This window comes from Pelecanus crispus, chromosome 18, assembly GCF_030463565.1.
Source record: "Pelecanus crispus isolate bPelCri1 chromosome 18, bPelCri1.pri, whole genome shotgun sequence".
Taxonomy (NCBI): Eukaryota; Metazoa; Chordata; class Aves; order Pelecaniformes; family Pelecanidae; genus Pelecanus; species Pelecanus crispus.
Genome location: NC_134660.1, coordinates 706,285 through 772,947, shown reverse-complemented (window position 1 = coordinate 772,947; position 66,663 = coordinate 706,285). Strand labels below are relative to the sequence as shown.

The window sequence follows — 66,663 nt, the reverse complement described above, 5'->3', positions numbered from 1 at the left end:
CCTGTCATTCAGGGGTCTAGATCAAGAGCTTAAGGGAGACCTTCCCATACCTACGAGGGGTTTATTGCATGTGGTATGTGGCAGGAGGACGAGAAACAAAAGTAAAACCCAAGAGATTTAGACAGGATATAAGACATTTTTTCATTGTGACCATAGATGAGCATTTGGACAGGTTGCCCAGAGAGACTCTGCAGTCTCTGTTGGAGGTTTCAAGGCCTGATTAAATAAAGCCCTGAGCAGCCTTGTCAGATCTCCTAAGTGACCCTGCTTTGGACCAGATGACGTCCTCAAGTCCCTTCCACCCAAATGATCCTGTGATCCTAACATCTCTTCTATATATGGGTCTTCTCTTGTTCTAATTTGTAATGGTTTGCAAACGGAGGAAGCAAAATTTTGATTGTTAGTAGTCCTTAATTACATAGATGTCTGTAGAGAAGTTTATCCAGAGCTACCCTCTCTTCCCTGCCAGTTTCAGTCTCATGGTGAATTGATATGATTACACGCAAAGCACCCCAATAACCAAATTAGCTGTGATATGTATTATGCAACCAGGCTACACTTGTTTAAATGCAAGATCCAAAATCTTTTTCTCTCATATACCATTCTCTCAGATGAAAAATGCTGCTTCTCATAGCACCACTGCTCCTGTACGCAGGGCTGCCACGTTTGTCCACTACTGACTCAGAGAATATTGCCTGTTTTGTTGCTAACAGTTTCTGCCGTGTCCTGGGTTTTCTTGGCAAGTATCTCATCCAAATCCTGACCAATTCTTGGACCCTGCTTCATTCCTTCATTTCACAAACTGCTGCCCATGGTGACAAAACAGCAGGTAATGCTGCATTGTAATGAAGAAATGCCATAAAACTGCCTCTTGGGAAGTACAGAATTGGTATTAGCATTCCTATTCTGGCTACACATCTCTCCTAGAAACTTATTTTCATACCCTACCCATTATCCTGGATTTTATATTCCCAATATAAACTGTGGCTTTTTACTGATGTATTTATTCTCTTATAGTTGAAGTACAAAAGGAAATTACAGCACCAGTTTTAGAGAAAACAAAGAGATTTCCCCCCTCCCCTCCTGCATTAGAGAGCTTAGGCTGCGGAGCCTGGATGCAAGGGTTTCTAGATAGAAAAAAGAGAAATGTCTCCTTTAATTCAACACTGGCCATGTGTCGCTTAGCAGTAGGGAGGTCAACCTCTTTTGCAGTTGATGACGTTCTCCTGATCAAAATTCTCTTGTTCCCAGGAGGTGGAAAATTAAATTGGGTATCTGTGAAAATGAAGATCGAATTTCACCTCTCTTCCATATGAAAAAGTTATTTAGAGTCAATTCTGTCCTCCTTGGTGGCAGAGAGTAGTGAAATACTGTCACTTACTCTTCACAAACCCTACCTTTTGTCTTTAATACAATTCTGTAATAAAGTGACTGGACAATGCCCAGCTGCAGGTACCGCTTGAACCTTGAAAATCTGCGTGGGGATATGCTGGGGTGTGTGTGTTTTGACACCAGTGTGCACGTGAGAGTACCAAATTATCAAATGCGTTCACTTTGGCTATAATTCTCAGTATCATCTGAACGATACAAGATGGATTGTTTTTTCTGCATGAAAAGAACCAGTAAATGCTGCTGTACGTGTATGTTTGGAGGTGTTACTTTTGCGTGTATTTAAGTTTGATTTTTACGTGAAGCTGATTAAACTGATGTCCGTGAAAGGGTTGTGTGCAAGAATTTTAAGTAGCTCCTGCTTTTTAATATTCACTTCCTCTTTGGTTTTAATTATTTTGTTCCTACGTTTTCCCTTTCAATTTACTAAAAATCTAGAAATGTAATTAGAGAGAGGCTGAGCTCAGAGAAAGCTGCCAGCATTTCTACATCATGATTAAATATATCAGCCATCCCTTTAGTGAGAGACTGAAAAACAGGATTCTCATAATTATCTCCCTGTTATCCAGGAAAGAATCTGCAACACGTACGGATACAGAGTTATTGAAAATGCAGCACTAATTAAAATCTCATATAGGCTCCTGATGATCGGGAGTATGAAAACACAGTTATTTAATTATTTCCTGTATTTGCTATCTTTGTTACAAAATCAAACAGACCGTTCTAAACAAAACCCACCTCCAATCACTGGGGAGACTTAATGAGGCTTTTATGTATGCAAGAGTCACACAAATGTTGCAAGTTACTTGATTCACCTCTGCTTATACCAGCGATACATCTATGTAACTCCTTTTCCATACGTAATGAAAAGGAATGGTGTGGTATATCCACAAACAGGGAATCATTGCTTGGTTTAGGATACAGTAACTGTAAATTTAAGACATAAAAAGAATCTTGATATTACAGGCTTTTATGGTTTCATTGTGAAATCGTAGTATTTGTGGCATGGCCAATTAAAAATCTAGTACCTAACAGGTTATCCTTCCAGGCTGACTTCTGCTAGGGTATCTCCATCCTCTTGAAAATGTCACGCTCTTGCCTAGCCCCACACAAAGCCTACATTATTATTTATCTTGTCAAAGGAGTCCAAGCTTTGGCACTAGCAGAGCACACTAGAGGACAGTAAGTGCTGATATGGTTTGTGATGAAAGGAAAAGTCTCTGAGATACTGGCTTCTTTGAACTATGTGAGCCTGAGGATCCTCCAGGGAAAGGAAACTGGTGAGCTTTTTCTTTTGCAGCCCTTTTCCTCAAAATTTAATTTGTGACAGAATAGCAAGTGCTGAGCTAGATAGAGTCCAGTATCCCCACTTTTCCTTCACTATAAATTAACTAATCTTCAGTATTACATGGAGTAGGAGGGTAAGTTGAATATTACCCATCTTTTAAAATTTTTAAAAGTGTAGAGAAGTAGCTTATTTATATACCAAAAAAAAAAAAAAACCCACCCCAAAATTGGGAAACTGGTTGCTTCTGGTTTCAAAGCAGAAATCCAGAAGAATGTAAGAATTAGGTGGGTTTTAGGCATCTAGATTGAAAACTATGACTGAAAACAATTCTCTTTCAACAGATGTATAAAATTACAGGTACCTAAATTTTTCAGGTACTGCCCTTTCTGACCTGCAAGTTCACTAAGTGTAGCCAGTTCCTGGTTAAGCACGTGCTCAGCCCTCGCTGCCCGAGCGCATAAGCAGTTACCTCCTACTCTCATTACATTTGGGTCCAGCAGCCCCTATGTACCTCAGAGCACGAAAGGATACGTCTGCTCTAGCACAGCCACATGCACGCAGCCTTAAATTCAGCACAGAACACACCGGCGAGCGGCACTTCTATGAGAAATGCTGGCAGTGGTGGGATAGTCTCCTGTTTCACCTACAAACCATTCTCGGGTCTGAGTTTACTGCTATGCATATTTCGTGTCAGAATTTGGTTTCCTGACTTCAGAATACTGTAAGATAACTTAACTTAGGCGTCGCTGCTGTGGTTAAAAACTACTTTTAGTTGTGAGAAAACAATCATTGTTTAAAAAATCTTGACCTCCTTTAGAAAAACTCTGACTTGGAGATTTTAATTGCAGGGAATCTGTTCATAGTGCTATTTTTACATGTATTGGAAAAGTATCAAAGCTAATTTTTTAGAAGAGGAAATTACACTTCAAAATGCACTATTGTGAGAAAGTGACTCCCTAATGTCTCTGAGCTGGTGCTTTGTTTCTCGTTAGAAGCATCTCCAGTCTTCCCTGATGAGCCTGCTCTTGTTTTCAGTGCTGGTTTGCTTTAAGATGCTTTTGATCCTGTATTCATTAAAACCTGATCCTGCTGCTTCCCACCAGCCCTAATGGTCTGTGAAATTATTTTCCTTTCTCCAAGACACTGTTAACTCTGCTGGCACCTGCAGAGTAGAGGAACTCAGAACATTGTCAAAAGTCCTCTCATTTATTCAAACCAGCTTTCCTCCACAAACAAGAATTAACCTTCAACGTTATCACAGCCATCTTCCTTAGTGGAGAAGTGGGAATGGACTGCAGCGGAGTCTGAAGGTTTCTATCACTGCTGTTTTCCCCTTCTACAGGTACAGAGAGATAATGGGACAAAAGACATGAAAATCGGGGATAAGATTCACTCTGTATAGCACGAAAGTATGAATGAGCATAAAGGCTCAAACAGCTGGGGAAAAAAACCCGAAGTAGTAAATCCAATAAGAAAAAAGTAGGGAACAATGAAGCAAAGCCATGTAGTAAAGGGAAAATGTAAAACTGCATGTGCAGTCTGGACCTTGCGGGGAATAACAACAGTTAAGGAAAAGGCAGGATTTTTAAGGTATCCACAAACTAAGAACTTTTTTAATTACATAGCATCAGAACTCATACCTAGATGACAGTTTAGTCTTCTATTTTTTCATGCTGGTGGAAAAGAGGAGAGCACTCTAAATTTCTGCTTTCGATACAATGATAAAGATTAATATTAGCTGTCAATATGTACTTCATTGTACAAATTCTAGCAATTTGTGACTTAAATATTGCTCTCTAGAACATTCTTACAGAACTGAACTGCTTAATGCGGAGCTAACCACTTCTTTGGTTTTGCCTTCTCAGTAGCAGTGTCCTGCAATGACTATTACGGCATTAAGTTCCTGCAACCAAGATGGCAGTAATGAGGATTCAGATGTTTAATTTCACCTGAAGGTGCACTCAGTTATTGCATAGAAAACTGTTTTCTAGAACAGTGATTTCAAACCCAAGCATTCAGAAGCCATGAAGACCAACCAGAAGTAAGGCTGCCCATGCCCTATTTTGGTCCTGTTGTAGAGATCTGTATGCTGTAGCCTTTAATTGTACAATCCCATTATCTTTAACCTGATTTCCTAAGGAGGCAAAGCTTATGTTGTTTGATGTTCCTATCTTCTTACCCCATCCCTCAATAACTTCTAATTCAGCAGTGTTTTCCAACCAAGTTAAAAAAAAAGAAGTAGGGGCCTCGAAGACCATTGCATCCAAGTAGGGGTTGCTAATTCCAGCATTTACAGAACTGCTTCTTTCACTGGACTGTGCTATCCCTTTCTGTGACTGGGTAAGCTTATAGATAATGAAAGGAAATGTTGCATCCTGTATGGGTCCCCAAGATGTATGGAACTCACACTTCCTAAAATATTTACTGACTGCAAAAATAATTAATTTCTTCCTGGGCATTTCCTCAGTTATCAGGTAATGATGTCTTGCTGCTTAGAAATATTAATGAAGCTATCTTAACCAGCACCTGTGTGATTTTAAGTGATAATAGACTTCATGCAATATAGACAGAGGGGAAAAAAGATATCTTAGAATTTATGAAACCAGAGAAAATAAAGTTTATGTCAAAACTGTGCACTAATTTAAAGTGCCCAACTTGATACATCTCAGGCCTCGTTATTCAGAGAAGGTGCTAATTCAGTTGTGCTTTGTGTGGTCAGGTCAGAGTTTTACATCTCTCCGGGTGCGAACACTCCCTTTTTGCAGATTGAGCCCAGCTGCTCATACAAAAATAAAAAAATTTCGTAATCAGTTAAACACTTCAGGTTATGGGCTTGCCACACAGGTCCTAAGGCAGGGGCAGATCTGCTAATCCACACTGGTGGTGTTTCTTAGCCCCGACACCAGGATTTTGTTTTTCTTGCTACATTCATTGTAAAACTAATTAACAAATTAAGCCTCTCACATGCACTGAATGAGATCTCTCAAGACCTCGGGAGAAAGTGACACTACAGTTCTGAGAATAAACTAAATCAGAACAGGCTGCAAATTTGTCTGGAAAGCAGACTCAGCTCCTCAAAGCTGATAAGGGACGGGAGGCCGCCTCTGCCTGGAAAGCCGTTTGCACTGTTCTGAGAAGCGATTTTTAGAAGTTTAGCTAATCGATGTCGAGCAATCACGCTGCCAGAGGACACAAACTCAACTGTCTACTTTTTCCACTACCACAGACACTGGAAACAATGATCCCTGCTGTTTGAGTATACTTGAGAGGGCTGAGGCTTTTACTGCCTTGCAATGTTTCATTTCAGGTGGGAAGCAGTCCCGCGGAGGAGAGCTTTCTGCTGCCAGTGGGAAGAGGCCCTTACAGATGTGCCCAGCGTGCCCTCTAGTCACGTTCCAGGGCCGCTGCACGATTTCTGAGCGTTGTCTTTAAATAGCGGCTATTATACAGGGGAAATTACAACAACAGTTGATTAAAAAGCGTGGGGTGCTCGTCCCGCCTGCAGAAAAGCAAATCACTGTGTACAAGAACCACTACGGAAATCTTTCCTTGCTGTCCCCAAAGTTATGTGTGTCTACTGAAATATTTCACTTCATTACCAGTCTCAAGTTTCAGTCAAACAAAAGACTTAGTCCTCATCCAAGTGATGGAAGGTTTCTGTGACTGACCCGGCTGGATTTTAACTTTCTTCAGCATCTGGGCTGTGCCAACAGAGCTGCTCTTGGGAATGCCCAAGGCTGCACATTCGTGCAGCTCTCGGAGTGACTGCAGACCCGCTAAAGGACCTGCACCTACCTCCAGGAAAAAAACACACCGCCGTCCCTGCCTCCGGCAGTCTTTTTTTTTTTTTTTCTTTTTTTCTTTAAAACAGGTTAATTGCTCATGAAAACTTTGGAAATAGGCTGTGAGCTTACTAACGCAACTGAATGGTGATGATGAAGGAGGTATTAAAAGCGTTCAGGATCCTACATGTGCGTAAATATACAAAAAGAATGAAAGTGACATTGCAAGCACTGCAGAAAAGCGTAGCAAGAGAAAGGAAAAAAAGCCATATGACCATTCTTGCAAAATTAATTCTGAAGCCTTAAATTCACTTTTCATCTTCATTTTTTCCTTAGAATATTTAAAACCTTAAATACCTCATTCCAGTCTGACATCCAGCTGTCTTGGTTTCAGTCTGAGGCAATTATTGTTTTTCCTGTTCTCTACATGCATCCCTGGCTCACTGTTCCTGAAATTCTATTAGTTATGAACTGTAAATCTAAGTATGAAACTGTTTTTTATTATAAGAGTATATATTTTAAATGCATATCCCATCCCTATCGGCCTTACAAACTTCTTCCTACTACTAGTCAGCATAAATTTACCACACGCTAAAGTGGGACTCTAAAGCTAGCATCTGTTTTCCCCAGTGCGTGCAATTTTGATTCTTATGCGATTTTCGGCCTGTGAAATCTGACAGAAATTCCCATTTCCTTCGCAAGAGTGTGTGGAATCCTGCAGGATAAGCTCACATAATCACCGACTCTTAACTGAGTGGCACAGCACAAATCCTGGTTGGTTCTGAAGAATGACCATTAGGGTTGGGGTTTTTTTAAGCGGTATCTTCAAGATTGGCAATTCATTGATTTCAAAGCAGTAATGACAACTTTGTTATCTCTTAAACTGTTGTAATTTGAGCATGAGTCTTTACTGTCCTGTGACCAGAAAATTACCAGCGTTATACAATTATATCCACCTCTACAAAATATACGCACGTACAGTATCATCTACCTTATTCTATGCGCTCTCTAAACACTTGGGGTGTTTTAAACATCTGCTGATGGAGTTGCAGAAGGAGCTCCTAAAACCAAGGAAGACGAAAGGAAAAGGAACACAGCTGCTAAGCTTTCCCCTGCGGATGCCACGTCTCTGTTAGCTATGAAATAAAACTTCACCTTTCTTAGCCGGCACATCAACGAGTTCCTCCTGGAGGGACAACAGGCACAAACACGGCAGCAATGTAATCTGCTGTTTATTCTCAGTACGTGCGTGACTCTTCTCATCTCCTCGGAACCTCCAAGAACTGACAAGGTTCCTAGGAGAATTCTGGCAGAAATGTTTTTAAAAACACTGACTGCGATGCCCACAGTGCTGCCGTGCAGGAAGCCAGCTGTTTGTGTTACGTGAGGGCAAGAGGACACGCAGGTGGGCACACGCTCATTATACCCATGATACCTGTAATGAGGGCCATTCTGCAGAAGAGACGGTCATTGTCTTAAAGCTCCTAACAACTTAGCTCCAATGTAGTCTCTGCTGATGGCCAAAAAGAATTAAGCAGAATAAGAAATGGAGGAAGACCTTGATTTCCACATTATGTTTTTACTGTAAGCACAACGACTCGAGGAGTACAGTTACACCGCTAATTAAAGAGGAACTGCTTTTTTGTTGGTTTTCTCCTTGCATTTCTTGAAGCTGATCAAAAGAAGAGTTCCCCCTGCTGGTAACTGCCCGAGTCATAAAGGGAGCCGGGGTTGGGATGCTGGAGCCAACAGAAGTAGAAGAGAGAAGATTGAATCCTTTCATAACTTCTCAGCCTGACCTTCATGTTTTGCACTTGCAGGGCTTTGTCTAAGGCACTTAATAAATTAATCTCCTACTCAACTGATTTCCCTTCCTCTTCTACTCAGAGAAAGACAGTCTGCTAAGGAAGGAGCAAACCGCAAGCGTTCCCTTCAGTAACTCCTTGGCGAGTCAGCCCAAACGCAAAACATTACGCAGTGGGTGTTCCAAGCACCTACCATCTTGGCTGCAAAGGGTGATGTTTTACACTTTACAAAAACTTTTCATTTTGGAAAAATATGTCATGACACGAAACTACTGCTTGCTTACAGCTGCAGAACGACAGACAGATCAAGCACACAGGACTAAAAAGAACAAGGTAGTTGTCTTTATTTAACTAGGTTTGCACCCTTCTAATAAACTGGAGAATGACTAAAAAAAGCAGAGAGACAAACCGAGTCATAGCAGAACTGGCAAAGCCCAGATTGTTGGTAGAGAACCTGGGCACTGTGCTTTAATTCCTTGAAACCTCTGAACTGCTTATAGGTGCACATGCCACCACAGAAGGCTTCCTTCTTTGAATAAGCAAAATAAAACTTGCCAGCAGTAGTTAAAGATTCCTTTGCACAACCATACCCTAGATGTTATGCAGTATCTCGATAAACTAGAGTAAGTTCGGCCACCACTTTGTACATTACTGATCTCTTACTTGAAGACAGAAAGCCTTTCCTGACACTTCACCAGAAATTCAAGCATTGCCTCTGAAGACACTTGCGCTGTTTATAAAAAAAGAACAAAGCCAAAAAAACCATTAAACATCACTCTCCCTCTGCACAAGGTGCCTCGAAGAGGAGCTACTATTTCTAATAGGAAAAAGTAACATGAAGGATGAAAACTTTATTGGATCCTAACCCACTGGAGTTTACCTGTCTTTATTTAAAGAGACAGCTGAACTCAAGCAGGAACATACCCCAAAAGCCACCAGGCAGGCTTCTCAAAACGTGGTAACCAGTGTGTCGTGGGGGAGAGGCGTTACAGCAATCCTCCTGGCAGCTCAAAGCTGGGGACCTGTTTTGTGGCAGTGTTGTTACAACTGTCCAAGAAGAAAAGCCAGTGCTGATTTGAAAATAGCTTCTCGAATTGCTTTTGTAGCCTCCTCTGGGATCGTGCAGTACGTGAGGTCTGGAGAGAAGACAGCAAGCTGTCCAAGGAAATCCAAAGGATTCAGACTCAGGTAGGTACAAGAGCTGCCTTTGTTTGAAGAAATTCTTATTGACTAAGAGTCGGAGGTGCAGCAAGAACCAAGCTGGAGCAATACCAGGAACAGGCTTTAGAGCTAAAGTGGGTCAAGGGAGCCTGCAGCAATCAGGAGAGAGAAAATCTCCTTTATTTTCTTTCTTCTTGGCAGACTGATCTTTAAATCTGTGCTCTGAATACAGACAAGTTGAAGATATTGGTAAAGACAGATCTTGGCTTAGAAAATAGACCCTAGGAAACTCCCCGCTTCGTTCTTTCTGCTGGTCGTCTAGGCTGCTGCAGCGTGGGGAAGGGGACAGACCTGTGGGTTTGAGCAAAAGTTCCCTTGAAACTACGGTGGCTTCTTTTCAATGGCCAAGGAAAAAATTAACACGACATCTCTGTTTCATTTTTAAGACACCGTGTCTCCTAGAGCTACATCTAGACTCGGGGCGAAAGGGGGAGAAGGGTTCAGGAAGAGCAGTCTTCCTAGCACATACGCAGAAGCAGCAGTTTGGCTTGCAAAGCTGTAAAGAAAAAGGAGATTGCCGATAACAGACTGACAGCACAGTGCAGAAAGGCTGCTGCTGTCTCACTCCCTGCATTCCTGATCATACACTTTCTCAAGAGCTTTAGTCAGTATAGAGTTATGGCCAATAAGCAATTCTGCTTCTGTGGAAAGTAAGAGTGATTCCCCTTTGATCTGCAGCACACGCTCTAGAATAGAGTAGCGGTTGGTAACAGCAACGACTCAAATATCCTTAACAGGCGACATGTTTGAACAGAAATTCCAAGATTATCACGAGGAAGCGGATGGTTGAGGGAGTAAGTGATTTATAATGCATTTGCAGGTGTTTGTGTTTGCCCAGTGACAGGGGAGCTGGGTCTATTCCTACATTGCATTACTAATTTAATAGAAGGAAAAACCAGCCTGCAAAACTAATAGAATTGAGAGCTCACCTTGAATCTTTTTGCTGCTTTTGGTTGCTGAGTTTGAGAATTGGTTAAATTTAAGATAGTGCTAAGAGATAGAGGAGCGCAAGTCCTATAAACACAGAGAAAAGATAGTTTTATGGTTAAGACACACAAAAGATAATTAATTCTTATCTCTGCCACAGTGTTCATGAACAAGTCATGCAATTTCTCTGCTCCCTTTCATAAAATGGAAATAGTATTCATTACCTTAGAGATATTGGGAAGCACGACTGTCTTCAGGGAAGCCAGAATCACCGTACAGTAGCAGATGGCAGCACATGGCGTTCATCAGGCAGTATTCATGGAGTTAAGTCACAGAAGCTTTTACTTCAGGATTCTCTACTACTGGGAGCGTGTTTGCTACTTATCGCTTGACCTTTAAGACAATGTAAGTTAGCAAAGAGGTGAAGGTGACAGAGGAAAACCCTTTAATAGCCTAGGGTTTAATTTTGCAAGAAACGTGTTGTTTGAGTAGAACTACAGGATAGCGAGACAGATTAAACAAAAACCAAATCTGAGGCCAAAACAGTTGTAAGAAGCACTGGAGGGGTGGGGGGGAAGCAGGGGATGGACAGCGAGAGGCTGACAACAGCCGCCCAGGAAAGAGATCAGGATCCCATCTGGAGGGGCAAAAGGCCAAAGCCACAGAACAGATGGAGACCAAGTGGCAGCTGGCAGAAACATGCTTTCATGTGTAAAGTTTGCTCTTTGGAGAATTTTGCTCTCCAACTCTGAAGGCATCATTAGGATAACAACTCCTCCCCATACAATACCAGGGAGCGAGCCTGTGCTGGGGAGCGGGTGTTCAAAAGCTCACCGCGATGGCAGTTAATTAACGAGGGCCCTTTCAACATTTAGAAGCCGTTGTCACACAACCTTGGCACGGTTTTAGCAGCAGAGGGTCCTGTTCCTTCATCAGCAGGGGGGATGAAAAGCATTAATTTGGGCCCCACTGGTTAAACAGGTTTCCTGTGAACTTTTACATATGCCAAGAATTGCTTCTGTTTTGGAAGGGCTCGGGCAAAGGGTATAATGCTTCTCAATGTTTACACGTATTATCTTAACGGAAGAGTGTCCAACCGGCTGCTCCACCAACTCAGTTATGGAAAAATCATACAGTCGAGCAGAAGAGGGGGTTGTCTTCAACACAGGCCTTTAATCCAGGGATCTTTCCAGGCCACACCAAAGGACTAACAGCATTCCAAGACTAGTCCTCTCCTTGGAGAGGCGTGTGCTATTTGTCCCCAAGATCAGCCAACGATACTGAAATTAAAGTTCTGGAAAAGTGGCTGTTGTCTCTTTTTCTTTAATAAAGATATGAAGTTTTTTTCCTGTTAAGGCAAGAATTTCATCCTGCTGCTAGGATCTAGTAATACAGCTTTGATTACAGAAAAAAAAAAAAAAAAAAAAAGCTTAATTACAGTTAAAACTAAAGTATTACACTTTTAAGACAATTTAGAATTAAAAAACTATAACAAAAAAATCCAAACACTCTCCTTCTGATTACCTATCCTGAGTCCAGTTTCATAACAGATTTTGAGGTACAAGACAATAAATTAAAAGTTCATTCCAACTGCAGAGATCAACTGTTTCCTCAATGCGATGTCTTCTTTACTCCCTTTCCAAATTTGGCATCAAGTCCAAGGCCTGCAAAGAGATAAAATAATCCATGTGCATAGAAAATTGCTTCACGTTCTTCAAACAAACATAACACAAGGAACTTTGTGAAAAATCAGCTTATCGGCACCAACTTACTAATGGTCACTCAGAGGCAGTGACTTACCCGGTGTGGGGGAAAAACCAAAGACCAAACAGATCTGCTGGAACTTGGTTCCTCTTTTCCTGCACCGGTGAGGCTACTAACACGCTCTTCCATCGAGAGTGGTGCCACACAATTAGATTTTTTTTGACCAGGATCTTCTGCTAGCTCTCCCCTCACTACACATCATCTCTATTTAAGTTAACAGGGGAAAGACCTCCAGTGTTTGCTTCCCAGACTTACCCAAGAACACCAGGACTGTTCCCACCCACTGCATTGTACTGATGGGATTGGCAAATAGAATGACGGAGGCTAAAATGGTGAAGAACTTGCGGGTTGTGGTGATGATGGAACAAGTCAGCGGTCCGAAGTATACCACAGTCATGAAAATAAAACTCTGTAGAAAACAAATGGACGCCTTTTGTCACTCTGACTGGAAAAAGTGCAACACGGATCGTATTCTTAGGTGAAAGCCCATCAAGCCCGAGCTGAAAGAATCTTATTTCAAATCCTGATCATTTGCATGCAAACTTCCACCAGTTTTGCTCTGAAGGTAGCCTGTACAGAAAGCCAGCAACCACCAAAGCAATGGAAAGTGAAGCGGCCTTACTTTGCCGTCTCCCAGCTGGGCAAACACATCCCCGTGAAGGCTGCAGAACAAGGGAGGCGTATTTACCTGACCCAGCGCGCTCGTCAGGCCAAACAGTAGGATGTTGTAAACGATGCTGGGGTAGCGTTCCGTAAAACTCAGGAACTCCCAGAGCTCTCCAGTGAAGAGTATCCCTGGAAGAAAGATCGAGGTGCAAAGCATGAATTACGAGCCCAGAGGCAGCCCGAGCAGCCGCTGCCTACGTAGCATCATTTCAGTTTACGCTCGTAGCCCCACAGGAGCTACTAACAGCAAAGACTAAACTCCACACAGCGGAAAACAAAGAGGACAGGAGAAAGAGCGATCGCCTTCCCAGTCAGTTAATGAAAGAAGCGATCATTAACTGCAGATCCAATTCTGACAGAACGGTCCCTAGCAATTAATTAGAAGCGCTACTCCCTAAGCGGAGCAGCAAGCGACGCGGATACGGTTTGCTTCTCTGCCGGCGCAAGAGAGCCCTTGGGCAGGAACCCCCGGGTCCGGGCTGGAGCACCGCGCTGGCCGGCGGAGAAGCCTTCTCCGAGGTGGCCGAGCCTTGGGCAGCCGCTCTGCGCGGCGCCGTGTCCTCTAGCGGGCAGGAGGAGAGCTGCACTGACCGACCCCGACTTTTTATATACAAACAGACCAAAAAAAACCCCAAAACAAAACAAAGTTGTTTTGCAAAAAGCATTCTAGGCCCTTTTTCGGAGCAGGACTCAAGGTCCCATCCCACGGGGTGTCCCACGGGTGGCAGCTGTAGTTTTTGCAGGGTGTTCCTTACCAGCCCCCAGGAACAAGGTGGACCACAGGTTAACGTTCAGCATCATGTGATTGGAACCTGTCTGGTAGTGAGCTCTCATGTGGTCCTGAGATACACCCGTCAGCCCATCCAAGGTCAGTGACAGCAGCTAAGAAAAGAAGAGGCCGAGGTGAGGGAAAGCAAAGGAAACCTTCGTTCTTTATTTCTTCTCTATGGGGAAAATCTCAAGCATTCCCCCCCTTTTTTCACATCCCAATCGCCTATTCAACAGCAAGTACACGGCCTCAAAACCCAGGCTGAGAGGGATGCGCGCGTACTCACGTGCTGATCTCGTACCACCAGCACACCCCTCAAGCCCAGGTCTCCTCCTGCGGAAGCGCTTACACACCAGCTTTAGGATACGCTTGAGGTACAAAGGATGCGGCCTTATCTGCGCTGTAACTGCTGCTCCTTGCCCCTGCCGGGGTTATTGGTGCGCTGGCAGCACTCACCAGAAGGAGTTCTCCGTAGCCAAAGACGTGGTCATCGCTCCCGGCCCCTTTCTTCGGTTTGTACAGAAACAGGGCCACGCCTGCGACTATCAAGAGGACGCAGAGATACTTGGCCGGGGGATACTTCTTCCGCAGCAAAGTCACTCCTAAGAGCATGACTGTAAAGAAGCAACATCACAAACCGCTCCCAGACCCCCTGGTGAGATCTCCACTCAGCCCACAGAACACCACACAGGTGAACCACCGCCTGCACTTCCCGCGGCGGAGCGGGTAGGAGGGGAGAGGTGCTGTTTTGACAGTGGGGCTCCTCCTTGAGCGCACCAGGAATCCACACAAACACAAGAAGAAATGTGAAATTTCCTTACCTGGAATGGGCTTACAGGATTTGCCCAGGACCTATAAAAGAAAGGTTGTATTAGCTGTCTGCATACCGTCACCCGCCCGCAACGAGAGATCACGGCAATGCAAGGGCGGCCGCCCGCGATCAGAGCACCCCGATGCCCCACACCCCTCCAGTAAAATGTGCCAGATACCTCAAAAGAAGAGGGCAACTACTAAATTAGTGGTGAAGGTTTCAGAAATCATCTCAAGCCCTCCAACATTAGCACCGACTCCCAATTAGCAGATTCCCATAATTTCTAGGGATTGCTCTTCCTTTTCTGGGACAGGCTGAGCTTTCTTAACCCCTCTCTACACACCCAGTGCTGACTGAAACACAGCAATACAGCCCTACAAAAGCTGTTACAGAAAAACAAGTGTCAAAGTCACATTTCCCTCCACGTCATTTCACCAGCTGGTTCTTCCCCAACATTCGCTTCCCCAGCACAGAGCCCGTTCTGGGTTACCCCACGCGCTGGGGCGTATCAGCGCGCCAGGCCGTGCGCTAACGCCGCCTCCCCTCGTGCCCCGCGGCGTCTGCCCCGCTCCACCTGCGTCGGGTAGCTGACGAACTGCAGAGCCGAGTTGCTGGAAACCATGGCGCCCAGGTAGGAGAGCGAGCAGGCGGCGTACAGCCAGCTGCGGGTGCGATCCGCTTTGACGGCGTCAAAAAACTGGATCACTGAAAGGATGACAAAGAAGAGGAAAGTCAGGAGAGTTGCGAGCAGCTGCCGCCATCGTGAAGCGCCTCAAGAACGTCACCAGAAATGTGAGGGACAAGCAACGCCGGTGCCCTGCCGCAGGAGCAGCAGCAAATGGGCAAAACCCCGGCTGGCGACTCGTGGCTGAGCTTCCCGAGCAGCGGAGCCCCTGGGCGCCCAGAGCCAGCCGGCAGCGGCCGAGACTCAACTTACGGAACTTGGCGAAGGCGGCGTTGATCACGCACTGGATGAACACCAGGGTCAGGGCGTACTTGAACTTCTCCTGCTTCGCACCTTCGCCGTACCGGCCCCGCGTGCTGCAAGAGCGGGACACGGTGAGCCGGGGCCCGGCCCGGGGCAGCCTCCCCTTCCTCTCCCCTCCCCTCCCCTCCCCTCCCCTCCCCTCCCCTCCCCTCCTCGAGGACGCGGTGAGACAGCGCCGGGGCCAGGGCAGCCTCCCCTCCCTCCCCTCCCCGGGGCACGGGGGGACGCCGGGCGGGACCCAGCCCGGAGGAGGCTCCCCGGGCCGTGACGGCACCGGGGCCCGCAGCGAGGGCGGCCTCCCCCGGCCCCGGCCGCGCTCACATGCTCTCCTGCAGGATGCCGTAGTAGAAGTAGCAGGCGAAGACGCCCAGGAAGCAGACGGGCAGCCGCAGGCGCTCGGGCAGGCCGGCGCCGTTGGCGCTCGCTCCCATGGCGGCGGCGGGGCCGCTCAGCGCCGGGGCCAGGTCCAGCGCCACATCCCGCGGCGCGGCCGGCGGCGGAGCGGGCTGCCTCATACGCCCGGCCTGCGCCCGCCCGCCAGCCAGGGCCCGCCCGGCACGGCCGCGCCCGCCCGCCGCGCTGCCGGGCCCGGGGCGGGGCGGAGGGGGGGGCGGCAGCCCGGGACACCGGGCGGGCCCGGCCGGGAGGGGTGCGCCCAGACCCCCCGTGGCCGTTCCGGAGCCGCCCCCGCCGCGGCCGGGCCCCGCTGCCGGCGGCCGGGCGCCCCTCGGGGCAGGCAGCGCCCGGGGCAGCCCCAGCCCGGGGCCCTTCGCCGAGCGCGGCCCTGGAGGTGACGCAATAGACGTGGAGCGCGGGGATTGGTCGCACGGCCAGGGGCGGAGCTAACAGGCGATACCCTGTTGGCCTTCCCGCCGCCGCCCGAGCGATTCGGGCGGGTTGCACGCATGCGCAGTGTCGTGTGTTCCCCCACCCGCCCCGACAGCGCCGCGCAGGTCCCGCCGCCCGCCCGCCCGCGCCAGGCCCCAGGGAGCCGGAGCCAGAGCCCCCGGGGCCCCTCTCGGGAGCAGGAGCCGGGGCTGCGAGCGCCTAAAATAAACCTGACCGTGAACAGCTGCTCCCGCCCGGCGAGAGGGGGCTGCCCCCGCCATGCGCGGCCCTGCCCCGCCGAGGGTCCCGCGGCCCGCAGCCGTTTCCCACGGCCGAGCGCAGGCGCCGCATTCGCGCTGCTCAGCCGAGCCCCGCTCCCCCACGGGAGCGAGCTTCGAGGCGCGGTGCCACCGGGGCTCCAGCGGGGCAGCAGCGAGCCCCGGCAGAGCCGCCCGGCAGCCGCCGGCACCGCTCCAGCAGAAGCGGGCTCCAACGGCGGCCCGCCGAAGGCTGTATTAAAACCCCAAAGCAGCAGTGTGAATGCCTGAAATATTTATTTCGTTTCCTTTTAACTGGCAACACCAGCATCTGCGAGAGAGCCCTCTAAACACAAGACAAGAACTCCAAAGCAAACATTCCTCCTTTAAGCTTTGTAATACATACATAAAATAGACTTCAAACAGCTGCAAAAATAGTGTCTTTGGAAGAAAATAGAGTTTCTACATCAGATACAAGAAAACGGGCTTCTTCAATACAACCCAGAGCCTTCGCAACAGAACACAAAACCAAACAACCAAACACTTTTGTTGCCAAGAGGCTTTACGATCAATGTTCCCGTGTTATCGCTTCACCTCCTAGGCCATGGCACTGGGACAGCTCCGCCGGGCGCCCAGCCTGGCCCCCAGCGAGGCAGGGGGGTCCTGGCCCCCCCAGCCGGGCCGCAGGGTGGAAAGCAGCGGGTAGCTTCTCTACAGCAGCAACACCCCCGGAGCAGGGACCTCCGGGCACTGCCCATTTTCACTCCCTTCCTGCAGCACAGCCAGGGCACCGGGAAGACCCCTGCCCACCTGCAGAAGCCCGGTGGGCAGTGCACGCCTTGGATGCCTCCTTCACCCCTGGTCCCGCAAGCTCTCAGGTGCACAGAGCCGTGGAAGCCCGTGTTCAGTCACCCACACTCGTCCCCGTTCAGCACGGCATTCTTAAAGCTCCGGGCTTGTTTCGAGGGGTGAAGGTGGCCGGGGGAGGCACAGCCAGGGATCCACTGCTCTCCAGCCCGCCCCGTGCTCCGATGAAGGCGAGCTGTCTCAATAGTGCAGACACACAACATTTTCTGCGTCATACACCCAAGGGCAGCCCTCCCACAGGCCCCTTCTCCCCCATTCCCACTCCCCAGGGTTCAGCAATCCCAGGCGGCCGCAGGGGTGAGGGGTGCTAGGAAGCCCTGCCTGAATTCTCCCAGCTCAGCCTTGTTCAGAGCCATGGAGCACGAGTTTGCCTCTGCTCCCCGCAGCAGTGCCCGGCTGCCCTTCACCAGCAAAACAATCACACGGGAAACAAAGACAATTCAACACAGGAAAGTGCTTTGAACAGGGGAGGCTTGGCGAGACAAGCCTCTCCAGCAGCGAGAAGTCCCGTGGCACACTGTACTTCAGTTCCTGTCCTCCCCGCAGGAAGCCCACCGTGCTTCTCAGTCCCAGGGCTGCCTCTTGGCTGTCACGTCCCACCTTCAAGGCACCAGTCTCCACAGGCTGGCACAGACATGCTGAGGAGCCAGAGCTGCTGTCGCTGGCTATCTTTCCCACAGGCTTCACACCACAAGGGAGCTGTGGAAGACGACGTTCTCCTCCGGCTGGCCGCGCTTCCAGTGTTCGTAATTCAGCGAAGGAGACTCGGACACCTCGCTGAAGCCATCTACTGCAGCGTCCTTCCGCGCCCCAAGGAACGGGGCGGGGGCTGTGGGCTGGCAGGGTGTAAACGTGCCCGGGCCAGGGCTGGAAGAAGCTGGAAAGCTCCTGAAGAGGAAACCCACATTTGGGAAGAGTGGCTTCACCAGGCTGACGGGGCAGAAGGCAGAACCGGTGGGGCTGAAGTGCACTTTGTTCTTGTCTGGGCAGGAAGGCTGAAAAGGCTGATGAGGGCTGGGGGAGCTGAGGGAGAGAGACAGAGTGGACATGATAAGGAACAGACGCTCCCAAGGGCACCGAGCAGCCCGTGCCTGCAGCCACGGGGAAAACACCTGGAGCTGTGCACTCTTCGAAGAGCCCAACTAAAAGCTGAGCTCTCTGTGAGCTGGACCGCTCTTCGGGTACAGAGCGGCGTGAAGAGCCTGTTCCGTTTGGAGCGCGCACTTATTCATAGGAGAACCACCTCTTCTCAAGAGGCTCTGCTGGCTGAGAAAAACCTGCTGCCTGGGAGGGCAAGGGATCACAAGATCCTTCCGAGCGTGTCTGAGGGTTAGCTACTCAGCTTTCCGCTCTTCCCGCCGGGGACCTGAGCAGCCACGTTTCTGTTGGGAGTGTTTCCCTCGAGGCTGCTCCCTGCCTTCACAACAGGGCAGGGGTGGCAACCGCAGCACCAGAAGCCTTAGCTGCCCCCACCCCAGCATCCTCCCACAGGACCAACCTCCCGCAAGTTCTCTTCTGCCAACAACTCCTCATACTTACGAAGCTTCTTCAAAGGCCCGGACCTTCTCACATCCCTCAGGAGGTTCCCGTTTAAACATGTAGCTGTGGTTGGGCCGAGGAGAAGCAGCAAAGGCCAGGACTGGTGAAGGGCTCCCCTCCTCTAGCAGGGAAGAAAAGACAGATTTTCAGAAGTTTTTAAAAGACTCCAACAGCGCTCTGTGACTCAACACCAGACGTGCTCTTCTAGACCTGCGGCTGCAGGCTACAATGCCCCAAAGCTGCAGCATTTTATCTGTGTAGTTCCCAGCTTACATCCACCAGCTAGTACTGGAAACCACCCACCTGGAGGGTAATTACTGGAGCTTTACAAGCCCACTACAGTTCAGCCAAATTGGCTGAGACCCTCTCTCCTGTCTCAGCTGCAGCTTCTAACCCAGCACACAGACAGGGAGGAGCCACGGCACCGAGGTTTTCGTAGCACTGGCCCCCTTTGTCTCCCCTGACCTCCAGCCCCTCTGCTTTCAGGGTTTACCTTTCTCCTTTGGATCTGGCTGCGCCTCGTCTGCCGCAGAGGAGGGCTCTTCTGCTGCCAGTCTCACCGGGGTGTGTGGAGAAAGGCGGAGAGGCACGGAAGGGGAAGGAGAAAGAGAGAGGCTGCTACAGCTGCCGCTGCTGGGCTCCAGAGTCAGGGACGCATCTCCAGAGCCTCTCTGGGCAGGCGCTGGTGCCCTGTGGCCGTCTGGGACATCCAATATCTAGGGAGGAAGCAAAGTCTTAGAGGAGCAAGAAACCCCTGCCCCCAGCGAAGAGGTTTAACAGCAGTTGCACCTACAGACAGCAGCTACTTGGGGTGCTGGATGCTGATACAGGCAGAGCCCGCACTTCAGGGAGCGAGGCAGCCTTCTGCAACCAGGACATCGGCCCTTCCGTATCCTGTAACGCACTTCAGCTCGTAAGCTGTCTGGGATCACTGCTCCCACATCTGCACGGCACAAAGTGGCCTTCGGATGCTAGTCTAAGACAGTGTCTTAAGCTGCCAATGAGGTGTCATCTATCCTGAGATGACTACGGGCTCATCTCTCATAGCACCAGCAAATTTTAAGGAGGGAAGCCAGCAGCCACTTGACCCAGTTTAGACAGTTACTAGAACGAACTAAAACTAGACATAGGGATCGTCCCCGTGGCCAAGAAACAGATACAGGCAGTGTCTTTAGAGGAAAGGATTTCCAAGACCACCCAGAAGATTCAGGGCAATCTTGTGACCTTCACGTACCCGCAAAAGCTCTTCATCCCCCTGTTCCTTCACAAACACTTCCTCCAGTTCCTGGTTTAGCCCTTCCAAGCTCCTATGCAAGCAGGGGCTGAGCCTCAAAATGGGAGATGGAGAAAGGAAGCCTGAAGGAGAGTCCTGTAACAATCCAGAATCAAAGGAGTTAGTTCTATCGGCACAAGCTCAGCAGTTACATCCCGTTCCCACAGCTCTCCAGGGCTCAGCCAAAGCCTTCCAGGAGGCTGACGGGAGAAGACTGACAGCAGAGTCATGTAAACTCACTAACTGCAGATCAAAGCACAGGGTTGAAGAGGTGGAGAAGAAGAGAAAAAAATTCTCCCTTCTCAGGCACAAGAGCGGAAGTCTGAGAAGAGCTCGGACACCTGCCCAAAGGCGCTCGCTCTCCACCTCGCTAGGACATACAGTGACAGCAGAGCAGGGGGAGACGTGAACATACCCGGAGCGATCCGAGGACAGCATGGTCCCCCTGGAGCGGGGAGCTCTTCTCCTTTTCTTTGCCACTTCTGCCATTTAGCTTTGTTCGCTGGAGCTGTTGCTTCAGTTTGGCAATCTAGCAAACAAAGTTTCAGCTACAGAACAGACAAGCCAACACGCCTCCACCAGAAAGGATCGTGCCTTGTCCCTCTCCTGCCCCTCTCTTCCAACCCACAAGGAAGTGCCAAAATAGAGACTGTTTCAATCACACAAGCAGCAGCTCCGGCCACCTCTCAAAGGATGGACCAGAAGTACTCGCAAGGCCTCGTCACAAACTCCCCCGCTGCGATGCAGCCAGAATCCTCTACTGCACCTGGGTTATCTTCCACCTACAGACCGTTAGGAACCAGGCCCCACTGGGACCCACGTACGCCACGACACCGACAGGCAATGCACTGAGTTTCAGTGGAGCTACTTTACAATGGCTGCCTGCTAGAGGAAGCCAACAACATTCAGTCTTTAGTTGAATGACAGAGCATTAGGGATGAGAACAAGGGCTAAGGCCTCATCTTCAATAGTACCCTGTCCTCCCACTCCCTCCCATGCAAGCAGGAGCCTCCTATACATTAGCAACTAACACAGATCTTGCTCAAGCATTGGGAGCGGTCTATTTTACCTCTCTGCGGTGATCTGTGCTACCCCAAGAAGCAGAACGCTTGTGAGCACCGGAGCTGGCTTTCCCCACTTCCACGTCATGCCAGGACACTGGAGTCTGAAGTGATGAGAAACATGGCTGAGAATAATCACAGCATTCACTGGTTTAGAGACTGGTGGTAGAGTCCTAAGAATAAGTGATCAACTACTGCCCATTCACAGTCCTGTTCCAGTCTCCCCCCCCCCCCCCCCCCCCCGTTAATACAATACTCAGTAATGTGCATTGAGAGATAGCCATCTATGTACCTTTGCCAAAACAAAGTCCCTTTGGCCAGATTTGTGCCTATTGGGAAACAGACCTCACAGACCTACATGGCAAGAGACCTGCCCAGGAGTCAGTGGCTTAATCACCACAAGTACCTGGCGAGATAAAGGGCACCAAACCATTACCCCAGAGAAACAACTGCAACCGGCCCCTGCGCTGCTTGCACAGGCTCCCATCTGATGAACGGTGACGTAGGGTTTCAGGCACTCATTGTACGAAGAAGCATTACCGAGAGGAAAAGCCTCACCCAACTGTGAGAACACACAACTTGTTTCTGAAACCTCAGGCTCCTGTATCGGAGTTCAAAGGCGTAACCAAAACCAGAGCTTGGCCTGCAGACTGACTGCTGCTGTTGCTGGAGTGCTGGAAGAACCCAGCTGCCTCTCCAGCTCACGTCCCTCTGTCTGCAGGGCTGGCAGTTCTCAGCTGACTCTCTCCATGCAGAAAAACAGCCTCAGCACCACATTACACAGCTGTTTTCCAAGGAACAGCTACATTTTGAATATCAATGGAAATCAGAAAGGGCTGTTAATCTGATCAGCAAAGGGTGTGAACTTCCTTCCACTGAACTCAGCCCTCTCGGAAGAGACTCCAGGATCAGAGCAGTCCCAAGGCACATCATTTTCAAGACAAGACATCATTTTTTCCCAACATCACATTTCAGTGCCTCTCAAAAGGCTCACCCTGTGTCACTGCTGCCTGCCATTTCTGTGGGAGGCTTTGGATGATATTTCCCTCCTCCATCCTCAGCGACAGGCTGCCAGAAGGTGCAAGGGCCTGAGAACAGTTCCTCTCCAGACAGCTTAACTGATCTCCCCAGAGGCTATTGCAAGAACAGCAGCTGTTTTAAACAACCCTGTTGAGTCACGAGGACGATAGAAAACAGGTTTTAAAATCTATTTAAACCAAAAGGAACAAGGCAAGTTACTTAGAGAGGTACCGGGTTTCCCTTCTGTAAAGGGATACAGGTGATTTCTAGGCAGAAATCCAACCCTCTTCTGACTTACCAGGCTCTGAATGAAACCCCTCCTTACACACACCGCTGTAAGCAGAACACACTGTGTTCCTCACAGCTAAAACCAGTTGTTGTCTAGGTTTCCATTTTGCGACGCCTGTAAGCAGCAGACATTGTGGCACAGAAGTTGTTCTATTCGATTTACAGCGTTCAGCTTGGTTTGAGAGAAGAAATCCGTTCAGCCTGCACCATTGCTCTGAGCTCCTGCTAAGCTCAGAGCAGCTGGTCGCAGCCATCCCTGTGCTACCCCTGAACTGGGCCAGACAGAGCCGACGAACAGACCAATGCACTGGGAAGTCCTACGGCAAAGACCAACCTTGCAGTTTCAGCACATGGCACATCTGATCTCATTTCCTACCTCAAATATTCTCTCCTAAACAACCCAAACATCATTATTTGGCCGTTATCCCAAAACATTGTGTCATTTTGTATCCCAGTAGATCACACACATAAGAAAGCTAAGGAGAAGAGGCAAAGGTCTAAGAGACAAGACCGCAGCCCTGTCCCACATTACTGCAAGAGGCAAGTCTGTGGGAAGCTGCACTCCAGCTGCTAAAAACAGCCCTGCTTTGCAGGACATGACAGAAACTCTCAAGTCACTTGAAGCCTCTGGAGCCCTGTTTGAGAAGTCACTCACTGCAGCCTATTGCCATGATACCCAGAGCACTGAGCACTGCACCAGTGCTCACAAAAAACCCTAGGGCCTGAAAAGGAAGAAAAGACGCTGCTTGCAATAGGAAGGCCCGAAAATGAAGAGCACATACATGTCCCACCTCTCACGGGCAGACCGTCAAGGCAGAAGGAAATTACAGAACCTTTTGTACTAACTGTGGCAAAACCGCTTCCTCAGAAAAAGGAGACAAAAAAACGCTTTGCACAGCAAGATAAAGCCACAAGCTCCAATCATGTACAGTGCTACCATCCTCACCCCCACACTGAGCACCTGCAGTTGTATCTCTCACTTAACCACCTCATGACAGCAAATCTACAGAGCTCTGCAAAACAGCTGATGGGCAGCTGAATAAGGAGGGAAGTAAACATGTACTGGCTAGCAGAGAAAGTCCCAAGTTTGATAACTATTAAGCCTGAAAATATGGAAGGAGCAGCAAAGTCCTGGAGGTTACGATGAGGAACACTTTGTTAATGCACAGGGTGGGCAGTCTAGAACTGAGGACTTTATTCCCAGCTTTCAACAGACAAGTCATTTGACACACAGACGTTTGTGTGTGAAACAGTGGAGACCACTGCTCATTTCACAGGCATGTTGCAAGGTAAAATTAGCATTTGCAAGACACTTGCAGATAACTGATGAAAGACTGCAGCACACCTGGCCTGTTCACTGCAGAGAGGAGTGATCAGCTCCATGCTCAGCAGAGCCTGAATTAACACAGTGGTATTGTCCATTCCAGGAAGAAGGAGGTGCCCCTCTTCTCCAACCCTGTCCCCAAAAGGGCCAGGTGCAAGAAAAACTAATTAGCCCCAAAACACTGGGGTTAAGTGTTCCCACCACTGCAATGAAGACACAAAGGAAGAGAGTGCTTCCCTGACTCAGAAATAAAGCTAGACAAATTCTTTCCCTTCCTTTCCAGCATGCCCTCTGCCCTCAGCAGCACTCTTGGGCACCAGAACTGAAACAAAAGCAGGCAAGAACACTTTGGAAAAGGACAATGGAAGTTGGAATCCAATTGAGAGTTTCCTGCAAACAACCCAGTAATAAATTGTTGAATAGCAAAGATCAAACAGCAAGTTAATAGAGATTGAATGTGCTAAATAAACAACCTGTTAAGCAAACGGATGCTCTTATCCTTCTAAATTCTTTCACCTCTGCAGATAGGCAAGCACTATTTGCTGCCATGCAGTAATATTTACAGGTTGCTAAGAGTTCCTCGAGGTCTGGAGCTTTTCCATTCTACAGTAAAGAGCCGCGCCATTCGTGCTAGTGAGCCCTTCTGCGGGAGCACCCTTGACTTCTCGCAGCGTGTGGCACACAGCCCGCAAATGTTGTATAAGGACTTGGCCCAGAACTGCAAGCCAGAAAAAAAAAAGTAGCGCTGAGCCAGTACTGGAGCAGAAAGCCAGAGGCCATCTGCCTCCAAACAAGGCCAAGGAAATTCTAACTCTGCACCAAAGTGGAATCAATTGAAGCTGAGAAGCAAAAAGGGGAAAAAAAGCCTTCCTAGAAAGTTGCAGCTGGACGGATGGAAATTTAATGCCTTCCCTATTCACCCCCAGTTTACACAGCTCATTTCAGTTCTGCAACCCTCTCCTGGCCCAGCGGCTTCAAGCGCAGTCTGCAGGCGTTTATACCTGGGTAGCTTTGTCATTCATGCACGAAATGGAAGCTCCTTCAGCGTCCCGCGGCCACTGTCCCAACAGGTACGAGCCCACGATGGTGTCTAGCGAAGAGGTGCGCCGCACATGGGGCTGCCGGGGACGGCAGGTCTTCTCAACAGCAGCAGCACAGGGAACGCTAGCTAGACAAGGGGGAAAAGAAAATAAAATTAGACTTCCAAAGCCAAGATTCAGCAACAGCTATCACAATTAACAAGCCCACGTCCATCGCAAAGATTGCAAGAAGGGAACTAGCACATACACACTGGAGAAGTCCGTTTACTTTTTGGAAACGAGAGTCCTATTGCTTCTAACATGCCCAGTGAATTCCCACTCTCGCAACAGCAGCAGCTCTTCCCTGCCAAGGCCACGCTGCTACCCAGCCACAGCGCGGGCAGTTTTGCTGCTTCAAAGCCAGCTATCGAAAACAAACAGCAACAGAAACACCACTTCAGCAGAGTGGGCCAGCAAGGGCTGGTGGACTGACTGCCCCATCTGCCCTCCTACTCACTCCTCCGCTCTGCTGCGGAGAGCCATGTTCACGCTTATCACCGAGAGATTGCTCCTCTAGAAGCAGAGGTTTTATTGCAGTCCTTAAGTGGCTGTTCGAAGCCACTGATTAGACATTCCAGTCAAAGTCGAGGGAGCTGCTACACAACCGAGTGAAACACTCAGCATGTCCACAATGCTTTTGCATGAGCACTGTAGGAAAAAACCCTGCTATGCTGTCTGTAAGGCCATACTTCTTACTAGCCGGAGCACGGTGCTTAGTCAGAGAACCCAGGCTCTAACCCATGGTAAGACCCAACAGCGACAGGGAGCCTGTGTGCCTCAGCTTCCCCCAAGGAAGCATGCTGCTGCTCGCTTCCAGTTTCAAGGAGGCCAAGAGAAAGTCTGCAAAGTTTTGAATCCTCCAGTGGGACTACGCGGGTGTTTGGCATCATTAGTAGGTGTGTGTGCATTCATTCAGCAAGGACCAGAAAGGGAGATGTGCAACCTGCTCACTGTCATAACCCATCGCTGGCAGGGCCTGAGCTCAAATCCAGGAGCTCTGGGTCCGCCCAGCTTCCATGGGACGGCCTCGCTGCCTATTCAGACATTACTTTTGTCACGGTAGCTAGAAACACGATTAACAGAAAAGCTTTGTAGGTAAGACTAGTTAAAGTTTGTGTGTCGGCAATGATGCACACCAGTGCAACCCCAGCATAAGGGTGGAGAGCCAAGCGTCCCTCTTGGCAGGCTACAGCAAGGGGAGGCATAGAGCACACACTTTGCTTGCCTTCCCCATCTCCTCCATCGCATCCCGGCCAGCTCCAAACTAGATGTGACCAACACACAGCCCATAGGTAGATGGCACAGCTGCCCTCTTCTGCAGCCCTGTCGTCACCCTTGCAGCTGAAAAAAGGTGTTATCACCAAAACCAAAAAGGTAGCAAGAAAGAGGCAAGTTCCAGCCAGCAGGAAAGTTTGTTTGCATTTCCTTTTGATTAGATGTGCAAATTACCACGCACATTAGAACCAGCCCTGTGGCCTCCTGGCAAGATACTAAGGCCATGCGCAGCTCTCTGCTCCAGGTGCTCTGTGTACAGACACTCTCTCCTCCTCCCCAAAACACGGGCATAGCAGGCAGGTAGCGAGTTAACCACACTAAAACCAGCATGAAAACTGTTAAGCACTATGTTGTGTTTGACAAGTACCTCTGTATACAAGGGTGCTGCGGCACCCACTGCAGGCTCATGGCTGAGACTGTTCCAGGGACATGGCCTGTTAAATACATCTTTTTATCAGCTAAAATACCATTTGAGCAGAGGAATTCAAGTTCGAGGTGAGAGAAGGGTAGGAACAAGAAGCCACGTGGGAGGGCAGGAGAAGCATTAGTCCTTGCATGACAGCCACACCTCGTAAGGTCCACACTGGATTAAAGGCTTATTGTGTTGGGTCCAGCTGGCATTTCAAGGCACACTCCCTGCTCCCAACAGTTAACAGTAAGACAGCTACCACTAACTCTAATTTAGAAACTCATTAGTATTTGCAGCTTCCTCTTCAGTGCCTCATTGCCCCCACAGGCTATGTTACTTGCAGCTCCATTACGTATGACTTCAGCCGTCTCTTCCTCTCGCTGCTCTCCCCAAGCAGGCTGCTGGCAGAAGAACTCAACGCTGCTGCAATAGGGCAGCCCCTCTCCCATGCTGCTTTGACAGCACGCAAAGCTCTCCAGGAGGCCCCCTTTGATATACCCATCGCATCCAGCGTGACTGGCGTCACCTTCGTACTCCAAACCTTCAACAGGGCAACACAGTCGAAACCAGCCTGAAAGGACCTCGAGAACAGACATGACCCAGAGCAGAGGAGCCATGGCCTCCTACGGCGACAACTGCATCAATTGCGTATGATGGCTGACAAACGCCTAAAGCTATTAATGTACGAGCAGCAAGAACTGTCGCTCCTTTTCATGAAGTACAACTCTGCTACCAAACAATTCAGTTTGTTTTTAAGCAGCACCGAGAAGCCCGAAGGGCAGGGGGCAGCTGGGAGATGCAGGGCAGGGTGCTGCTGGAAGCAGGTTGCCCCTCCTTACTGCGCACAGGCTGCGTGCACAGCGCGGCGTTTCGGGTGCAAGAAGGAGGGCGCATGAGAGGTGCCGAGGCAGGGTGGAGCGTCCTGTTTACAGCTCCGTGCTATTATCATCCCTCCGCACCGAGCCTGCACAGCTGCCACCTGGCCACAAGCTCTGGAGTTGGTCCAAGCCAGCTCCACAGCTGAGAAGTGTCAGGTTGTGGCGCTTCTACTTTTCATGGGACAGTAAAGCTGCTGCAGATAACAGAACCGTCGCCGTATCTCCAGGAGCCATTTGGCTGCCTCCAATCGCTGCACGAGGCTTTCATGCAGCTACAAGTTAGACTGGTGCAATGCACGCGTTTAAAAGTACAAAGTTTTCAGTACTGGAGTCCTAGATTTGCGGTGTCCCTAGTCTTTCCCAGCCACATCAACATCAGTGAGCTCAGAGCTTCCTAAACAGTCTAGGCCAGCCAATCTCTGCATCTAAAAAGAGAAAAATAAAAGTCTTCGGTAAACTTCTAAAAATTTCCAGGGTCACTTTTTAATACAGAATACTTAAAGCTGAATCAAAAAATGATAGCAAGCAAAAATGAAGTTCCCATTACTACCTTCTTTAGCGTTGTAAAATTTTCTTCCTTCCTTCTCCAGATTTCACCCTGGGGAAACTGACCCTTTATTATCAGAACAATGTTTAGAAATTTAGGGACATGCTGTTCAGACCTTGTCATTTTTGGAATATGCCCCTGGAAGGCGCTATCTTAAAGTGATGAAGCATAAAATAACAGTCCACGTTTAAATATAATCAACTTTCAAGTTAACCATGGAACGACAGGCTGTCTGAGGCTTCACTACACAGGGAAGCTTTCCCTGCATTCTGTAACATCAAGGCGTACCTAATCGTTTTGGATGCAGTTTTCAGTTTATTGGCTCAAGCAAGAGTCATAAGCTTTCAGGAGAGAATTTCTCAGGGAGAGTTTAGCTGAGATGGAACCTAAGCAACTCTGTCAATAACTAACTTATGCAAATATCTTCCACCCCAGTGTAACAGAAATTACTGCTAATTATTTCAGTTCTGTATCAGCTTCCCTCATCGTCACCTTTTAACGTTCTTGACAACACATCATCTTATTCAGATGATGCTCTTGATTTGAGGGATGGTGGCAGTAAGATAACATAAATGCCTAAGTTCAATTTCTCATGGGCCTGTCAAACCACAGCAGGACCCTGTGACACAGAAACATCTCTCAGACAAAATATTCGCACCAAACCAGGCTGCTGGATGTGCACCAGTGTCCCCTATTGCACCCCAGCACCACTTCCTCGATCTTTAACATCTTCCTAGACAATCTAGCTGCAAGATCTCTAGATGAAGCCTTTTTTTTGCACAACAGCTACTCAGACACAGTTCAGGCAGCACAAGCAGAAGGGACACAATGCTGGCATTGCTGTGGTGGTTACCGGGGCAGGAGCTCCCCTGGCAGAAAGGAAATAAGCTATCTTACCGTGCCAGAGCACTAGGAAAGCACCTTATGTTCATCTTAAGGACTGTACTGCTTAACAAGTTACAGCTCTAACCCCAAGCCCGCTGGCTCCGATCCGACAGAGCAGGAGGCACGGCTGGCACACCACAAGAAATCCAGTGTCTTCCCTTCTCTTCTTGTTTTAAAACGTAACTGGACAAGAGACATGCACAAGACTCCCAGAGGCTGTTAAGAACAATGATCCACAAACCACGTCAGGGAATCGCACTTCATGTAACCTCACTCTGAAAGGTGGTACTTAATCAGAAAACATATCTCCTCTGAGGACCAAAACCACCTTAACCGGGCATTTCCAGTGCAGTGACAAGCGGTGGAAGTGTTAGTGAAATAGAGATCAAAACTGAAGCTTCAACATTATAACCAGTTTAAATCTCGTTTCAGTTTCTCTGCTGTTTCATCATGGTGAATCAAGTTACATGACCGGGTGTCATGCAACAGAATCAGTGATTTTTGAATAGTCCCAATCTTTAACATAGCAAAGACTAAAAATCTTTACAGGGAAAGAATTGCCTTTTCCCAGCATTGTGCCTTTACTGTGCTCTCTCCGCATTCAGAAGAAATGTGGAGATTTAAGAAACCATGCTTGCAACCATCGCAGTCAGCCCAGGCACTTCCTCGTGGCACACCAAAGTGCTGCTATTGCATGCTGCTTCTGCAAAAGCACTCCCGGAGAGGACCTTAATCTATCACACAATCTGAAAGCAACGCAGGATTATGCAAGGAATAAATGCTTTTGCTCTGGGAATCCCAGAAAGCCTAAAAGGAGATGAACAGGCAGTTTTACTTGTTCTTAATGAAATTTAAAATCCCATGCCTAGTACACTACAGAAATCTGCCAGCGTGCTAGAAAATAGAAGCATTTCACAAGAATTCTCGGCATGGTCAGAGCTAGCTACCGAGACTGGAATGAAGGCAAGATCAAGAACTAGAGAGGTGCTGGGATGAAAGTTCACAGAAGCTGGAGAGAAAAAGAATATTCTCTCCACAAAGACAGCTACAGACAGGTCTTTTTAAGTGGAGGAGACAAGGGGAAGAGCTCAAGCTTTAACCAGAAACGGAGCAGGAGCTCCAGAGAAGCCTGCCAGAACATGCTTACCCAAGGTACCAAAAGACAAGCGAGGCTGTAAATCCACACCATCTGAGGGGTCTCCACAAAAACCTCACCAGAAAACAAAGCCAAGCAGGGACGCAGAGATGATCTCCAGTACAAGAGAGGCAGCAGGATGACTACAAGCAACTTTTGAAGGCTGGACACAGTCTGCTTTTTCTAGGAAAAGAAAAATCTCACTTTATCCCAAAAGCAAGAAAGGAAAGTTATGTTCAGTACTAACGCAACGGGGAAGAAAAACGCACCAGGACAACCAGTTGCAAATGGTATGTATGGGTAGAGAAAAAGAACAATTTGAATGTTAAGGGGCTTCAAAGAGGAGAATGAATCTGGAATTTATAGACAGATTAAAAGGTAATGATATACACAACCCTCAGCCACTCCTGCAAAAAGAGTTAACGTGTCCACAGCAGCAACTTTTGGCACCAAGTCTTTTCACCTCAAGTCTCTGCAAAGGAAGTATTCTACATCTGCCTCTCAATATTTTAAAATTATAATCCCTTTGTCTTCAAAGAAGATTTACAACTGAAGGGAAATTCACACCCATGCCAGGATGGGATTTCATAGCTCTTTGCTCATTTCAGTAAATTTTAATACAGAAATGCAAAACCCTCAGAGCGCTGAAATCCATTGCACCTTCCGGTGAAGAGGCAGAAGCTGTGGTTAAACCACAGTGCCCCTCATGACTCTTGCTCAAACTGTACACACACAACCCAGGACACCCAAAAAAGTACCTGCTGTTCCCAAAGCGCAGCCCTCTAAGAAACCCCACAAGAACCTTTCTCTGCTTCAGTGTTTCACCGAAACAGAAAGGAGCAACCCGCTGAGGGGGGCATCAGGAAAGCAAAAAACCCAAGGGCAAAGAGGATCCTACAGCAGGTTGGGGAGCTGGATTCCCATCTGATACAACCCCGCAATGACTTGCCCCACAGGCTTTGCTGAACCGCCCCGAGGGCTTCACAACTGGCCTGGGAGCACAAGGGAAGAAATTCCAGGCTTTGTAATCACTCCCCTGGTTACAAGCTGCGTTAAGAGTACAGCTGGAGAGAGCTGCCCAAAGGACACAGCATCTGCAGATATCATTGAAGGAAATTAATAGGGGACACTAGCGGTTCAAGCTGTCCTTTTTTTTTTTCTGGGGTTTTTTTTTTGGATGCAGACATTGTTAAACAGCTACTCCTTCCAGCATGGCTCAAGGCCTGAAACTGAAGCTGAACACCCAGTTGATGGAGGAAAAGAGCTGAACTCTTCACCTTTAACTTAATTCTTGCAAAGTTTGTTTTTCAAATGATAAAACAATCTGAAGAATTTCAACCTCCTCAAAGTCTTTGGTTGAAGGCACATTTCCTAAATCTAGCCTGATGCAAAGCACCACTTCGGCGGGATCTTCAAGCAAGCCCATCTCTTACCCACTGATACAGGCTGGGGATTGCTTCTGGACTGGCTTTAGTCTCTGAAATTTAAATAAGAACTAGGAAGAAAACAGATGGGCAGGCAGCCTCTCATGAACAGTAAGAGTACCTTAGAAACAAGCAAAAACTTGTTCAAACATTAGATCTTTAGGACTTGTTCACTCTGATCCTTGGAGAGTACAGATGACTAAGGAGCTACCAGGATCATCCATGTCACCCGTATCAGAAGAGTGAAACCCAAGCAATTAAGACAGAGCTGTGGGTTTGGGTTTTTTCCCTTGTCTGTTAACACTATGTAAATCAAATCCTGATAAGCATCTAGGAATCAAGATCACTGCAAAAGGCAGGGCTCTCACTCTCAAGATGAGAAACCTTTGATTCTCAAGCCCTTCGAAGTCTTCCAGTACAGATAAAGTAAAACAAAACCAGAGTAAGACATCCTTGATATTTCTACAGTTACAAACAAGATGGAAAACAAGGAAAAAGGTTTCCTGTCCTTTATATACATATAACTACATAAATCACATCAACACTTTATGACAAGCCCTCCTCCCATACTCACAGTCATCTTTATGGCTAGTTGCAGTTGAGCCATCTGCCTGGAGGGCCCAACATGAAGCTACTGAAACAACTTTTCAGCGAGGAAAAAAGAAATCACAACATCTGATATACCTTCTCATTACCTTCCTAGTGTCTCTCCTAACTGGACAGCAAAGCTAACACTAGCTCAGCATTACAGCTAGCCTGAACAGCGTAGCACAGCAGCATTATGCATACAACAGTTGCACACAGCAGCCTCAGGCTCAAGCATGCCAGGAACCGTACAAACTCTGTTATTCCTGTTCCTGAATGCTTCCAGCCTGAAAGGATGGCACACAAACTATGAGAAACTGAGGCACAGGGAGGAGAAGCAGCTTGCCCAGAGTCATGCAGCAGGTTCCAGGCAGGCATGGAAACAATTATCTCCCATTATTTTCAAAGAATGGGCTAACCACACAACCTTCTTTGATACTTTCCTCATTTCCTGTACAGTCAACCCTGCATTATCAGGTGGTTTGAATGGCAGCACCACAAGCTTAATTTTTGATGCAAAAAGGCCTGTTCAATATAAATTCCAAGAGAGAATATTTTTACAGGCTCAACACTACTGGTCTTTCTTGGAGATCTTTCTTGTACAACTGTGAATCCCACTAAATCAGTATTGTCATCTTAAACTGCAGGATCCATGAGGGAAGCGCCAAGACCAGCTCACTGTAGTCAACGCTGCCATTTACGCAGTATTTCAACATCCAAGCTTTGCATAAAGAGAACTCATTGCACTTTGGTGCTCGACATTATTTCTCTCACAGGGTTAGGCCAAGTACTTGTTTTTTCTTTTGCACCGCGCAGTCGGACAGTAAAATGTTTACCACACCTGGAACAGAACTGCTTCTCTGCACAAATAGGTGCCCAGCTTCCTTCTGTTCTCTACTCACCCAACAAATGTTGAAAACTTTACTACAGTCCATGCGAATGTGTTAGATAAGCCCCAGCTGAAAAAGATTCACAAATAAAAATCCATCCAGGGTAAATGACCTGAGAGCTTCCTAGTTCCTCTGGAGCATTCTGCTGTAGAAGGGACAGATCAAACTGACTGCACAGTCCCTTCCCCCTGCAAATTTGTTTTTAAATGTCATCTCCAGCATTTTAAAGCAGGGAAAAACTTGTTTCACCCACAGAATGTCAACACAAGTCAAGATTAGTTATAGATGTGTCCTTTGTTTCCCCTTTCCCACACCCGTATCCAGAGGCTAACAAACTGGGAGCAGCAAGTTTAGATTGAAGGTATGATCTGTATCAGCTGAGGAGTGCAATACCATGAATGGGCTCCAATTACTGTGCGAGAAACTCGTTCTACATTAAACAAAGCCACCTGCAATGCTTTGCCTCCAAACCTGAGCCACATATTGTATTCAGCTGTGTTTTGCACAAAGACCAATTTGATTCTATAGGACAGAGGCAGGATTCTTCCTGGCTAGTGCAACAGCAGGACATCTCCAAGATTTTCCCATCCCTCAACCAGTCCCTACATGACTGTTTTTCCTCATTACAGCTCCGTACCTGGGCTTAACCCTTTAATTCTATCAGCCTGCTCACACACAGCAAAACCCTAAAGGCAAACGCAGAATTACTTAATAGTGAGTCCCAAAATTTGGAAATGCAAAGCTTGTCAAAGCAGCTGTTTGCACAGTGCAGCAGCACAACTTTCCCAGGACACTACTCTGCAGCCTCACTTGAAGGTTTTTGTTTCTCTTTTGGAGAGTTAATACCAACCGAGACGCTACTTCTACTGAGATTCCCCTTTTCCAAGATGGATTTTTTCACTTTCAAGTTGGGTACAGGATATAAACATTACGAACCCCTGTGTCCCTTGTTCATTTGCTTAAGCACCCCCTGAAAAACTACAGGTGTTAAACAGCATAAAAGAAAACTCAAGAGCAGACACCAGAACATCTGGACCACTATTTCAGTAAGGAGAGCCTTTAAACCCAACCCTCGGGACACAAAACCCCATCAGATACCAACTGCTAAAACAAACACTGAAAGGCCCTGAAGCATTTAAGATATTCGACTAATAAGACTGAGGGGGGGGAGCAGACCCCCACACTCATTATGTGAAGCCTGCAGCAAGGGTAAGAAGCAGAGAAAGATACCTGCGAATGGCTCTGCTGTATCACCACCACGTAGGCAGCAATCCCACAGCACTTTCAAGTGGTAAACAGACATTTTTATTCCTAAAGAAACATTTTCATTTTGCTAAACATATGCTCAGACAGTATTGCCTACGAACAGTGTCCCACTCGTCTGCCTCTATAATATACAGCAGGCACGGGTTTAATACAGATACCAAATAAAGATATTTGGCAGTCTGCTCACTTAGCCTCTCTAGCAGGATCCACACAGCAAAAACAACTGGACATCTCAAAAACAGGCAAGTTCAGCAGGCAAGCAACAAAATCCCATCTAGATGAGTCAGCTCAGCCTACAGTAACTTCCTGAAAAGCTAAAAGGCACCACATAATTCTGGGGTTGTAGGGGTGGTGGTGGGAAAACTGGTGAATTGATCTGAATTCTGGTGCAGAGAGACTATCAATGAAGCTTTGGTTTCATGGGGAGTGAGTGTGAAATACATGAAGTGCAAGACACAGGTCTTGTCAACGCCACTCACGAAACCCCCAAATCAACCACACAGGTTTACAGGTGAAGACTTGCACCTCCGCACCTCCCTGTTGTTCCTCTCCTATGCCACACTGTCACTGATAAACAACTACAGGCAGTGACCCTTTCTCCTCCCAAGAAGTCTACTCCGACACTATTGAGAAAAGCAGCTGGTAGGCAACTCCCAGTGCAGCTATTCATCCCATCTTACCCCCTACACATTTAACGAGGGGTGCACTGAAGGAGCCTGCTCAGCTAGTAACGTACAACATGACTTTGCTTTTCCACCATATTCCGTCTTCTCCCTCTTGGTGCATGAGCCAATTTAGATGACTAAGACTACTTATCCACTCATGTTCACAAAATGCTCTGTTCACCAATGGGTCCACAAATTAAAATTCACGCTACGATTTAAATAATCCTATTTTTTCTAGTGTCGTACTGAAAAAAAAAAAAAAGAGGCATAAAGACTTCTCGGTGTCTTGCTTGAGAAAGTCACTTTTAGACCTGCAATGCTTGAGGAGGACCAGGGTTACACCCAGCCAGCAGATTCACAGGTGTGAAGGCACAGGTCTCAGGGAGGCTGAAGGCTGGACACAAGCACAGAAACTCTCCGACCAGCACGTGCTTCCGTGGAAACAAATGAGGCCACAAACAGCACGAGCGTTGCCGTTAACGGATTTAAACTTCAAAGTCTCCACAAAGCTCATCCCACCCCAGAAAACGCGTAACCTTACCAGTGTTACAGCACCTGCAGAGCTCCGACTACCCCAGCAGCTGCCTCCGAGCCACCTAACCTGGCATGAACAGATGCAACAGGGACGGGACAGGCCTGCACCTGAAGAGGATCAAACACTAACACATTACCTGCTTCACCACCAAAAGCCACATCAGTGAAGAGATAAGGAATTTAAAAAAAACGTTGACCCCAATGACACACATCAGATTCATCACCAGAACTCCTGACATCTTGGGTTTCTAAACAGCAAGTCAAGTCCTTTTAAAATATTCTTAGACCTCCTTCCTGGCATCCCCCAGCTCTAGCTTGTCCTTTTAACAGAAGCCCTTTGAGAGACTCAGCAGCTGCTCCTCATCTCAATGGGATCCTCTATTATCAGAGCAGCTGCAGGATCAGACCCCGGATCGCCCTGCACCTCTTCTAAAACGCTAAGCCAGAACCAGAGATCCCCAGCAGCCAGCCGCCACGCAGCCCGAGAGCAATTTGGAAAGTCAGCAGAGTCAGATGAGGAAAGATGTGATAAAGCAACAGATTTCCATGCTGAGCTCCCAAAAAGTAGGGGCAAAAGTGTTAGATTATAAATCACCAGGATATGAGTTTTTGGTTAAACCCTGCCAGTTTACTCCTACAGCTCCCACACACGCAGGGAGCAAACTGATGCTTACAAAGAGCGATGAAGCAGAGAGCAATGGAAATTTAAACACTTCCAAAACTGTAGATGAAATTACTATGATCAAGAGGAAAAATTCAAGCTCCTAGAGCCTGAACAGTGAGGCACAGGGCCAGGAAGAAATGAAGACCAGCAATTCTGGTTCATGTCAGTGGAGCTCCAGCCGTTTTGCCCTCAGAAAGCCGCGTGCTATTCACCACGCTTTGGAGTAAGGACAGTGCAGAGCTCCAACGCAACCAAGAGATCACAGGCAGCCTGGCTCTCCTTCCTTTGAGATTTGGTTTATTTTCTTTGTAACATCTGAAGCTACTGAGTAATTGCCCTATTAACAGCAACTTCACCTCGATTTCAGCGCACTGCTGAAAGGGAAGCAGAGACTAGCACTTGAAAGAATTTATTTCATTAACTCCTTTCAAGTGTAAATTGAGCAAAAAGCTTTTTAATAGCTTCTCTGATCAATACCAACCCTGCCAGTGGCAGGAATGACTGTAAGTCTCAAGTAGCGAAACACGGCACTTCGGGAAGGGCCATTAGTTCTCACTGCAGGATGGGCTGCAGCTCGCTCCTCTGCAAAGCAATTAAGGAGCCGCTGCACTGAACAAGAGGCCAGCGCTCTGAACAGATGCCACCACGATCAGCTGGCCCAAAGCTTGATAAATATTTCTCTCTGTTCCCCAAGTCTGTTTAAACTTACATTTAACCCAAAAAGTGTTTCATTGCTCTTTTAATACTTCCTGAGATAATCAACAGCCAAGCAAGATCCCAATATCCAAAAGCAGTCCCACAAACAGCCAAAAGCACTACGTGCATCAAGAAAAGTCGAAGACTATTATTAGGTCACCAAAAAGTTGTATTTAAATAAGCATTCCTGAAGCGGTCAGAAAAATCTCGGTAATGCAGTAAGGGCCAAATTGCCATTAGCGCAAATCAACTTATTGCTTCTTTATCAAGCCAGATCTGCTGCATAAAACACAGGCCCCAGTTTTTTGGGAAACCACCTCCGAACAGGCAACTCGCTGTCGTGGAAGACCGCAAGCAGCGCCTCGCCCTGCCTGCCGGGAGCCCCGCGGGGGCCGGGGCGCGAAGCTCACACCGCGCCTGGCCGCAGCCCCGGGCACCGCTTTACCGGGCTCCGGCTCCGGCTCCGGCCCGCCGTCCCAAGCTTCCCCTCGCTCGTGGTCTCTGTGTGTCCCCCCCGCCCTCGGGTCTCCCATTTCTCCCTCGCTTCCACCCACCCAACATCAGATCGCAGAACCCTCCGAGCACACGGTCGTTTTCCCTAATCCCGGTACTGCCTCCGCGGCCCCGGCCGGGACGGGAGGCGTCGGCGCGCCCAGCACCGGCAACCCCTGCTGCAGGGGCCGAGCCCGGCTCCGCCTACGGACCCACCTCGCGGAGCTGTTCGCCCCGCGCCCCCGGGAACCGGCGCGGCGACTCTTGGCGCCGTTTCGGGACCCCACCCCGGGCCCGTCCACCGCTCCGAGGCTGCCCGTGGACCCGGGGGCGCCCGCCCCCTCCCGCCGTTACCTGCCCAGCCCCCGTCTCCGCGGCGCTGCTGGAGCTGGAAGGGGACGGTGGCGCGGAGCGGCTGGAGCCCCCCCGCCCCGCCGCGGCAGCCGCCCCCGCCCGCCCCCGCCATGCCCGGCCCGGCCCCGCCGCCGCTCTCCGCGGCCCGCGCCCCCAACGCCGCTTATCAGCGCTCGGGGGCGGTGCCGGCGGGAGGAGCCCGGTGCTCATTGGGTGCCGGCAGCCAACCGGTCCGCCCTCCTTAACGGAAGCCAATGAGAAGTCGATGGAAGCTCCTCCCCCGCACGCGCTGTAACAGGCGTCATCCCTCGCGCCAGAGCCAATCAAAGAGGAAAGAGACGCTCAAGCCCTGCCCCCTCTCCCACCCCGCAGCGGCGCCATAACCAATGGCACCACGGGACAGCCGCGTAAAGCCCACCCTCCCGCGAGGAACCAATCGCAGGCGTCCTGAAACGCCCCGCCCCATCCCCGAGACGACCAATGAGAGAGGCCGGCAGTGTTTGTGGTCTGTGTCCGTGGTCTGTGTCCGGCGGTGACGACAGCGGCGGGTCACGTGGTCGGGCGGTTTCTCTTTCACCTTGGGAGGGTGGGGGCCCGCCCGCCCCGGCGGAAAGAGGCAAAAAGCGGCGGAAAGCGTGAAAAGTGCGAAAAGTGCGGGTGACACCGCAGGGGCCCAGCACTGCGCGCTCGGGACCCCGGCCCACAGCCCCTGCCCCAGTTTGGAAGAAGCTGAGGCTTTTATACGCTTTTAGGGTTTTTTTTTTTTTTGCCTTTACCGGAGCTTTGCTCTAAGCACAGTGAACATCGCGGTTGTCGTTTGCCTTTAAACTAGAAAAACCTCTTGTGGAAAATTCTAATACAAGTTTTACTGCTAAGTGAACTTCCAATTTCGTGTACCCCTCAGACATCAGAAACTCAAGATACCTCACCGCAACCCCTCCGAGGCTGAATTCAGAGTTTAAAAAAAAAAAAAAAGAAAAAAATACATAGCTGGAAAAAGGAGAACAGAAATCAAAATGTTGAAGTTATTGGGTTTTGGGGTTTTTTTTGTGCTGGTCACAGAGCTCATAGCTCTGCCAGACACAGGTACAGGCTGGCAGATGCGGCTTCATGGGGCTGCTGGAGCTGGGCAGGACCAGGGCACGCTGCCTCACCACGCGTTCCGCATTTCCTACCAGGCATGCGACTCGGCTCCCAGCCTGCCCACGGGACCCGACCCTCGCGAACGCCAGCTTCCACGGGAGCTGGATGAGGGCCCTTCTCCTTTGGCTCCCTGTCTTTCCCACCGCCACACGCCCTTGGCTCAAGTGAGCTTTGCTGAGCTCTTATTTCCAGACAATGTCTGTTCCTTCCACTGCCTGCCATCTCACCTCACCTGCAGGAATCAACTGCTCCTCAAATGAGAGGGTAAAGACCTGCGAACGCAGGCCCAGAAAGGAGGCTGCGGGGGAATATGGCCTCAGGAATGACAAAATCAAGGCTTTGGACAGGGCCATAGGAAAAATGGAATGCTCAGGATTTGGGGTGCCAAGGATTTTGGGGGAGGCAAAGTTGAAGCTGTAAGCACTAACGAGTTTTTCCAGTGCTGAGTGGTAGGGAAGCTGGCCCCCAGCCTTTTTCAAGGCCAGGCTCCTCCGAGGTGCCTCACCTCCATTTGTCCCTGCAGGCTCCTACCCAGGTGCAGAGGAAAAGGTCTTTCCACCCACCCAGGGTTCCCAGCAGCCGCTCCTCACCATCCTCTCGCCTTCTGCTCCTCAAGTGTCATTTCTGATCACACCTTCCATTTAAACCTTATAATTACACCGTGGTGTTTGATTTCTTGGAAAAGCCGTCACAACATCCAGGCTTTTATTCCTTGTTCTAGTCCCCTAAAGCATATTTTTAGTTTAACTACTCTTCAAATAAAGGTCATTATGTTTCACACTTTCCACTCGCCACACCTCTACTAAACCTACGAGCAGACTCTACCTGCTACGGGTCCAGGCCTCTATTCTGCCTCCAGATGGACACAGTTACGTGGGTTTAGGGAAAGGAAGCATCTGTCCGAGCAGAAAGGGTGGGGCCGATCTATCTAACCAGGGGCCTGGGAAGCCATGGCATGGCTAGATAAGAGGGGGGAAGGCATGAGGTGGCAAAGCAGCCCGGGCTTCGTGCCAGCCTTTCTGGAGAGGAGAGGCTGTGACAGCAGCAGACAGTTGGTCTCCCGCAGCAGCTATCGCAGCAGAGCAGCACTCCCCATCTTCTTCCTGTATCTCTCTGCTCAGAGGGCCGGCTGTTTCTATTTGCATGTAATAGGCAACCAGACAGTGCCATCATCTTCTTCTAGAAACACCCTGCGGGGCGGGGAAGAGGTGGCATGTATTGCAATACTGCAGTTACTGAAGGAAGAGACAGAACGTACCTTCTGATGGAAGCAGAGATGAGACAAACCACAGCTTTGGATATTAGATCTTAGTAAACAAACAAAATGCCACCCATCAAACTAATCATCCTTATCTCTTCCAGCAAGGAGTGCTGCGAGATCTCTGGTAAGGTGGAAACTTGAGAACCCCAGTCACATAAGGATCTCTGCTCAGACCCTCCTAAGGGTAGGGAACGTTCCAGAACAGCACTAGTGTTAGGGGGCATTTCTGAGAGTTAACAGCACTCACCAGAAGACAGTTCAAGTATTTGTCTGTTCACTTAATCTTTCAACCTAAAATTAAGTTTTAAACTAAACAATGATCCTCAAGTTCTCCTAACAGTTCTTCCTATCCCAGCTCCCACTGCATTAACAAGGTGCTGCTACTCTGTACACAGACATTTCTTAAAGTCAAACGCACTCTTCCTAAAAATATTTCCTTCCCAAGGTCCATAGTAGCTATTAGCAAAGAAACAGGAAATTAAATTAAATTAAAAAAAAAAAGAGAGGGAACTACCAAAGCACAGGTGTTCAAAAGAACATAAAGCTGCAATGAAAAACAGTTATAAATGCCAAATAGAGGCGTTTTGACCATATTCTTTTTTCACTGACGGACTGGTAGCTCAACTTTTCTAGGAACCCCTCAGAGTCAGTCCTTCCAGCCTAGAAATTCAAATTCACCTTTCAGTTTCTCCGACACACTGTCTTTTTCAGGCACTGCGATTTGAACCCAATACCCACAACTGGAACAAACTAAAAATATTCACTCCTCTGTGCTGTTTTGTTTTAGCATAAAGGAGGTCACACAGCTGTGCCTCTGATTGTTCTCACCATATCTCATGCTATAAATACAGTAAGGAATACTGGGAAAAAAAAAAAAATTAAGTCATTTGGCCCAACTAAGCTAAGCACCACTCCGTCTCAAGTCCAAGTTTTGCTTTCACCAAATGCTTCCCTCGAGGTTTAAAAACCCACATTTTGCTTTCATATGTAGAAAGAGACAAGAAAGCACCAGCTGTTACCTATCAAATGGGCTACAGCCATTCTAGCTGAGATAAGTTGCACATTATCAACCAGCCGAGTTTGTTTCATTTGCAACAAGAACAGGCCTTTCTGTATCCTTCCCTAACAAAGACACACACTACAGAGTAAGCGTTATAAAATTAAAGTTCCTACATTCCTGCAGGCTACACTCTAGCCTACGCAATGCAGTCATCTCCCCGTAATTAAGGTTCCTAATGATGTGCTGCATAGTAGCAGCAGTAACACAATCTTTTACGATTGCTCGAGGGCTGCAGGTCAAGGATCCAACTTCTCATCGTACTCTGCCTGCTCCTTTCCATTGCTTCTGCCACAGCAGTTTCTGTAGCCTTCTCTCCTTGCACAGAAGAGAGCTGACCTATCACACCACTGGTTAACTACTCCCAGTGTTCAGAGCCTCAGAAAGCCAGTCATTTCATCACGATTAGCAAACACCACAAAGCTTCAGAATTATCAAATGTGTCTCATGGCTACGGACCAACCTATTCAGTGTGTTCCAGAAAGTCACCTTTTAACACTACAGCACTGTCCCATTCCTCAGTATTTACAGGCACGCAGGAGAGTATTTTTGTGTAACAGGCCTGGCCTTCCTTTCCCCACTGGACCCCTCTGAGTGCACCCTGCTGCACATCCCAGAACTACTACCCACCGTTCTTTAGCTTTATGGCAGCGTCACTTGAGGAAATGACAGGCAAACAGGAAACATGTAAGGCTGAACAGTTGCCACTGCAGTCCTGTCATTCTGGTCCAGTGCTCAAGTCCTAAACGAGATTATATTTCTGGCTGTTTGCTATGGGTAGGAGGGAGACAGAGCTTAGATTTAAAGTCCTGATCAGCTGAGCATGAACGTGGAAGATCAAAGGGTCATTCAGCATACAAGCTAAGCTTTCCCTCGTTGTCCTTGAACAAAATTCCTCTCACTCTAAACTGTGGAGTAAAATGCCTGCCTGTCTGCCTCCCACTCTATCCCCAAGAGAGATGGCTGCATTTCACTACTGGACAGTTTCTGCACTCAAATGTTCTAGACGAAAAGCTCTAAAGAGCAGCAAGATAAATAAAACTGCAGTTTATTAAGAGAGACTAACAGATTATTCACCAGACCAGCCAAGCTATTTCACAGTCTGGTCATGTTTGCAGTGAAAACAGCGGGAGTTTTGGGAACTGAGCACAAGCCCTGCTAAGAGTAAGGAGACATTATGAAATAGATCATTTGCACTAAGTCATGGAAAGGCAGGAAGCCTCTCCTAATAGTATGAATCATCAATACACCAGAAAGAAAGAGTGCACTTAAAAGTAATCACTGATGCCCAGCACTGCCAGCATCATAATAGAGCATGTAAATGAATACAAGGAGGCCAAGGAGAGCAAGTCAGTCACATACTGACAAATCAATTCAAAATAGGCAAGGGACTCAAAACTACAGCCATAATAAAGCATGTCTCATACCTGCTGCTGCAACATCCTCCGCTGCTGCTTGGGTTCCTTCTGCCCACTACAAGAGCTATCTGATCATCCCACTGCTGAGGCCCTGCCGCTTCTCCTGCTGGAAAACAGACACAGCAGGGATGAAGTTTATGATATTCTTTGGTATGCCTTCATCATACACTTGCAGACGTTTGGGTACACGATTTCCAATTTTCTTTTGCATCACCACTAGTGCTGATGGCATTCAGAGCAATTCCCTGCTTTGTGCCAGGCCATGCATCTATGCAGGAGCTGGCATTTGAAAGTTCTAAGTGACACGGAAAGGTTGTCTGCAGCAGGCCACAGCGCATCTATGGGACACCAGGACTTGTGACCTATGCTGGTAGATCCCACTTACCTCATCCTAAGCGAGGATCTTGTTTTAACTCCCATGCCCAACCACATGGATTCAGGAGTTAGCCAACATCACAGACTTATTAAGATTTCCCAGAATAATATGGGCTGCATTAGATGTAAAACATTCACCAATGACAGCTTGGTTAGAAGAATGTGTGTTAAAGGAAGCTTTATGTTTTTAGGATAGGCAAACCCATGGTTCCTCGGTTTGCACAGAAGAGCGTCAGCAGTTAGAGCTCTAGTTCACCCATCAGCTACTGTCTGGCAAAGCATGGCAGCTCAGTCACGCAGCACTCCCTTTCTATTTCCTGAAACCGAATTAGATTAGAAAGTGTTAGAAACACGACGTAGAAAAAAAAGTTTAAAGGGCTCTATGTGGCACAAGAATATTATTCCCTCATAGATACAAGGCAGTCCCAAGACAAGCTCCCCAAAGAGTGCTGCTGAACTTTTTCAGAACATGGAACTTATGAATTTGGAAGCACAGGTAAATAAAACTGTGTGGTAACAACTGGCACAATGTAATTAGGAAAAAATGCAGACGCTGAAGAAAATAACCTACTTGGCTCACCTCAGAGCTCAGCAAGCCAGAAGTTCATATGGGAAGAAACTTTTTTTTTTGCCATGAATAATTACAAAACCAGGAGTTTCAAAGGAAATCAGCAGTTCCAGCTGGCACATAAACCTTATCCTAGCAACAGCCATTTTGCAGCAGCACACTTCTAACAGGACACAAGCCCCCAGAAAACAATAACATTCCTCACCCCAATCTTTACTTACCTGGCAAATTTCTCCAAGTAAGACAACATGTTTTTTTTCTAATTACAGGTATAAAAGACAGTGATCATATCACATAATACAAACTGGTGTAAAAGCCACTGCTCCCATCTTGCGATATGCTTCCTCCAGATATATCCTCCCATTCTCCATCCATTCTGTATTGGCAATTTGCATTCAATTTGGTGTTTCTTTGGCTCCTTCGGTTTTAAGGCACAGAGCTAATTAGTCACCTAGGAAACTAAGGGGAAGATAAACCTGCCTAAACAGAGGAGAAGCCAAATTGATGCAGATTTGGTATCAGAGTAAATCAGACCATCCCAGCAATAGTGTTGCTTAACGTACCAAACTGGTAGTAGTCTGTTGTTCTCAAAATCATTTTTCCTAGCTCTGGTTCTTACTTCCACCTTGTCTGACTACAATCCTTTCTTACTCCTTGTCTTAAGGCTGCTTATTTTCTTGACCTTTGGCTGAGCCTCCAAGTATACACCACCCTTTAGTTTGGGGTGACATTTGGTTTGTCTGTTGCCTGCCTCCTATTTTCACTCTGGATCCAAACAGTAGGCACATCCTAAATTATCCCTCTACCTCCACTACTGCAGGCAACTACCCGAGGCACGGAATATGTGATTAGTGACCACTCTAATTAGTGAAGCAAGCACAGACAAATCCTGTCCCTACTATACTCACATATAACCTGCTCTTAATATCCCCAAAGTTCTTACTACAATCAAGATACTCATGTCGGCTGGAAACTGAGCTACAAAGTCTGTGGCTAGTTGCCCACAGTACCACAGTCAGTTTTATGAAAAAGAACTGCCCACAGGATGGGCTCAGAAACGTCAAGCAGGATAAGTTTTGCCTTTACTTCCCACATCAGTGTCATTTTTGGTGATAAATGTTTCATACACCTGTGGAAGTTTGTGTCATTGGGCTGAACAACATGAGCAGAGTTTTCCTTTAAGGAAGCATGCAGTGGACTTGATTGATTAGAAGCAAGGCATTAACATCAGTGCCAGGCAGTTGGAGAGCACTGCCTAGACTGGAAGGAATGTATTAAAGGAGCAGATCACAAATCCAGAAGCAGACAAGAGAATCAAAAAAATAACCCATTTTGGCAGGAACAGGATGAGGATGGCATAAAAATATCTGGCCTATCAATAGAGTTTAGTCCTGCCAGGGCAAAATGTACTTTTATTGCAACTATTTCGTAATTAGATTATACTATGAGACCCAGGGGAGGGAAGGAGGGAACCAGGAAGTGTGGCTATATTCAGCTGTAACTAAGTGAAAAACTTCTGCTTTCAGAAAAACTCAGACTGGATCTTTTTTCCATTACAATTTAAAAAAAAAAAAAAAAAAAAAAAAAAAAAGATGTAGGCCAAACTGGATTGACCTTGCTCCTGATGCCAGAAAACACAGGCTCCACTCAGATGTCTGCATGCCAGAGCCCCGGGGAAAGAGCGAGTGCATGGACTCTGTTCAAGTTTACTGAAACACCCCTGTCCATCTACAGCTAGTTGTGTTTTGCGAGACCTTCAGCTCAATGCGTGGTACATGGCCACGATTCTCCATACAGGGGTTTCTGTGACTATTTATACTACAAGTCAGTATCCACTCAAATCTAAACCAGCTTCAGGCTTTAAAAAGATAAACACCCCCCACCCCAGCTGTTTGCTGAACCATCTGCACGCACATTCTCTCAAAACTCGAGTCCTCCTGATGTGCAACAGGTGATGATTTTTTTCTTTTTTTAATGTGAAAGTAAAAAATATTATGCCAATCTGCAAATAAATCCCACAGGCTACACTAGCTTCAGCACTATGAATGTCTGAATTAAATACATTCATTGCTGTTGAGTTTGCTTCTGAAGTGTACCAAGGCCCACTAGAGAGCTGGCCTCTTCAGCTGTAACAGAAGTCAAGACTCAAAAATACACAGGGCCAAGCTCATCGCTAGCCCACGTTCCACAGCAGATTTTCTACCACATTAAATTCTGTGCCTCACACCTTCTACCATTTATATACACATATCCACATTTAACCTGTTCGCACATCACTGACTATATTTTGTCAAGAACCAAGTTCAAGCTTCTCAGCTAGTGACAGTCAGAATAATTTAGGCTCCAACCCCCGCGCAGAGCCAGGCCAACGTAGATCAGGTTGCTCAGACCCTATCCAAAAATACAGCCAGCAAACAGCAGCGAGCCCTCGGTTATTTTATAGCAAAAGTGCCCTTGTGAGAGACAGTGACCCACTTCCATACAGGTCTTTAAGATACATCAAATTGGATCAGGAATTCTTCAAGCTTTACATGTTTGCGTCAAGAGGTTCTCTGATGCTGCTCTTATTGTCCAGACCTACCACACCTAAAAACCAAACATTAAAAAATATTAAGCTGGAACCCAAAGCAAAGGGAAGCCACCTCTACTCACCTTCTGAAGACGTGAAAGTAAAAGAAGCAGCCGTCCTGGATCTTCCTATCTGTGTAACAGGGGTTTTTTTGCTGGATTTTTGCAGCACTTCATCATTATCCTAGTCTTTCTGTAACTCTAGGCCCCAGAGCTGGACTGAGATGATACCTAAAAGCAAGCAAAATTTATTCAAGTATAGCATTTCAGATATTTTTTATAGTGTATTTTCATTATATAGCATTTCTCTCACTTGCCTTAAAGCACACTTAAGTCGGTAAAATAGCCCTGCAGGAATGCATCATAGCAAATAACACACAAAGCAATTAAGTGAACACTTTAACATTTATAAAGTACTTAGCAACTGAAAAACCTGAAGTACTTTACAAGCATTTCTTCCGCTTCATAACAATTCCTACATAAGGAAGCCTATTTTATATTATCACTAACATAAGCGATGGCTGTATTAAGATCACACAGGCAGCTCACTCAAGGCCATGTCTCCAGAGCAAGTGGGAACGAAGGCAGGAGATTAGAGTTTTAAACCTAATTTCAACCTATTGATGCCTGTACATGTTTATGGAGATAGGTTTCGGTGAAGATTCCCTTCATTGCTTATATTTTCTAAGATTCAGCAAGAGGTTTTTTTTTTAAAAAAAAAACAAAACACAACAGTGAATGTACCTAAGCCTAAGTTCTAAAGAGTTCTAATAAGGCTAAAGGCCTAGAGAGATTTCAACAGATTCAGCAAGATCTTTGGGGCCAAGAGATTTCAGGTAGCTAACTCTGCTGACATCAGTGGCAAGTTGGCACCTACACATATTCAATAACTGAGGATTTAAAAACCAAAAATCACTTGTGTGATTTAAAATGAAATTTCAAATCATCAAGCACTTGCTAAACTTTCTTCTGGTGTAGCATCGGGAAATTCCTAATCTCCTACTTGGAAAATTCTGACAGAGTTAAGAGATTGCAAGTCTGTCTTCAGAACCTTATTAAAGGGAGCTTAACCCCAGTGGAGCTCCTTGTAAGCAGAAGCTACACCAGTTTTGCACTCCGAGGAAATCGCTCCCTCTCTTCCCGAGCCGATTCCCAATTTTACTAGCTCGCTCAGGGTGAAGAAGTGGTTTCATGCACTGACATCTAGTGGTGATGCCAACATGGAAGGCACCTGTCAGCACAAGCAGCCTCTCAAGTCTCATGTCCCTTTGTGTTTTTCCCCAGAACAGACCTGCAGTTTCAGCTCCAACAAGTGCCAGGGCTGGAGCTTCTTCAGTATCGACCGCTGGCAGATGCCCAAGGGCTGTACACATCCTTCACATACAAATTAATGAAAAAATAGATTTTTATTTCTGTCATAAGCCTTCTAAGTTTGGGCTGGATTTTGAACTGAAGTGTAACAGCAGTAAGTTAAATCCTTGCAGTCTGTTCTACTGGTAGATACACACATACAGAAAAGCTCTTGCAAGCTCTTCTGTGGTCATAACATGACCTGATTATTGCTCTTCTGAGAGCATGAGACAGCCAAGCACATGTAAGGCCATCTTCCCTTCTCACTGCCCCCTTCCTCTACACACAGTGGATACTCCAGAGGTACGTTAATTAAGTGTTCAAACTGCACAGAGAACTTAGAGTTTGCATTACCATTTTAATTATCAGGAGATAAGACAGCATGGGGCACTGGATTCCTGGCTTCTATTCAAGTACTACTCCTCTAGGAAAGTTATTAACCACCACCCACTTCTGTTTGATTTGTTTTTCCAGTAACATCCTGTTGGTGGTGATAATACATATTAGCTAGACTTAACATAAACAACTTATTTCAGACATAAGCTTCAGTAACACCTAGAACCTCTAATTAATGTTATTTGTTTATCTGATACATTTAAGCACTATAGCTCTCATATAATGCAGAGTTTTTGAAAGAGGAATCCTCTAGCTATCAACAGGCAACTATTTGAATGGGGTGTGGTAATGTGCAGCTTTTCACATGGTCATCGTATTCTTTAGTCTTTTTCATTCAAGCAAATCTGCAGTTGAATTTGGATATTTGCAAGGTACAAATCTGTGATGTTAGAACCAGTCTTTAAGCTAATTGTCATTTTGCTACCACAGGCAGATTCCATTTAATGCAAGAGATAACATGAAGAAGTTGCAGTCTACAAGCTCTTTGAAATCTTTTTTTTATTGCTCTGAACTGCCTCACACTTCCATTAGAGCCCTTCATCAGTTTGCAACATTAGATACGTTCACTCTTGTGAGGCCTGAGCTTTGTCTCATGGAAAATACACGGGAGACAAGCAACTACAAAGTGTTCAAACTAACTCCTCCCTTTTATTTCCATTAAGGAATAGTGCACTACTTTTCTTTGTTCCTATTCCTCTTGCCCCTTGAGGCGATGCTTTAGTTCATCCCAAATTTATCTTAAATTAAACATTTCAAGCCAGTCTAATAACTTGAGAGCATAACCTAGAGACTAGCGCTAGATTTTGGCTCAACTGCAATTTGAAATTATATTAAATTCCAGGCAGTCTTTCCTTTTTCTTATAAAGTAGGAAGAATCCATGCATTTGTGCAGTAGCGTTTTCTCCTCCAGCCACCTTTAAGCAGGTTTGCAAATCGGTTCATTGAAAGAACCAGACTTGCCAATGAGTTGCTCATGCACCCATAGTTTTCCTGGGCTTAGTGTACAATTTTTAGATCAAATGTACGCTTATTTGCAACCACTACGTACACTCCCACTTCACATACCACACATACTGCTTCCCATTCCCCTCTGCTTGGGCAAAAGCAGAGGTATTTCATCCTGACTTCTTCAGAAGGTTTGCCTTTCAACATTTCACAGGAAACTGGATACACCTAGGAGCAATAACAATTTGGCATGAGAGAAATGGTATTACCTGCATGACTAAGGATGACATGCACTCATGAGAATTATAGGATTAGGCCCTGAGAACTTAATAATCCCTAAAGATAACCATAGTTGGAAAGCAATCACGTGTTTGCCTAAATGCCCTTATTTTTCCCCAGCTCTTTACATAAAGCAATACTGTTTGTAGACGGTGTTACCAAATTAATGTTATTGGTATATTAACGTTTAAGGGGCTGTCAGCCTAATCACAACCCGGGAACCAGGTCCCGCAGGGCGCCTGGCCTGTGCAGGCGGCCGCACAGGGCTAAGTCGCTGCCGCTGCTGCAGGCCGGCCAGAGGCCCGAGCTAGCGAGAGCCGCCCCCGGGGAGCTGCGAGGTGCCCATCAGCTCAGGGCGGGAACGCGACCAGCTCACGGTCGCCCGTCAGAGAACTACACGGGCAAAGTTTCACCAAAAAAATCCCCCCCCCCGGATGATATTTTGAGAGCGGAAAGATTAATTAACAAGAGCCTTTCCGATTGAGAGCCCAAAGCAGCGCGGCCCTGCGAGGCCCGCCCAGGCCCCTGCGACGGCCCGCCCCAGCGCGGAGCCAGGGCCCGGGAAAGGCCTCTCCCTGCAGCAGGCTGCAGGCAGGGCAGGCGGCGGCACCCCCCTCAGCGGGAGGGGGCCGGGAGCCGGGGGCGCGGCGCTCCCCGCCTCCGCCTCAAGAGCAACGGGGACTCACCGCCTTCCTCCGCCCAATCACTCCGTGGACCCGCCGGCGCGCCTCTGCCCGGCCCCAAGATGGCCCCCGCGGGAGGGCTCAGGCTGCCCGAACCCAACATGGCTCCCCAGGGAAAACACCTCCTCCGGTCCCCGGGAGCCCGCTGGCTTCACACCCGGACCCAAGATGGCCGCCGCCCCAGCCCTCGCCGAGAGCCCTCGGCCCGAACCCAAGATGGCCGCCGGCAGCTTCACTGTCAGCGGCGCCGCCGGGATACCTGTCCGAATCCAAGATGGCAGCCCCCGCTGGCGTGAGGCTGGCTCGGGGTCACGTGACGGGGGGTGTGGACCGTGTCCCGGCGGAAGCGTGAGGGACCGAGCAGGGAACAGGGACTGGCGGCGGCGGGAGCGGGGCTGGCGCCGCCGGAGCAGACGTGCCGCAGGACGGGAGACACGGCTGTCACCACGGAGCCCGCCAGCGCTAACACGGCGGCGACCGCCGCTTCGCGGGCCGGGGGCGCTGGGGACCAGCCAACCTCGCTGCCCCCGCCCCCGCCGAGGATGCCGCGCAGGAAGGTGAGCGCGGCCGGGGAACCGGGGAGGCGCCCGGCGGGGGAACCGGCGAGCTCGGGCCACAGCTTTTCCCCCCTTCCCCACCCCCTCCGCTACCACTCACGGGCACAAAACCGAGGGAAAAATAGCGGCCTTCAGCCCCCGGCGCCCGCCCCGCTCGCTCCCTCAGTGGCTCCCTCACGGGCACGCTGGGCGCCGATTGGCCCTCTTGCTCGTCACTCATCGCCCCCAACGGTTACCGTTTCCCCTCCCCCGCGCCTGCTGCGCGGTCCGCCTCTTGGCTTTTCCGATTGGGCCGGCGGTTGGAGAGCTAGTCGCCTATTGGTTGGGTTGCCTTGCCGGGCTGGACGCTGATTGGCTTCCGCGGCTGCCCATCTACGCCCCCAACGGTCACCTCCCCGCGCGTGCCTTGTTTCTCCCTCTCTCCCTTCCCCCATCCCACTCTGCCCCCCCCCGTGATGCGTCGTTGGGAGCGAGACTCGCACTGATAGGTCGGCGGCTGCCGTCAGTCATGCCCGGCGGCCCCGCCTTTGTCCTCTGCAAGCTGTTATTGGCGGGCTCTGCCTTTCGGCCACTCCCGCGCGCGTTGTGATTGGCCGGGAGCAGCGAGGCTCCGCTGGGCGCAAAACAAAGCGGGCGCGGGGGCCTCGGCAGCAGCCCCCGCCCTTCTCCTCAGGCCGGCGGTCGCCTGAGGGTGCCTCCGCCCGCGGGCCCGGCCGCCCCGAGCGGGCCTCTCGACGCCCCCACGCTCTGGCTGTCCGGGCAGGGTTGCCGGGCAGGGGAGGGACCTTCGGAGGCCCGGTGGCTGCCCGCCAACTGCTGAGGCCTGCTTCCCTCAGAGAGCCGCCAAGCTCGCGGCGTGGTGCGGGGGGCCGCTCTGGTGCTCCAAGACGAGGTGAATACAGCTGCGTTCGTAGCCTCTTTTGGCCCAGCCTCTGCGCCGAGTGCCTTCGTTTGCTCTGCCTTGCTTCCACCGGGGAGCCCTGACGCTGCCCTGAGTTGCTGAGCGGTGAGGAGCGAGTCTGGCCGTGGCTGGAGCCCATCTGTTTTCTCCCCCACCTGCTCCCGTGGTGCCTTGTGCTCTGCTGGACTGCCTCGGCTGGTTTGAACAGGCAGATGGTGCGGGAGTGCTCTTGGCTTGGCAGGGTGAGCCGAGAACGGTCAGCTCGGAGCATATCCTGGCCAGCCTTGAAGCTTCATTTACATTTTGCTTTAAAAAAAATGGCGTGCTAGTGTCATCTTTCTCAGTAGATCAGTTTGCAGAAACTTTTTATTATTGAAGGCACTGTCTGACACTCCATATTTATTAAGCTAAAATATTTTCTCCAGAGTAATATGCTTGACACTTGTTTGTTCGTATATGTCGTTGTGTCGGCTTGAATTTATCTATCTAGTGTCAAATATTTTGTCTCTTCTTTTATTTTATAGTATAAATACAGTATGCAAGTTTAAGTGCTCCTGTGCTAATGTCTGGGTCTGTGGTGTTGCAGAGGAATGCGGGCAGTAGCTCAGATGGGACAGAAGACTCTGATTTCTCTACTGATCCTGAGCATACAGACAGCTCTGAAAGCGATGGCACATCACGGCGATCCGCCCGTGTGACCCGTTCCTCAGCCAGACTCAGTCAAAGCTCTCAAGGTAAATGCTTTATTTTCTTAAACAAGGAAAAGAAAAGCAGCCTCTTAAGTGACAAGAGGCTCAAGGTATTCCATATTTCTGGCCTTTAGAACTTAAATGTGTGGAGTTTATACCTAAATAAAAATATTTAACTTTTTTCATTGGCTATTAACGTACCACAGCAAAAGCAGTCCTTATATGTGCATATTGCTTAAATGAAGTAATATAATCCAAAGATTACACTGGTGGTGGAAGTCAAAACCCGACTATCCTCCATTCAAAAAGTAAAGCTGTCTACTTGTTAAAGGAAGTCGGAATCAAACACCGTGATTCTGCTGCCAGCTTTGCCTAATAAGGATTGGCGTTCCATCTGGACGGTTATATTGGTACTGGAGCCAAGCTAGAGAGAGGGTGTTTAGAGGTGAAAGTTGGTTTTACTGTCTTTGTTTGTTTGGGGTTTTCTGTACTGCAGGGGAAGATATATTTTCATGACTTGCTGACGCTGTCCCTACTCTCAATAAATGTAATCAACATATTGCCAGTTATTTTATATGCTTCTACTTGGGCATCCAGATTGTAAAAGGAAACATTGAACGTGTCCACCTCCTCATTTTTAGTGTTAGTGTAGTCATTTCTTGGCTGTTACTTAATAAGCTGCCATCTGGCATCAACGGGAGGAAATGACAGCAGATAAAAACTTCTTTCCATTGCTCCATGTAAACGCTTCGATAAAGAATCTGTTTTGCAACAAATTTTATTGCAGGTAAGAAACACATGTGCAAGATCGGCTGGTATTTAGGTCTTAAAAACAAGAGGAAAGGTGGTTTGGATGCGTATGGGATGCCTGTGTTATTCCTAGGTTATGAAAGCATTATTTTCATGCAAAATAATTGTTTTACAGTCCTATGAGTGGTATAGGATCACAGAATCACACACAGGGTCCCAAATGTAGCTCCATGCCAGAAGCAGTGTTGCTATTCCTGAGGGTTGTCTAAACACTGATAGTTCTTATCTAAACTGACAGTTCTTTAGCTTTCCAAATGAGTTTGTAATTACTAGTTAATTAAGTAATTAAGTCCAGAGAAAGCTGATCTAATTCTAGATTCCTCAGTGTTGGTAAAAGTGTCAAAAGATTTCAGCTAGAAGAACGGAGCATATCTTTGTGATGACATGCAGCAGTGAGCGGTAGGATGAACTCTGTTGATACCCAGCTATCAGATGTTGGTATTACAGACTTCTGAGCATGTGTCAGGCAAGTCTCTGACTTAGTGGTTATTGTGGGTGTAATTATGGTGTTTCTGTGGAATTAGATTCCAGCCCAGTTCGTAATCCGCCATCGTTTGGAGCAGAAGAGCCTGTCTATTCTACGAGGAGGGTAACCCGCAGCCAACAGCAGCCTGCTCCTGTGACTCCAAAGAAATATCCGCTCCGGCAGACTCGCTCATCTGGGTCAGAGACTGAGCAAGTGGTTGACTTTTCTGATAGAGGTACGTGAGTTGTTGAAAGTTTGCAAAATGCTGTTGGAAAGAGTATGTGATTCCATTCTCTGAGGGCACAGTATAATATCCTGAGGATAGAGGGTTTGAGACAGCTGTCTGGAGTTGCTTTACATATTTTTTTGAAAGCTTTCTTTCAGACAAATTTGTAACATCTTGATCCTTATTCAGACACTAAAAATGCAGCGGATCACGATGAGTCTCCACCTCGTACCCCCACCGGGAATGCCCCTTCCTCAGAGTCTGATATTGATATCTCCAGTCCAAATGTATCCCATGATGAGAGCATTGCCAAGGACATGTCCATGAAGGATTCTGGAAGTGACCTGTCTCACCGCCCTAAGCGCCGCCGCTTCCATGAAAGCTACAATTTCAACATGAAATGTCCCACTCCTGGTTGTAACTCTTTAGGTAATTTCAGCTCCAGGATTATTCTGTTGGTTTTTGCCTTCCTACTGTGATATTCAAAGTCCCACTCAGTTGAGTTATACATCCTAACAATATGCACTTCATTAGGGTCAGAAGTATTACTGAGAAGCGGGCATAGAGAAGGGATATGAAGCATATAGAATCTGCAGGTATAGTCTTCCTGGAGGTGTTTTCTGGCTAGGAGTGTTTGGGGGATGATAGGGTAAAGAGCAAGTTAGGAGTATGAGCACAGGGGTGGGAGGAAAATGCAGAGTCTTGTAGGTAGGGTACTGGTCTCTGCCAGAAGCAGGTTTGCAGAAACAAATTATCGCAGACCTCTAGTATACCTGGCTGCTTGCATGGAGTGCAGCTTTTGAGTTACCGTGAAAAAGATTTTCCTTCTTTGTTCTTAAAGCTTGTGCTGTGAACCATGAAGTGTGCTCCTTCTATCACACTGGTAATAAACAGCATGCTCCTTGGGAAGCTATATGAGGTATCTGCACATCTAGGATACTTTTTAAACCTCTTTATGATTGTATGTTAAAAGTGGGGTTTTTCTCTGATCCTTTGCAGGGCACCTGACTGGAAAACATGAGCGACACTTCTCCATATCGGGATGCCCACTATATCATAATCTCTCAGCAGATGAGTGCAAGGTAGATGAGTCTTCTGTTTTATCCTCCTTGCAGTTTTTTTTGGAACAAAATGCCAAGATCCGTCATTTGTGAACAGAAAATAGAGTTAACATGTTTCAGCTGATGTCTTCAGCTATAAGACAGCAGCACTTGTGTGTCAAATCATCTGTGAATTACAGTTCAGAAAATTCACCTAAACAAGAAATAGAAAAGATTAAGGCTTTAGTAGTAGTTTGCTGTAGCATTGACAGGTGAGTTTTGGCTTCCAGGTGCGAGCACAGAGCCGGGATAAGCAGATTGAGGAGAGAATGCTGGCCCATCGGCAGGATGACAACAACAGGCATGCCACCAGACACCAGGTAGGCAGTCTGCACATAATGGAGTGGCTGCTCAGTTAAAAGTGGAAAAACCTGAGATTGTGGTTTCCAGCGACCATGATTTTTAACTTGATCTCCCTTCTTCACTTCTCGGATAAGCTATTGTGCTGAGTCCTGACACTCCCCATTTGTCATCTCCAATTTGTTCCAGCAAGGGCAATTCTTTGTATCCTTTAAATGAGACTGGCGCAGCTAGTGAGAGCAGAGGGGGGCATTGGCCAGTAATACTGCAAAGGAGACTGGAACTGTTCTCAGGATGATCTCTTCTGCATCCTTTGTTGTGTAGGACAAGAGAATTCCTGCAGAACAGGAAACTACAATTTTACTCTGACTAAATAGAAAAGAATAAAACCAGGGGAATTACATTTTTCAGTTCATGAGTCTTGGACTTGAGTCAAGATGACTTAATGAGTCAGCTCTGACCTTGTCTGCATGATTAAGCAGCGCAGAAGGAGTGCACCCTGTTTTGTGGGACTGAGGTACATTGGCAAAGGCAAGTTGCGGTAGGAAGAAAGATTTCCTATTTTACATACCTGTGTTGTACCTGCAGTGCCCTCTTATTAGCACAGGATTTGGTTCAGAGGCAACAAATGTCATAAAATGAAAGGCAGGACAGAGGCCCTTTAGAGTGGGAAGGTGAAGAAAAATGTTTGAAGTGGATGAGGCCTAGTGAAGATTTACACCTTTGGTTTCTTTCAGGCACCAACAGAGAGACAGCTGCGGTACAAAGAGAAAGTAGCTGAGCTCAGGAAAAAGAGGAACTCAGGACTAAGCAAGGAGCAAAAGGAAAAATATATGGTAAAAGCAGTAATTTTATTCTTTCATTCCTTCCTCTCTGGAATGAGACCACTAAGCGGGAGTTTGGCTTTCCCAGTCACCCTGCAGCATTCTCAGCTAAAAAAGCTGCAAGATCGAACAGCTTAGTAGCAGCAAGGCAGCAAAACCTCCTCTTACTTTATTGCTCTAGGAGCACAGACAAACCTATGGCAATACTAGGGAACCTCTACTTGAAAACCTGACGAGCGAGTATGACCTTGAGCTTTTCCGAAGAGCGCAAGCACGGGCATCTGAGGACCTGGTGAGACTTCTAACTCATATGTCATAGCAAATGTCTTTGTTAGAAACACGAATGCTTTCTGGGTTTTGTTGTACTTGTGCAGATAGAGCAAGGGTTTGTAAGAAGAGCAGCTACAGCCTAGCCAAGTCAGCAACATTAGACCAGGGATAACGTTTAAGTCCCAGTCATTCAGAGGGTTTGATGAAAGTACAGCTGGAGCTAAGCAATTGCAGTCATGAATGCTGCAGCACCTGCAGGAGGAATAATTAGCCACAGTCCCATTTAATAGGTGTTTGGTTTTGGTGAAAGAATGGACAGCTTCACCTGCTGAAAGAATGGCTAAGGAGTGATGATAGCAAAAGACAAAAGTCATCTTGACAGTAGCTGGTGACTGTGGAAGGGAGTTCAAAACCTTGTATTGCTGAGGCTTCTGTAGGTGCTTTCCAAAGCTACTTTCATCCCCAGAGATGAACCAAAAGATACTTTGACACTTACCAGTGACAACTGCATCTGGGATATCTGAGGCAGAGCATCAGGCTGTGTCCTCTCCCTACAGATCAGGAAAGAAGCATGAAGTGGCAAGGAGATTACATTGCTTTGGTGACAGAAAGAGTAGGATCCTAGCATTAGCATGCCGCTAAGTGCCAATTCGCAAGACATTTCCTGATGGAAGGAACAGTCAGTAACTGTCCTGCTTGTGGACAGGGCTCAGGCTGAGTTTGAATGAGGAGAGGTCCGTGGGAGGGGTTATTAGACATGGTCACACTGAAAGATGAATTTAGAAGACTTGGCGTAAATGATTTCCTTGAGGGAAATAAATAGGGCCCCTTTCCTGTCTACCTACTTTTAATTTTTTTTTTTTAAGTAATCGTCCATTTTTTTTCATTCATAGGAAAAGTTGCGGCTCCAGGGCCAGATCACAGAAGGCAGCAATATGATTAAAACAATTGCTTTTGGCCGTTACGAGCTGGATACCTGGTATCATTCTCCCTACCCAGAGGAGTATGCTCGTCTGGGACGTCTCTACATGTGCGAGTTCTGTCTCAAATATATGAAGAGCCAGACAATACTGCGCAGACACATGGTAAGGGCTAGGGCAGGGCTGATTCCTGAGCTTTAAATCTGATGTCAGCATGTAAATGTTTTAAAACATTACTGTTGTTAGCTCAGTTGCTCGCTTTAGGAGGTGACAAGACTGCATGTTTCCTGGTATATCCAGTAGCTGTTGTAACCTTTTCTGCCCTTAAAACAGTTGTGTCACCCTAAGTTTGTTTTCCTGTCATAGGCAAAATGTGTTTGGAAACATCCACCCGGTGATGAAATCTACCGCAAAGGCTCCATTTCGGTGTTTGAAGTGGATGGGAAGAAGAACAAGGTAAGTAACTGTGATCATTAGGCCAGTCTTGAGTGTGGAGTCTGTCTTTCAAATGTGCCAGGCATGGCTTTTCCTGTAGAGAAACAGGAGGCAAATGGCCCTTTCTCCCTCTAATTGCAGAAAGGCTACCAGAGTCTGATCTGTCCATTCTTGCAATTCTGGCAGTAGTTTTGTCTGCATTTTCTTTGTGATTATTCCTCAGCCCTGTTGTGCTCCAGCAGTTCCATCTGTTGTCTCATACTGTGCTGAATCAGTAGCTTTTGGAGATGGGTGTTAAGATCCCCTTCTGAAAGGTAGTGGGGAGATTCTGTGCTTGGCCTCAGTAGATTGCTACTGCCCATCTCCCATTCACTGTGAATACTCAGCCAGGTTTGGGTTAGAGTGGGAAGCAGCCTAATGTTATTGAGGGTTATTGAGTCCTTAACCCTGAATTGAAGGGTAGAACACGAATCTGCAACCACAGGTTCAGTGCTAGGTAGCAGCACCATGCCTGTGCCCTGCCTCTGGTTGTGTCCAGTCTCGAAGGCTTCAGAGGGAAGAACAATGAAACAAGTTCCAAAGCTAAAGTTTGCACTACCAGAAGTTGGGAGGAGTCTCTTCTAGTTACCAGAGATAACGGTGAAGCACGGGATTAAACAATACAGTGCAAGCAAGCAGAGATCCAACCTTCTGCTCCCCTTCACTGAGGATGTGATGTTTTGGGCGTTCAGAGATGGATATCGCAAAAGCCAGTTCCCACCCGTAGGAAGCTAGGCTTATCAAGTTTCATCACAAATGGAATTGTTTCCTGGCCCAGCTGCTCTGTTTGAAAGACTGTATGTCATTTCTCGGATGATTCAGAATTTTCTTGTCATTTCCCATGCATGCCTGTTTTTGTCCACTCTTGGGATGTTCTGCTGTACTAAACAAGTGCGTCCCATTCTCCTTTTGCTTCTAGATCTACTGTCAAAACCTGTGTCTGCTGGCAAAACTTTTCTTGGACCATAAAACACTGTATTATGATGTTGAACCCTTCCTCTTCTATGTCATGACAGAAGCTGACAACACTGGCTGTCACCTGATAGGATATTTCTCCAAGGTTAGTTGAAAATACGTACATACTCATTACTACCTCACTAGAATGAGATTTAGGACACCAATTATCAGTACTGAATCTCCCCTCTGAGTTTTTGCAGTCTCAGGACTTGTTGCTTTTGGGGATAGATAAAGTTTCAAACCTGATCTGCATGAATTGTTCTTACTGTTTGCTGCAGGGGTTGCAGGTGCTTTGCTGTAGCTTCTTTCCTCATTACTAGCAAAAACCAAGTCAGCTCACTATTGTTGCTAGGAAGCATGGTGGTGTCTTAAATGTAGGCCAAAGTAATGTTAAAGAAAATGTAAAGAAATGTAGAGAAAAATACATTAAAATAAGTATTAGTCACCATGATTTTTTTTTTTAATAAAGTACTTGAAAGAATAAAAATTCTTAGGTGGAGAAGCTGAGACATAACACAAGTAACTTAAGCAGATTCCACAAGTAAGTCACTGGCTGAGCTTAGAGTAGGAGCCAGTTTTCTGAACTGTTGGCTCAGACACGTTGCCTACCTAAAAAATAGCCAATCTGTTTGTTTAATCTCTACTGCACATTGGTGAAATATATTTCTGGGTTGTTCTTATTTCAATGCAGAAAAAGTGATTACCCTTCTGGACATGGTGATATCATGCAGTTATCAGTTTAGATATTTCAGTCAGTGAAATTCTATAGGTAGGAAGAATACTATCCCAAATAAAGTGTAGGAAACCATATTCCTTAAATCATCTGAGCCAAAACTAAATAATTATCTAAAAAAAAAAAAAAAAACTCTAAAGAAAAATCTGCATTGATTTGAGGATAAGTGTGTCCGAGTCTCTTTTTCGCACATTTCGATATACACCATGTGCTTATAATGCTGCTGTTATGTCACTTTCTCGTTGCATCTAAACCTGGTAGATGACAGAGGTGGTAGGGAGAGTTACTGGCTCCGTCTCAGGTACAACGCCATGGCCAGCCATCCTAGGCTTAAAATTGTGCACCAAGCGCCCAATTTAATGGCTAACAAAGTAAGACACTAAGCCAGGTTGGTAGCTGAAGTGTGATCGTGTTACTTGTTGTTAGGCAGGTTTTTCTACTGTTGCTCCTTTCACCTTGCGTTGTATCAGTTGCACAGGCTTGTTTGGTCTCTTGGGATTATGATAGACCCATTGTTTGTACAGATCTAGACCTGTTAATCTATCCTCTCTGTTCTTGTTTTTAGGAGAAGAATTCTTTTCTCAACTACAATGTTTCTTGTATCCTGACAATGCCTCAATATATGAGGCAAGGTTACGGCAAAATGCTCATTGACTTCAGTAAGTAGAGAGAGAGAAATTCTGGAAATGTATTGTGTCCAATGTGACAATTTCACCAAGAAATCTAACGTGTCTGTGGTGGTAGTTGAGCGGTTTTCAATATAGCTGATTTCTGCATGTGCTAAAGAGGGTAACAGTCAGGAGAGAGTAGTTTAGGAAGGATAAATATGTTTTCTTTCCTTTACAGGCTATTTGCTTTCTAAAGTAGAAGAAAAAGTTGGCTCTCCGGAACGGCCTCTGTCTGATTTAGGTCTCATCAGCTACCGTAGTTACTGGAAGGAAGTTCTCCTTCGTTACCTGCATAATTTCCAAGGAAAAGAGATCTCTATAAAAGGTATGTTTTCAAGCTAAATAAGCTCGTAGTGAATTGGTTCAGGAACATACCTATGCATCTCACTCATTTTCCTCGACTGAGACAGGTCATGCTTGACTCATTCATATAGGTGTTTGTGTAGCAGCACAGTTAGTGGAATATTCCTGTAGCTGGGTATGGCTCCTTTCCAGTCCTGTCACCATTAAAGATAAGCCAGCTTGCAGAGTTTTGAAAATATCTATTGGCGGCTGCTTTTAAAAAATGTATTTTTTTTAAAAAGATTCAGCAAAGAACTTTATCTATCTGTAGATTGGAATGTTAATTTTAAGAAGAAAAATGGCTCCACTGAGAGGCTTTCAAATGGTTTGGGAAAATACTAAGAATTTTTGGTCTACTTCTAATAGCATTTTTATGTTTATGGCACCTAGGAGTACTCAGCATTTCATAGAGATATCGAGGTAGTTCTGAAGAAGCGGCTATGTTGTCTCTCAGAGGATTACACCTTATTATCTTGGATCCTAAAATTAGGTTCGCTAAATCATTGTGGTGTCTAGGCTGGCTTTCAGTTTTGGGGGGAGCTGGGCTGTTTCTGTACAGCTCTGCATGGCTTGCATCCGTAGCCTGTGGTTCTTCAAGCTCTTTGCAATCAATCAGCCCTCAAGGGTGAAATGAGCAAAGGCAAGTAGTGTAGCCGTGCTACGGAGAGCGCAGGTGGTGAAAGGGTGCAAGTCATGCAGCAACAGTAGTGCTGCGTGTGCCGCCTTTAAGATCCGCATGGCGTTCCGTGCATATCGCTTCAAAAGGAGTTACGTAGAAGTTGTAGTTGAAAACTAACAATTATAGGCTATTGCGGAGGAATTTGTTTCTGTTCTAAAATAAACTGATACTGGTTTGCAGAAATCAGCCAGGAGACTGCGGTAAACCCTGTCGACATCGTTAGCACGTTGCAGGCGCTTCAGATGCTCAAGTACTGGAAGGGAAAACACCTGGTCCTAAAAAGACAGGTAAGATTTGTGATGGCTATTTCTGCATTTTTGTTTCCTTACATTTAGCTGTTAGATTCATATGAACTTGCTGAAATCAGTATTTCCTTTGCATTGTGCTGGGGTTTTCAGCCTTTTCATTCCAGTGGGGGAGCACTGTAACGTTCAGATGCAGTAACTGATAAAATGTGACGTGGGCATCCAACCTGATTCTTCAGTAGTGTAGAAATAACGCTGTATCAACCTTCCTTTTCCGATGTGTGTAATAATGTTGCTCACTGCAAGTGGCTTTTTAGGGGAGCAATGGATCAGCGTTCCCATCATGCTCCTCATCATGCCTGCCCTTTACTGGGCAAATGGATGACATAGAAGTGAACCGAATCAATGGAATCCTGAATGAGTCCTGTTTGCACCCTCATTAGATAAAGGACAAGTGGTTTATAAATCCCCAAATGTGACAGCTTCTTCTCTCTTTTGTTTTCCCCTTCCTGAGACTTCACGTTGTAGCTAGAAGTAGCCTTATCGGTGTGATTGGAAGGGCTTCTAGAAAGCACTGTGGAGGAAATGTTATTTTTGTCACGCTAAGCAGTTAGTAGGCTAGTCATCTTCAGCTTTGTGGACTTAGATGTGTGGTGTTGTACCATGGATAATTCTCCATCGTGGATCATTTGTTTTAACCTGCCCTTTCATGCTCTTTTCCTTAGGATCTGATTGATGAATGGATAGCCAAAGAGGCAAAAAGATCCAACAGCAATAAGATAATGGATCCCAGCTGTTTGAAATGGACCCCTCCTAAGGGAACTTAACTGTCTATCACTCCTGAAGCCAGTGAACCCCAGCAGTAGGAAGTACCCTAGGGATCTCTGTTGTATCTGTTGCTGTTGTGATTGGCTGGTACAGTACCCTCCTGAAAGATCAGCTCCCCTTGGTACTGTTCTGGCCCAGATCTTTTGTGCACACCACAGACGCTAGTTCTGAGGAACTTTATGTTTCGGCCTCAATGAGGTTGCAAGGATTGGATCTGTATAGGACCCAAACGAAGCTCCTAGCAGCACTGGCCCAAGGAGTTCTGATATCTGGTACTGTACCTGTCCAGTCACTGGTCTTACCCTCATGTCCTTATTCCGATGAGGTTGTGTTGTGTCCTATAATCTGGTTGTTTCTTCCTTCAGGTTCCTTGCATTCTAAGTAATGGAGACAACTTCTGTGGCTTTTGAACAAGGTCTAATAATGCTTGTTTGGGGAAAGTCTGGTTCTCCAGCAAGCTGCAGTTACACTGACTTCAGCATTTTTAACTAGTCCTGTCCAATGGACTGTTCCATTCCATGTATCAAATAGTTTTAGTAAGATAACATGCCACCTCTTTCAGCGGTGTTTTCCATATAATACAGCAGGTCTTCACATAGTTAATATTGTACAGTCAGAAGCTGGCGTATCTTGTAACTGAGTGGTGTGATTGTTAGTGTTACCTGGAGGAGTCAAGGCTAAGTGTGTGAGAACATCAGGGTCCGAGATGTTTCATAGAGCTGCTCTTGGTGTATTACGCCCCTGGAGCTACTGCAGTACCACGTCTGTTGGAGAGACCTCTTTGATTACAAGTTACTGGTTTTTCCTGTTTATCTCCTGGAGTTAGTGGGTTCCTTTACACAGAAACAGCCTGTTCAGTATATTTCACTGGAGATATTTTTCCCAGAGCAGTCTTCCTTGAATTGTAGGTCTCTTTGTATTGGAGAGGATTTTTTTTCTCTAGACTGAAGAAATAAAAACTTCAGACAGACTTTCGCTAGCCTTGTCCAAACAGCCACAGAAACTCTACAATGCAAATATCGTCAGTTGTTGGATTGCCTACAGCGTACGTTCTGTGCATCAGTGGCAGCTCCAGTTAGCTGTGTGGATGGTTTGCTTCTCTGACAGTGCATTCTTGTTTGTCTTTGTAAAACAAAAAAGCTTTTACTTCCTCTCTCCCATCAGCACCACCGGAAGAAACCATCGTACAATGGCTTTCAAGTATAACCACTGTCCTTGTGCCACAAGTTTCCTATATGGCTCCAGTGTGACTAAAAGGGGGGACAGTCTTGGGGTGGATGATGGCAGCATCATATAGTGCTGATTTCATTTAAACCTTCCAATACTTCCATATTGAATGGTGTCTGAAATGAAGCACTTGCAATGTACCAGTAGGTAGGAGCCGTTTCCCATTAACCACTGACCCATCCTAATGTGGAAAAGTTCTCTATTGCTCTTCTGATGGTTGTCTGCCTTTCTCTGCCTCCTTAAAAAAAGAAAAAGAAAAAAGATCATCAGTACATGGTGTATACCTTGTGGGCATTACTGAATTTTGCTGTCTTATGCCCTTTGCTCCTGTATTGTAACTAACTACAGATACTCATGAAACTATCCAGCAAAGTAGATCTCTCGTGGAGTAGGGAAGAAGGCCATTCTTGTGCAGAAGCTAAACCCTGTTCCCATGATGTGGTAGAATGTGCTATTCTTGTATCTACTTCTCAATAAAGCATGTTCTCTGCTCAAGTTTATGCCCTCTTTTTATTTTTTTTTCAGTCAGATGCTATTCTGCATCTCCAGTTAAGTGAAGGTGCTGCTTTATGTTGCAGGGGACTAATTTTGAACCCATCTTTGTGCCTGGTGTATGAAGGATCGTGACTAGAGTGGCCTTTACGTTGAACCTTTTGGAAATAGCCTGTATTGTGTGTGTATTCACTCTAGAGTTGATTGTGCACAGGAGGCTGCCATGAGGAATATATGGATGTTGCCAGATACTGGCAACTCAAGTATGTGATGCAAAACTGGGATGGCGTCTGTCAACCTGAAGTTCACTGAAGAAGGAAGGAGTTATCCTAAAGGTGCCGACCCTAGATTTTTAGCCTTTCCTCCTGTGCTTCCATGACCAGACCTTCTTGCTGCTTGTACTGTGGGAGGACTTGGGGCAGTGAAGTCTCTGATCTTCAAAAAACAGTGTTTGAAGTTCAGCACACCTCTCAAACATTTGGAGTCCTTGATACAATCTCTGATACAAAATGATTAATGACACATACCTGCTCCAGCTCCCTCCAGAGATTCTGCTTTTCTACAGAACTCAATGGGAGTTAAAGAGTAGGGAGTGGTTTTGGACTCTGGGCTCTAAGCTGCAGAGAGGCCAGGGTGCTGTTAAGAGTAAGGCTGACATGTCAGTGATCATGGCCTGGGACTTGAGACGCTCAGCTTACGAAGAAAAAGAGCAACCCAATTGAGATGGAATACCTTGGTTGTCTTGTTCTGATTAAGATCAAAATCAAGGATGCTTCCCTGAACAGTGATGTTTGTTTACTCAAGTCACATCAAGGCTCTTCCTCATTCTGCCTGGTTCTCCTTAGTAAGACAGTTTTCAAGCATTTGATTTGGGAGCATTGCTTTTACTTATTTGAGCAGTTTTGTACCATACCAGTTGCCTTTATTTTGCCTTTTTTTGTTTGTTTGTTTTGTTTGTTTTTCTTGCAAGTACAGAGAGATGTGGTGTGATTTAGTTTGCAGATAAGTAGACAGAAAGACAAGACGATAAGGGTTTTATTCCCCACGCTGCTCTGCTGTGACAGCCACCCCCTCTCTAAGCTTTTGTTTCCCTCCAGTCCTTATTCTGTCAGGCCTGTTTATGTTGTGACTTCTCTGAGGCAGTGACTGTCTCTCTGTATATGTACAGTTCGTAATGTGATGGGGTCCCACGCTTGACTGAGACCTCTGGGTGCTTTGGTAATGCAAACACTAATTAAGTAGTGAGTCATACAGATAGCCATAAACATCTCTGGGTAACCAAAGGATGAGATGTGCTCACAGTTTCACCCACAGTTTATTCATAGCGACTGCACACTTGCAGATGTTATATTCCGTATGGGCAGTTTGAAGCTGACCTAAAAATTATGATGCTACCAAAAAGCAGCCGGTACTTTCAGTAAATTTTCCTAGATGGATGCTTTCTTGCCGCCTTCTTTTCTCATTTAAAAAAAAAAAAAAAAACCCAACAGACTTGTATTTAACCTTGACCTAACATAGGAGTAGATAATGCATGTAATTTTAAGCACCCTGGTAACCCTACAGCATTCTTTGCTGTGATAGACCCAAAGAAACCCTAGCACAAACACAAATTCAATGCATCAGTCCTGATGCTTTAACATCAAACTCATCCTTTTTTCCATGGGCTAACAAAGAAGTTTGGTTTGGATGTCATCTAGTGCACTTCTCATACGTATTTTCTAAAAAGATTGTCATTCAGCAGCGCCAAGGTTAAAAAACCTTTATGTCTCTCTGCTGTCAGTAAATGAGAAATAGCCCTCTGAAAGCTTTATGGGCGCAGTAGTAGCCAGTGTGTGCACTTCTGGAACAGTATTGTTTCCTGTTGAGTTTGTTTCCCAGAGAACTTTCCGTGACTTCTGCCCCTTTGCTTAAACTCCAGCTACCCTGTAGCCGTTTCACTGGCAGTCCCTCTAGTCTGCAACTTTTTCCCAGTCTATTTTGCTGTTTCTGGCTTTCCAGATGTCATAGATAAAACAACTTCACTTTTTATTTTAGTCTCCATATTAAAGTACAGGTGTGATAGCACACACTGCAGACAAGTACAACACGGGCATATGCTTTCCAGAGGATCTCACCCACGCTTCTCTGCTTTGGATCATGCACAGCTATTCCAGGGTTAAAGCTTCGCTCCACACAGTTACTGTATTTCAGGCTGGACATAGACAAACAGCATGGACATACCCTCTGCTCTTGAGCTGGACGCAGAGTTGTTTCAGCTTTAGGAAGCTGAACTGAGAAGTTAATTGATGTAGTTAGTGCACAACTTGTGTTTTTAAGAATCCCCCAAAACCACTCCAAGTTTCTCCATGTAGTTTAAGATTCCATAAGAATCCCTCTTGTTAGCTCTTGTGCCAACTAGCGTAGGAACTGCTTGTCTGGATCAAATCTAAGATCAGTTGAACCTAATAATGTGTCTGACAGGAGTCAGAGGTTAATGTTCAGAGTTAATGATTGCCTCAACAATCTATGTCATCATTAATTATGATATCTACATACCTCTTTAAAGAAATATCTCTATAAATTACGTATCCTCCTCAGTGCTCAATTATGGTTTACCGATGCATTCTGAAGCCATCCACGGCCCTGCTTTATCCTCTGCTCATCCCAGTGTATATTAGAGCAGCCTCAGGGCTGCTTTAATAGCACGCTATCCCAAAACTTCCATCAGCCTTGGGAAACAGAATAGTTAAAACACACAATACTTCAGCCTCTCCCCAACCTCGTCCTTGAATCCAGACTCTGGAAGCAATGGATGTGCAGACCTCAGATGTGCTGACCCTAACAAAGAACAAGCCCTGCAAAGGGCTTTCTCAGGAGCAGTCGTGCATGTTAACTGCTACTCCAGCCTAACGTGAGCAAGGCTGAGACTTGCTCGGAATCTGCCGCTGCAAGATGCTCTTTTGACCTGGGACATAGCTACGTTATTTTTTCCTCCAAATTTCGTCAAAAGACAAGGAAAGTAAAGCTGTTCCAGCATGGAAGGTTTCCAAATTGAACCTCTGCTGAGGGCAAGGCCAGTTTTACAGTTAAAACCCCCAAAATGAGAATTTAGAATGGGTATGATGACAGACTGTGAACTACCACCTATATGGGGAATGGCCTCATTTGCTCATCACAGCTTTGTGCTTTGGAGATCCAGTTTTTGTTAATGAGCAGGCGAGCTCCCTGAGTCCTTCGGGGCCTGCTGTTGCATGAACTTGCATTTTGCAGTGTGGAAAACTGAGACAA

At 47.0% G+C, this 66,663-nt stretch overlaps 3 protein-coding genes and 2 long non-coding RNA genes across 23 annotated transcripts; 1 reads left to right on the top strand and 4 right to left on the bottom strand.

Moving 5' to 3' along the window:
* Window positions 1–7,953: 7,953 nt before the first annotated feature.
* SLC35B1 (solute carrier family 35 member B1) lies at window positions 7,954–15,856 on the bottom strand. Of its 9 annotated transcripts, none has more exons than XR_012831732.1 (10): window positions 15,732–15,856; window positions 15,360–15,463; window positions 14,997–15,127; window positions 14,433–14,463; window positions 14,068–14,225; window positions 13,598–13,724; window positions 12,865–12,971; window positions 12,432–12,585; window positions 9,189–12,076; window positions 7,954–7,969 (listed from the first exon to the last, which is right to left on the bottom strand). XR_012831732.1 is itself a non-coding variant. In XM_075722770.1 (9 exons), the coding sequence occupies exons 1-9, from the start codon at window positions 15,839–15,841 to the stop codon at window positions 12,024–12,026; spliced, it is 975 nt and encodes a 324-aa protein (XP_075578885.1). In that variant the 5' UTR covers window positions 15,842–15,856; the 3' UTR covers window positions 8,585–12,023. The 9 variants fall into 9 exon arrangements, 1 of the variants encoding a protein (XP_075578885.1); XR_012831731.1 differs by lacking the exon at window positions 7,954–7,969 and adding an exon at window positions 8,585–8,994; XR_012831735.1 differs by lacking the exon at window positions 7,954–7,969 and having other exon boundaries at window positions 8,585–9,574; window positions 10,415–12,076.
* Window positions 15,857–17,268: 1,412 nt separating this feature from the next.
* Window positions 17,269–37,757, bottom strand: FAM117A (family with sequence similarity 117 member A). Its single transcript, XM_075723006.1, has 8 exons — window positions 37,646–37,757; window positions 24,869–25,035; window positions 21,244–21,339; window positions 20,590–20,703; window positions 20,136–20,270; window positions 19,395–19,617; window positions 18,902–19,022; window positions 17,269–18,385 (listed from the first exon to the last, which is right to left on the bottom strand). Exons 1-8 carry the CDS (start codon window positions 37,755–37,757, stop codon window positions 18,046–18,048), a joined length of 1,308 nt encoding a protein of 435 aa, XP_075579121.1. The 3' UTR covers window positions 17,269–18,045.
* Window positions 37,758–42,591: 4,834 nt separating this feature from the next.
* LOC142595157 (uncharacterized) lies at window positions 42,592–46,157 on the bottom strand. The gene is made up of 3 exons (XR_012831719.1): window positions 46,120–46,157; window positions 42,910–43,216; window positions 42,592–42,630 (listed from the first exon to the last, which is right to left on the bottom strand). It is a non-coding gene; the product is annotated as an uncharacterized LOC142595157 (long non-coding RNA).
* Window positions 46,158–46,171: 14 nt separating this feature from the next.
* LOC142595158 (uncharacterized) lies at window positions 46,172–50,036 on the bottom strand. Of its 2 annotated transcripts, none has more exons than XR_012831721.1 (4): window positions 49,948–50,036; window positions 48,847–48,954; window positions 47,740–47,866; window positions 46,172–46,266 (listed from the first exon to the last, which is right to left on the bottom strand). It is a non-coding gene; the product is annotated as an uncharacterized LOC142595158 (long non-coding RNA). The 2 variants fall into 2 exon arrangements; XR_012831720.1 differs by lacking the exon at window positions 49,948–50,036 and adding an exon at window positions 49,692–49,879.
* Window positions 50,037–50,230: 194 nt separating this feature from the next.
* KAT7 (lysine acetyltransferase 7) lies at window positions 50,231–63,378 on the top strand. Of its 10 annotated transcripts, none has more exons than XM_075722678.1 (15): window positions 50,231–50,245; window positions 51,733–51,880; window positions 53,170–53,346; window positions 53,527–53,766; window positions 54,337–54,419; window positions 54,668–54,757; window positions 55,475–55,573; window positions 55,743–55,853; window positions 56,725–56,916; window positions 57,118–57,207; window positions 58,145–58,285; window positions 59,481–59,574; window positions 59,762–59,908; window positions 60,785–60,891; window positions 61,575–63,378. In XM_075722678.1, exons 1-15 carry the CDS (start codon window positions 50,231–50,233, stop codon window positions 61,674–61,676), a joined length of 1,836 nt encoding a protein of 611 aa, XP_075578793.1. In that variant the 3' UTR covers window positions 61,677–63,378. The 10 variants fall into 10 exon arrangements, 8 of the variants coding, with proteins under 8 accessions (XP_075578793.1, XP_075578795.1, XP_075578794.1 ...); XM_075722677.1 differs by lacking the exon at window positions 50,231–50,245 and adding an exon at window positions 51,123–51,137 and having other exon boundaries at window positions 51,671–51,880; XR_012831723.1 differs by lacking the exon at window positions 50,231–50,245 and having other exon boundaries at window positions 51,652–51,880; window positions 61,575–61,949; window positions 62,842–63,378.
* Window positions 63,379–66,663: the final 3,285 nt, after the last annotated feature.

Excerpts from the sequence above, each read along its gene's own strand:
- SLC35B1 (XM_075722770.1), bottom strand. The coding sequence starts at position 15,841 with ATGGGAGCGAGCGCCAACGGCGCCGGCCTGCCCGAGCGCCTGCGGCTG. Across the intron at positions 15,128-15,359 it reads CGCCGCCTTCGCCAAGTTCC|TGATCCAGTTTTTTGACGCC; the intron begins GTAAGTTGAGTC and ends TCATCCTTTCAG. Across the intron at positions 12,586-12,864 it reads TGACGAGCGCGCTGGGTCAG|AGTTTTATTTTCATGACTGT; the intron begins GTAAATACGCCT and ends TGTTTTCTACAG.
- FAM117A (XM_075723006.1), bottom strand. The coding sequence starts at position 37,757 with ATGGCGGGGGCGGGCGGGGGCGGCTGCCGCGGCGGGGCGGGGGGGCTC. Across the intron at positions 21,340-24,868 it reads TGAATGACAAAGCTACCCAG|ACTCCAGTGTCCTGGCATGA; the intron begins GTATAAACGCCT and ends TCATCACTTCAG. Across the intron at positions 20,704-21,243 it reads GCACAGATCACCGCAGAGAG|ATTGCCAAACTGAAGCAACA; the intron begins GTAAAATAGACC and ends TTTGTTTGCTAG.
- KAT7 (XM_075722677.1), top strand. The coding sequence starts at position 51,709 with ATGTCTGGGTCTGTGGTGTTGCAGAGGAATGCGGGCAGTAGCTCAGAT. Across the intron at positions 59,575-59,761 it reads CAAAATGCTCATTGACTTCA|GCTATTTGCTTTCTAAAGTA; the intron begins GTAAGTAGAGAG and ends TTTCCTTTACAG. Across the intron at positions 59,909-60,784 it reads AAAAGAGATCTCTATAAAAG|AAATCAGCCAGGAGACTGCG; the intron begins GTATGTTTTCAA and ends ACTGGTTTGCAG.